The sequence below is a fragment of the Melozone crissalis genome, unplaced genomic scaffold, assembly GCF_028551555.1.
Source record: "Melozone crissalis strain CALT ecotype California unplaced genomic scaffold, PUWL_Pcris_2 ptg000004l_1, whole genome shotgun sequence".
Taxonomy (NCBI): domain Eukaryota; kingdom Metazoa; phylum Chordata; class Aves; order Passeriformes; family Passerellidae; genus Melozone; species Melozone crissalis.
In genome coordinates, this window is record NW_026535782.1 from 6,131,834 (window position 1) to 6,203,922 (window position 72,089).

Genomic DNA, 72,089 nt, shown 5'->3' on the forward strand with positions numbered 1-72,089 from the left:
TTTACAAAGCATCTCTAATCTCATTATTTCCTTATCACCTGGTAATTTAGAAGGCATGTGGTTCTCCACATAAGGCCACATTCATCAGGTTTAAGAGGATGATTTCTCACTCAGATGTTTACAAATCTGATGGAGATGTGCACCTACAGGACCCTGATGGGACCTTCATGCAGAGATGCAATTACCATCACACCAATGCAGCCTCACAGCCCCTGCCTCAAGCAGCTCAGCTCAGTTATAATTTTAATTGTTATAGTAGGATTGGAGGACAAATAATGCAGCTCTTCCTGTGAATCCCTTGCCTTCTGCACAGGCCAAGGCCTGGAATTTCCCTGCAGCTGACCTGGGAGCCACCACCACCCGCTCAGGGCTGACTTGCACAGAGTCTAACAGGAGTGAGGAGATGGCAGTGCTGGAGCTCCTGGGTTTTAACTCCATGCAAAGGAGGCAGAGGAGCCCTGGCACTTGGGCTGTGCGTGCTCTCTGTAAATCATGGAACAGAACCTTTAAATTCAAGCATTATTGTGGGCTGTAAGAGCCCCTTTCTACACCACAGCAAGAGCTGCAGGGAGCAGCAACAAATGGTGATGGCATCACAGGAGGTGCTTTATCCACCCTTACTGACACATCCCTGCTGGCACCTTATCTGCTGCAACTTGAAGTCACGCAGGAGTTGAAGTGTAACTTCTAGTTAGAAAAATCCTGTCCAAAGGACTCTCTCTGCTACAGAGCTGAGGTTATTTCTGACAGTACTGCAGCAAACTGAAGGATGTAACACTGGTGGTTAATTTGCCTTTAGACAAGCATTCTAGTGATTTTAAAGTTGAAATAATGAAACTTTATTTGAGAAAGGATTCTGTCAAATATAGAGGATAATCTCTTAAATTCAAAGCCAAGTGCTTTACTTTTCAATACAGACAAAATGAAGCATGGATGTACTTACACACACAAAAAAAAAAAAAAAAGGAGGGAAAAAAACCCAGAAACCAAACCAAACCCCCAAAACCACACACACACATACCCACACCCCAAACAAGAAAAAAAGGAGCTCAGTTTGCTTTCTCTTCTGTAGAGCCCAGCTGTCTGTGAGGAGCTGAGCATCTCTCCTTAAAGGAATGCAGCACCAGCACAGCCCTGCTCTGGCCTGGCTTTGGCAACAAAGAGCACAGGATGACATCTCTGGTGCCCAGCATCAGTTAACTTTAAGACACAGTCAGATGGCTCTGATTTTCACTGCCAGAACTAAACTTTATTTCCATGTGTATTACATACTGGTATTTGATGCCAAGTACATTAAAATTACTTTAACAGAGGATTTAAGTGAGGAATACTTATTCTTCACTAAACAAGAAGGAATGTAAAAACCTATAAGAAAAGAACTGTTTAAGCTTTGTTTTGATTTTGGCAAACCAGTTTAAGTACTCTTCTGTTCTCTCCTCAGATCTTTCAAAGTACCAAAAAAGTATCTTTTTTTTTTTATAATCATGCAGCTGAAGAAAAAAATAGTTTTACAAAATCCATTTCTTACACTAAATATGGTTACAAATCAGAGTATTAAACACAAAATTCCCAATTCCTATTTTTAAATACAAATACTGTATTATATTATGAAATGGGGATAATTAAAATATATCAATGACTACAAATCTAGTAATTTAAAGCAAACAAACATGCTGTTTGCTTTCATGTGGAAGAATTAGGATATTGTATGGTTCAAGCACTGCAGTAATTTCTGTCAACTCCTTGATGCCCAGAATGTCAAACTGCCAAACACAAAGAGACAAGTGTTCAGGTCTGAATAGCACCAGGTGTTTTTCTTCCCCCCCCCTCCCCTTTTAAAGTTATTAACATTTAATAAAATGAGTGACATTACAACTTTCTGAAAGTGACATGCACAAGTAGAGAATTTGCTTTGAGTTTCCAACTAATAAGTTGAAAAGTTTTAGACAATACTGAACAATTACAATGTATTTCATGGTACACATGAAGACAGTGCTTCCACAGTATATCCTCAGTTCTCAAGTACAAAAATATCAGTTATGGGTAGTCAATAGTTATCAAAATTTTTATTGGTACAGAATGAAAGCAGCATTTACTTTATTGTTTTTTAAACCATACATCATAAAATTCCCTAGTACACATGTGGAGGAGTGAAATAGGCTCTGTACTATTTACCTGCTACTGATCCTAAGGCCAGATTCAAAAGCTTTCTGGGCCAAAACCAAACAATATAATTAATAGCTAAGGGAAGGCAGTTCCTCAGTGTGAAAGGTCAGCATTTAGAGTTTTACTAAAACACTATTCTTGAAACAATACATCACTTAAATGTATAATTACATACACTACAAGTGAAAAACAGGTTTTTATTAACAAGAACTATTGAGACTGGGCATAAACATCTTAACCACAAACCCTGGAAATATTATGGATGCCTTGATGTGGCCCTTTTTGGTGAGAGAGTAAGAACAATGAAGTATGGCTTTTCAATCTTCCTTTAAAAGCATGTTTTATAAAATTTTGTAGGCTTAAATTATCTTAGGCCTTAACATTTTCCAGTAACATCATCTACTAATTAGAAGCAATAATTACATCAGTATATTAAGCAATTGGCTGATAGCTGATCACCAGCAGAACAGGAACTGTTTGCTTTTGCTGTTGTATTTTTGTCTTTAAGGGAGGTACTTTTCTAGTGAGAGCCATCCTACAGTACTATCACATATTTCAGAGGTTACTACATAGCTTCTCAAATAAAATCCTCAACAGTTTCATTTTCCAGCAGATACTTATATCAAGCATATGCAGAGAGCAAATACAATCAAGTGCAGACAGTTCAAAAGTATCTCTCAAACACATTGTTTTACAGTTACCCTCTGCAAAATAAAAGCCCCTCCTCACCCCAAACAGATGGGGCGAGAAGGGGAAACAGGTCTGCCATTCATGTAGGAGTTTGGCTAGCATAGTTTTATTAAAGTTGTTAACAAAAATAGTTAAACATTTTTACAATTTAACATCCAGTCTGACAAAAGGCAAATCAATGAAAAAAATACAAAAAAGTAAAAAAGTGCACTACCCAGTCCAGTATTTTGCTTTAAATTCATGTCACTTACAGTATATGAAAAATAAACCCAGAAGTGTAATTATTTTAAAATACACCGCTTCCGTATCTCAGTATTTTACACATATATTCTATAGTGGAAGAGGAGATCTCTTAAAAACTTTACTCTTAAAATATTGAGGTGCATATACCAAGTGGGATAGACTTGGCAAGTTAAGTTGCAGTAGAGAATCCTTTCAAATTTGGCATTTCACTTACACACCTTACTGTGCCAGCAAGGTCAGTAATACCTAAACCTTCTAGAAAGAACAGTAATTTTGTTTAATGCAGATTTACTAATACAGACAACTACAAGAAATGGTGAGGTCAGCAACTCTATGGGATCTTAAGGAGATACGAGTCCTGATTTAGTTGTCAAATGGAACAATGTCACAACAAACTTTTAAGGCCATGTTTTATTTGCTGATTAATGGACAAAAGGCAATGGATTCCCCCCCACTGAATATTTTCTTGAAAGTCTGTGCTCATAAAAATTATGAAAAGTTGGAAAGACTTAATTATTGAAACTTTAAATATATTTTACACAATCTTGTTTGTACAAAAATACAAGTTAAATATAAACATAAAGCAATCATGATAATTTTATGTAAATCCATTTTGTGATATTCTGTTATATATAAAAAAGTTTCGCAGCTCTGTCTCATTTGTGAAAAGATCAATACCAGATTGAATCACTACTGGCAAAGGGCCCTAAAAAGCACACTTCAGCATTAAATACGTTTTACAAGGTAAGTACCATTTCCTGATTTCATCTTCTAAAGACTGGCAAAAGATAGGGCAGTATGTCCATAAACCAACAAATAATTTGGCTACAATGTCATAAAACACGAACACACAAATCTGTACAATAAACCAGTAGCTATGCAGTACGAACTAGTTACACACACATACACAGACATGGAATGGAACTCAGTGAGATGCTGATTGTAATTCACTGTTCTTCAGCCTGGCATTCTGTCTGACTTCATCAAATGAATATGACTTCGTTACCTTTCCATTCTTAAATACAGTGTGAAGCAGGTCCTGCAAGAAACACCGCTGTTTTAGCAAGAGGGATTTGGCAAACACAGGTTACACAAACTCCAAAGCAAGCACACAAACCCAGCCTGATAAGGCTGGAACTCTAGACTGACAAGGTACTAAATCTTTACAGCTTTTTCTGACACCTTTCACTAATGGTTACACAGAAGAAAGGGCTTGGGTCATCCTGTGCACAGACAGCAGCTTTGTGCTCCCTGGTCCCTTGAGTGTGGTATCTGTACCTGGCCAAAGCAAAATACACACTAAATACACCTATCTAGGGCAGTTTGTAAGAAAGGTGACACACAACCAAATACAAGCCAATTATAGAGGTTTAAATGCAGTATTTTTTAACTCTAGGAAAAAATTAAATCTTTCTTCACTGTGCCTTTTATTCATATATTTTGTAAAACAGCATATCAGGACAGGCTGGCACACAGCACACACTGGAAGGGCAACAAGCACAGCTGGCAACAAAAGTCAGCACAGCAGCAACACTGAGCAGTCCCTGCACTGGGTGACCTACTGCAAGGACCTGTGGCTTTAGAGAAATGGGCACACAGAAGGGGACATTTCCCTGTCATTTCCAGGGAGCCCCAGAGCAGGTACCACACCAGTGACCCTCTCTAATTTCCTGGGACCAAAACATTTTAATGAATCATTTCACCTGACAAAAATGAAGGGACAACATATTGCCTAATTTCAGAGCCCAAGTCTTGCAGTTTGTGCTGAAGAGATTTCTCACCATTAGGTCCTTCCCTCTCTACACATATATCAATGTTCATAATTAACATATGTAAAGGAATATGTGCATAGAAAAAAGTTACAAATTTATACAAGATCTTTGTGACCAGAGCATATCTTCAGTGTGTGTAAGTCAGGTTTTCTTCATCTTGAAATTTTTCAGAGATCCAAGTTTTAGGCTTACAGTTATGTAAAGCAGTGTGCCTGGTAAGTACCCTCTGCCTAGTAGTATAAAAACAGCTTCTGTATACCAGAAAACTTTCAACTTCTAAAAGCAGAAGTGCAATTTGACAACTTATTTTCAGTCCTCTTAACTTGGGAAGAGACTCAACATGCAATTCAGTGATTCACTGTTGGACACTGAAACACAAGACATATCAAACTGAAAGCCTGAGACTGGCATAAATTTTGTACTTATTTCATGGAAACAGCATTCCATTTTACAATTGTAAAGAATTCACAGAGAAACTGAATTCCTGAATCTTTAAAAACTGTGGAATTACTCTGCGTACAGAGCATTAATTCTTGAAGGAACTATTTTAAAAAAATCTCAGTGGGGAAGTAGAAACACATTTTAATTACAGCTGTAACTAAAGTTACACTCTTGCTAAAGCAGTTACAGCTGTTCCACCTTCACCAAGGGTCACTACTCAAATTGTGCAATATTGGCCAAACAAAACTACCGGGCCAGTATATATTAGGCAACACTGAGACTTTAGTTTTGAGGAGAAGTGGTAATGTTCTCGTGTTTCTGAAGACAAAAAAAAGCCAAAGATCTGTAATTGTAAAGCCTGCATTCTACTGTCATTCTAACACTCTGCTGCCACCAAATTTGGTACTGAGGTCATTTTAAGGTAATAAAATGGGAATTGAACAAAATGACAGATCAGAAATAAATTCCGAAATTAAGTTATAACCTGCTTTTTCTCAGTGTATTTTTGCATGAAGACGTTGAAAATTCCTACCTGTCCATACTCTTCAAGATCCCCTTTGCCTTCCTCCAGTGTCACATACTCCCCAGCTGGTGTCCTATGCAACGACAGCCGTCCTTTCTTTGACCTTTTGTTGGGATCGGCTACAGGATCTTTGAAGACATTTATCTAAAATGAAGAGGATTTTTTTAGGAGGAAAGGGCTTTGTGGGACCTAATGCAGATGCTGGTAACAGAACAGGAAATGTCAAACAGGTTTTCAAATGGGGAGGCCTCTCCAGAAAGCAGAGGGGTGGAAGCTGTGCACAGACATACCCCAAGGCCGTTGGTCACCACGTAACTACATTTGAAGGAACAGTTTAAGAGGTCTCTGGTTAGTTTCTGCAACAAAGCTCCACCAGATCCAAAGGCAATATTCTCAATACTCCATTTATTCTTCTTCATTCCCTCCACAATCTAATTAAAAAAAAAAGAAAATTATGACGGAGTATACTTTTAGGCCATGCCATTTTCCCATAAAAATATACTACTTAAGCAAGATGCTTTTACAGACAATTAAGCCAACTAACATTCAGTTTCCAGGAGATGTATGCAATAATTTGGTCAATACTTGGGACACTGTTTGCATTTTTATTTACAGCTCCAGTGTGGAACTGGAAAGCTTTTGCTGTAGCACAATTACCAGGCCAGCACATATTCTTCCCAAACTAAGGTGGCACAGTGATGCAATGCCCAGGAAAACAGAGCTCTAAAGAAAATAAAAAACTTCATGAGAGTATTTCAGAGCCTTCCAATTTCTCAGAATTATGGAAAGACCTGGAAGCAGAGCCTGTATCCTGAGAGAATGCAGGCATCCTGCTCTACTCCAGAAAGTTATTCCCCTCTCTGAGCGATGACTTGAACAGGGCAATACTCTGAAAATCTCATTGAACTTGCTAATTTACTCTAGACAAAGATGGGAAATGAAAATCCATGAAACTGCCCACAGAGTTTGCTTTGCCACCTTCTCCAGCAGGTACAGATCAATGTGATCTGCACTCTATCAAGAGTGGAGGTAAAAGTTACTGTACATTCCCCTCCACCCTGATTCTACCCTGACAAATGTGACATCCTCTAGCCTGGAGTAATGGGTGCTCATTTAGTCATGCTCATAAAGGGCCAACATTTGTTTCCCTGACCTGTTACTCTTACGACAGCCTGAAATGATGGTTATAGCCCCAGAACAGGAGTTCAAACTCTCTTCTTCTAACATTTTACTATCAAAAGCAGGTGAGAAAACCAGAGTGGGTGAGACAGCAAAGTACCATCCATCTAGAAACACAGGAAGGTGAGAAGCAGAATGGAAGAACATAATCTCTGAGGGAAAATGCAGAGTTTCAAAATTCAGCATAGTCAGAAATCTGGTAATATTCTGGGCAATCTTAGAGTCCTGCATCAAGAAGAAATGCCAGAGTAACACTGAACAGGACTGCTTCAGGAGCTACTGATGTCAAGCTGCTTTTTTAAAAGACAGCAAAAGGCTCAGAGGGGAGAAAAAATGGAAAACACAATTCCAATTTCAGACTGTAACAAACTGGTATTGTAAACAAAAGAGCACACCAGTATTTTGTTTATGTACTTAGTCACATGCAGACTCTTCACAGACACTCTCAGTCTGAATGCCAACAGGACACGTGGACAGCAGAGCCATCACCTTCCCAGGACATGCTGGGAACACCTTCCCACTACACTCCTGTCACAGATTTCCCCAGGAGAAACCTTATCAGTGAGTTTCCACCATTCCAATGGTACCAACTCACTCAGCCTCACTCGGCAAGTCAAGCAAAATTCCTCTCAAGCTCTACCTCCATGACTTCTAAGAGAAGTTCTCTTCTTAAGAGAACCCTTTGAAAGCTTTGCATCTTGAACAAATGCCCTCTTAAATACATGACAATCCTGTGGATTTTAGTAGTAGACATCATACACTCTCAGTGACCAAGAGCAAAAGGAATCTTTATTTTCAGGTAATTAGACTCTCCTGGAAGCAGTTAAAAGAGGCACTGAGGGAAGATAAACAATTGCAATTAATTAAATTCTCCTTTAAGTACCTCAAAGTAACTAAAGCTGACAAAGGACAGGTAAGAAATGGTATTTTATATACCTTCTACTTGAGAACAATGCCCAGTGGAGCCATAAGAAATGAGATTTAACTGGGCCTGGATATGGACTCTACTTATCTGTGCTGTCTTTCAAAGAGTAAATACAGGCAAACTCCCCATGGTTCTGCCCAGACCCTGAGCAAGCCTGAAGCCATGTGAGCTGCTGGCCAAGCCTGAGCCAGTGTGCCCTGCCCACCTCACTGTGCACTTGTAAAGGCAGGAATGACACTGAGCTCACTCTAACACACCTGCAAGATCACAATTACCTGTACAAACAACATCCTACACCAAGGCACGTGGTGCTGAGGCTCCATGCTAATTGATACCTGCAGGTTAACAGATGTTAGTGCAACAACAGCAGGGCTGGGCCGTGGCTGCTTAACCCTCGTGCCTGGGTGAGAAGAAATGTGAATCCCTCTGCAGCTCCTGTTCCTGCTCTCATTTACAGATGGTTTGTTCACCTCATGCTACAGGCACAACTCCTCACTTACTCTGGGTGAAGAACTGGCTTCTAGCCTTCCACTCCCTCAAGGGACTTCCTTACTCAGTCTGGATTTCCCTTCCCCTCCTCACCAAAGATCAATCTAAGCTGATAGTCAGCTCTGACTGTACCAGTGACCCACAGCCAAGGCCCAGATATTCTTATTACTTCCTTAGGTATGGAGAAGAGATGGCAAACAGCAGTGGTAGTAGGGAAGAAGAAAAGGGAGAGATCTGAAAGAACTGAAGCCTCCCCCAAAGGAAAACAACACAGAAGAATTTTTTGCTTCGCACTTTCAAACCTATACAGGGAGAACAATTCAGGTGTCAAGGTTTTCACCAGCTTCCTCTGACCATTATGAGCATGATTAATACATGAACTGTGACTCCAGATTAGAGGATTAATTTTGTATAAAAATTTAAAGACATCTGGAAATTGAATGTTCAAAGAAAATCCTTTGAAAGTGTGGAGTTAGCAGATTTGAATGATTTTTAAAAGTGAAAATGCAAAGAAAGCCAAAAAAGTTTCCTTACCTGTTCTACCAGCATCCCCTATTAAAACAAAGAATTTTAAAATCCAGTTTATACTCTGAGTTGTTTTCTATATTGTTGTTTCAGCTACTTTGGATAGCTAAATCAGACTATTGGTCATTACCCATTTTAGACTTTCCTACTGTACCCATTACCTTTCATCTGATCTGAAACAATAAATCATGCCTAGAATTGAAAGCTGATACAGAATACTTGGAATAAAAATCTTGCACGGGCTACAAGAGGGGGGAAAAAAGATGGCCACAGTGATACATTTGTATTTGCTCATGGAAACTCCTTTTGGAAAAGAATGAATTATACTTCAGTGTTGGTTTGGTTTTGGTGGGTTGTTTTATTTTGGGTTTTGGTTGTTGTTTTAGGGATTTTTTTAAATGTTATGCTATTATACAATCTTCTAAAAGTCAGCATGGTAAAACCTGGGGTTTGCTGACATAAAAGGATGAAGATATTCACAATATTTAAATAAAACCAAAATTAGGTTACAATATCATGGTCATTTTGCTCCAACCTAATTTGCTACTGTCAAATGTCACTTTCCTTCCTGCCCACTTCTCCCAGCTCAAAACAAGGTTGTTTTCTTCTGTATAGTGCTGGCAAGTATTAGCCCCTTTCTGGGGTACAATTTAATTCACTCAACCACAAAAGTGATCCCCTTTTGGCTGAGTTGGTTTGCTGCTACACGTGGGGTCTAAATAGTTTTAATGACTAGTGGTTCAATGACATGAGGCACAGCAAGATTTCAGTCAGGAAGAAATGAGAAGATGCCACTGGGCAGCAGTGACCTGTGTGCTCTGGATGTCTTGGGGAACTGGATCTTCTGCTCTCTTATTGCATGTTACAGGTAGGTGTTTCATAATCAATTACAGCTTCATAAAGAAAATATATCAACAGGCAGATCACCTGAACAAAGGATTGCTTATTCTCCTCCCATTCTCTCCCATTAGCTGTTGCAATTGTTTTATTGCTGTATTTAGAACTTGGAGAGCAGAGCATTTTTCACTCTAGTGCAAAGATTTTTAAATACTTGCTTTAATATTTAATTAGAATTGATGCCATATGACATCCTTGAATTTTGTCCAGTATAACTTAGAAAAAGCAACCAAAGTTCCTTACAAGAAAGGATAGTCCAGTTTCTGTCCTCTCACAACTCATGAAAATCTCAGCCATAACACACTTGCCTAACACAGCCATGAGCCCTGTTAGTTTGTTATTCAGAACAAGCAGAAATGTTTTTCTTCTGTGTGGGTTTTGCTCTCTCTGACAGAGGGTCTTCCCCTGTTATCTAATGATTACACTCTGTTTCCAACTATTAACCTCTCATGATTGTGTTATGTCAAGCATATTAGCATAGTTGGACATTCTCAAAAAGCCACATGGGACAAAAAAATAGAATAGAATTTACTTTAAAGGCCATTGGAGGGGGAAGAAAACCGGCAGAGCATGACTGCACTCCAGTTGGTCTATCAGATTACAATCTCAGTATTAACTGCTCTCTGGGGATTCGAGTGACAAATCTCAGTTCTGTCACTGAGGTTCACATTATGTGCTCACATTAGACATGCAGATGGCTTCAGACTAACTAAAACCCAAAACTGATACCTCCCTTGCTCATAATTTTGAGAAGCAGCAAAAGTCAGCTTTGTTGAGAAGAACCTAAAGATGTGTCAGTCTAGAAAGCTAAGACAAATGTCAATAAATTCAAGTAATATTAATCTTAACTTAATTCCACTTATTTCTGGTTTTGAACTCTAATACAGCTGAAGATGAAAGACTCAGGACAAACCAGACAAAGTCAAATCCTCTTCCTCTTCCATGCCCTTTGTCATCTGTAGTTACTGCAGTCTACACCTTCATAGCCATATTGTATTGCCTAGTATCTACCTCTAGTCAATAGTGGTGAATTTATGACTTATTTCAAGCATGCAGAATTTACTAAATAATTTATGTCTTGGTAAAATTGCAATTTTGACTCAAGACTATAGCCTAACCTTTTACACATATTTCCAGGCTTCTCAACTCATCCTTAGTTCACTAGTTGCTCAATCAAGGAACTTGTTTTCCTTACCCTAGGTTCTAAAAAGTTTCCTTCAAAACTACACCTTCAATATGTGAGGACAAGCAGACTTCAGATACATAACTAATGAGCCAAAGCAGTTAATTACTGCTGCAGCACAGTGATCATGCAGTGTGCCTTAGACATCAATGAAATGACCAAACACTGCCACATTCTGATCTCAATGAGACCTGACAAGCATGATGAAAGCAAACAAAAGGAGAGACAGTGGAAAGAGAAGGTTTACAACAGGGGGATTAGAAAATGCCTTTTAGGGGTTTTTATGCATCTTAATAATTTCCTGTGGAGTATTAATGAATTTGTTTTATGCATTATGATATCACTGCCAGTGTCTGGAATGAAGGGCAGGGGTGGGGTCAGCAGTCTCTGCTGCAACATCTGACTAGTTGTAACAGAGTCCAGATTAAATATCAACCTTATCAGTGTCACCCTGACACATGAATAGGATCTCCTACCTCTTGCAGTGTGTTGATATCCACACCATCCCCTTGAATAACTCTGAGATATGGTGGCAACAACTTATAGCCTTTTGAATTCTCTGTAATGGGAAACCTCTTCCCCAAGATCTCCAACACCTATTGAAAAGTGGAAAGTTCAAAATTAAAATAAAAATCTGCCATTCCAATAAAGAAAGAAATTTCCACACTTGAGTCATGCTTTTTCTAAAAAATTAAAATAAGTCCATCAATATACCCACATAAACATGCTCTAAATCTATCCACACACAAAAAAAGCATGCCAGCCATTGTGGTGAAAGCCCTTAAAGCAGTCACAGACAATATGGTCTTTAACAAGTTGCACCCAAGAGCTAATCAGAACCATGCTTCCACCCTTTCTCCCTTTGCTTGATGTGACTTTTTGTTATTAAATGTGTCAGCTGAAGATCCTGCTCTTCTTTTGCCCTCCCTTAAGAGGGTAGATGAGCGTTTCAGTTTTTTATGATTTTGTAAGCCACAAATAGTTAAAATGAAACACTTCAGCTAGGAGATTTTCTTATCAGCTCTGATAAAGATCAGAGTTCCTATTTGTGATATGCCACTTACCCCAAAGGGAAAAAAAAGTGTTAAATCTGCATAGATCTAATTTGATAGAGCAACATTGCCCCAGCCTTCTTACTTGGACAGTGGTGACAGTTACTCAAATTCAGAGGTATCAACAGCTTTTATTATGAAACTGAAACAATCATTATGCTTTCTAAAGAGCAATAAGGGAAGAAGCATTTTTCTGTGTGGACTCTGCCACTGACTTAAATGCACATATTATTAAAGAGAGAAGAGGGCTACACATGTATTTATAGCACAAAATAATGAATTACATTAACATGGGATGCCAAGATAGCTAAACTTAGTAGGTAAGAATTGTTATTGGCCTGGCATTTACTAGCACTGAAGTAATTTCCCATTGCATTTGTTAAGTGATAAAAGCTTCTCTTTATAAAAGCATTCCAACATCACTACATCAGCAGAACTGGTAACTTGCAAAAAGCTTCAAGAACCATATGCAAGAATTGATGAAAAACAGGAAACTATTTGGACTGCAAAAGAGTTTCCATATATATACACTGAGGTGAAGTAAACATTTACATATTTCATAGGTCCCAATCAGCCAGCATCAAATACATACAATGAATACCAAGTTAGAGCCTTATAGGTTTGCTAGCCAGTCATTACAAAAACCCAAACAATTGCCCTCCCAATCTTGTACAGAAATGGCTTCAAGAAAGGATTACCTTTAGAACAGTGTCAAGGGGATTCCCAGAATCTGGTCTAATAATAAGTGGTGCCTCTGGACTTCGGGCTTCAATTATATGCCTTAGGTCATCACCCCATATTTTTTCACAAGCATTGTAAATGTCATAGCTGTCACTAACCACAGATACAGGCACTGAAGAAAACTGTGTTACTATGTGTTCAAAAGCATCTTTTTCATGATCTTTTCCCCAAGCTGTTATGGTACTGCAAAGGTAATTGAAAAACTCACATTAGAATTGCATTTACATGTCATTCTGTATTTCCTACCAGCAACAGTTCAGGGCAATGATAAGCAGTATGATTACATGACAGCAGAAACTATGTGCTTATCAGCTCTGTGTTGCATGGATTATAAATACACTATATACTAAATCAACAGACTTCATTCAGACAGTTAGGGAACTACAGAGGCAAGAACAGAACATCTGCTCTGACAACTTCATGCTACAAAATGGAAAGTCGAGAATGAAGCACCTCACCATGTGTTAGAAAAATCTAAAGAAGGAAACAGAATTTATTGTCTTTTTTAACAGTGATATAAAACAAATATTCTCACTTATACAAACAGTCCTCCAGAGGAATCTGAGAGCATTACCCTTGGTATAAGGCCACAGGAGAGCACATAAACCAGAGCTGCTGAGAGCAGTAGTAAATTACTGAATGCAGTTGATCTGCAGTAGCTGCTCAGACCAGCTGACATAATTGACTTTAATAACTTGTGTGCAAAGACCTAAAAATGCTCTCACGCACAACATAAGAGTCAGCAGGCATTGAATTTTTACCTTAAAATTCCAGCATTATCTGCTGTGTGGCCAAGTCTCAGATCATGGCAGCAGGGAGACAAACAAACTTTATTTCACAGAGGTTGGTGCAGTCTCAGAAGAGCCCTATGACATGCCAGGGCAAGCACCATGCTCACAACACCACCCTGTATTGGAGGTTGTGGAACAGTAAAACAATTCTGTAAAAATTTGGGCCTCTTGTAGGAGACCCTTTTTGTACTAACTTGGAGAGGGTGACTGCAGTCACATTTGGTGGTGCAAACTTTAGGCAGGGCAGTTTAAGCTCTCTGCTCTAATGCCACCACTTTAATATCCTGGGCAAAACACACTTGATCTTGACTCCATGTGTTTCTTGCTTTCATTACAAAAAATGTTATAGTAGTTGTGCTCTTCAGAAATTTCAGACAAAAACTGTCACATCAATTGGTCAGGCAGGAGTTCCAGAGCAGCACTACAGCAATGGTACAAAAGTTCTGTGAAGCAGTGCTGCTTTAAAGGTGCTCACTAGCCTACAAGGGCTATTAATGTAAGCCTTTCTTGCAACCCTAAGTGAATAACAACTATTTAAAAGCAATAGTAAATATTTAACTGGGTTTTGTGCTCACTGTGAAACACACAACCAACCTTGTTTTATATTCTCATTTCAGTGCGTAGACATGCAACTGAAATTCAAGGATTTGCATTCACTCCCAACCTTGTACAGGACATGGATTTGAAAAGAAGTAAGAGCTCTCTCTCTCAAATGTTTGAGATCAGTTTCCTTACACTTAAAAACTCATTCACCATTCTTAGTGATACAGCAAGGATTTACCATTACAAGTTACACTGATGGGAAGCTTGAGAGCAACTGCCTCTTCTGGAGGGAGAACATGAACAGTGAGAGTCCGGAACTGCAACTCAGAGTTTGTCAATTTATGATTTTATATTTAAAACAAAATTTGAAGTTCATAATTTGAATCCTCAGTATCTATAGACTATAAACCTTCAAGCTTATTCTAAAAAGACATTGATAAGAAAGAGTTAAAAACATTTAAAATATATTTATAGCTAAGAGCAACCATGCTACTTATGTGCCCCTAGCACATGCAGAGGCATCAGTACAGAACTGCAGCTTCAACAGCTGGATCAGTCATGGCTAATACTGTATGGTATATTTCTGGACACAAAGAGGGGTAAGAAAATGATCATATTTTGTTAAGCTATTCTTAAAAAGGTTTAGACTAGTATCTTACCTGTGTTCAGCAGCTGGAACAGAATATCCTGGAACTGGATCTTTTGTACCATAGTACTTTTTAATTAATGCAATTCCTGCTACAGTGTCTGTTCCTTTGAAGTTCACCAAGTGAGCTGAAGCTCCTATTCCTGCAGTCTGAAGAGGATGCAACTGTCAGTTTCCATGCCAGATACAGAAGGCTCCAGTCACCACCCAGCACTAGTTTGTAACAGCAAGACTGACTCAATTCCCACTTCACCAATATTCCCTTCATTCACTTACACTGGGAAGACAGAGAAAACCTCTCCCAGTCCAGTCATTGTACCCAAACCCTCCACACTTAGCCCAACCACAAGGCTCTGTGCATTCACAATTTCAGGGCAGAACAGGGTCACAGAGGTTAACAGGCATCTACAACTCGTCATAGCTAGGAACAATCAGACTTTTCAAACTGCTAGACAAGCAGTTTTACCTCTTGTGAAGAAACTCCTCTGTAGCCAAAGTCATGCAGTTTATATTCCAGTCCTTCCAAGCTGCCAGAAGTCTCCAGCAAATATTTGGCTAAAATCTTTTTCTGCTCTCTAGAGTTTGTAGCCACTGTGATTGGGTACCATGACTGCACAAGAATTGTCTAAAACAAAATCCATCATATTAGTTGCATATTTGTTTAGAGCTTGACAATGCCCAGCTGGCATTTATTCAGACACAAAAAGGTCTATTTATTTTCATTCCCTGTTCAGAAAGTACTGATGCCTCCAACAGTTTGCTTTAGGGCTTAAGTAATTAGCCTTTATAAGGTAGGCAAGGCATTAACCTTCTCAGCAGTTATCACTAGCAAACCACAGACACACAGTTCCCCCATCCTCCTTTTTTATGGATAAAAGTACTGCTGTGAACTTCCTGTACAATTATTATGATCCCTTGCCAGGTGGGGGAAAAAGGTTTATGTAAGATGACTACAGAAAAGAATTAAAATAGAAAATGAAAGTTGCCAGAGATTTCCCATAAAGCAATACAGGATTCAACCTTGAATTTAAGTGCATTAATATTTACTTAGAAAAAAGGTGTTAAATTACCAAAACTTACCTCAATCCAATTTGTGAGCCAGTAGCACTCTGGATCTGTGTTTTCTACTGTGAAAAGAACATTTCCTCTGGGAATTACAGAGCCCTCAGGAACAGCCTTTATTTCTATGGGAAGATGGCCATCATATTTCTGTGTAAGGAACAGTAATGTTGTTAGACAACAGGAAAGATTAGGACTTACAGCTCTTTTATTTAACTGCAATGGATAAAAGTCTATGAATGAATAAAAGCTTTCTTCTTAATTTCTTTCAACTCTAAAAATAAACTCACCAGTCCAAATAAATTAAAAAAATCTGTATTTATGAAAAAAAGGACAAAAATACTATAATTTAAAAACTAGTCTCTATCAAAACAAATGATGGTTGTTATCAGTTATATTCCTTGAGCAAATTGTGCCAGAAAAGCCTAAGCATTCTTTGAAAATACCTAAGTCCTACCCACAGATTGAGAAATACTTACTACTCATTTTCTTCAATGCTTTGACATGTAGTAAGCTAAAAAGAGTTTAGCTTAGCTATTATTCATATTTCTAAAAAATTCACTAGTTTTGCTTAGTATGAATGTGTGCTTTGTTCATTTATTACAGCAGGATCCATTTAATAACTATTTTAGAGAATATTTTCATCTTAATTACTTAAACTTAAACATGAAGTCTTACACTGGAGTGTCACTCCTTTGTCAGTCTTTTATCCCCAAAGGACTAAACATTGTGTAAAATATGTCTTTTTCAAAAGAGTAACCTGCAAATAGCAACTCTAGAAGACTAATTGTAACTTTCTGAAGGAGCTCTGCAAGCTGTACTGGTAATACTGAAAATGTTTTGGATGGTAATATATTTTGACAGAAAGCTTCCCATGAGATATTCTCTTAAAGGCAACAAAAATTGCACCAATTCAGAGAAATTACAGAGTCATAAGTAGCACCAAAACATATTCTCCAGTACTCAACAGACATCAGAAATCTCTTCTACCTTACAGTTTAAAAGTTTATTCAAAAATGTGATAACCTGAAGCAAACTGTTTTTATATACCACACAGGGTCTAGTTGCCAGATTTGAAGATAATAGATTAATAAAAGATAAAGCCTTCAAAAAGGTTCAAAATAATTTATTCATGATTCAATAAAGGCAAAAGTATAGTTAAATGAAAAAAAGAATGAAAAGATTGCAAAGTTGCTGTAGCTGTTGATTTTGCCCATGGGAAAAATGATATGATCATGCCATGGCTCTGTATTATTGCCCTTTGCAAAAATTTTGGATAGACTTGACTTGCACAACTCAGGACTTCCATCTCTATCACTCATCACTGATTCCTGCCAACTGCCAGCCTTTGCACCTGCCCACTGTTCTCCAAGAAATCCTTTTCTTTCTTCCAGCCCTTCACCCTATCAGTATTTACCCATTCATTTACTCTCAAGTACAAACTGAGAGGTGATCATTTCAAATCCATCCTGGCACTTCACTCCCACAGCCACTGCACCCTCCACTTTCCCCACCTCACCTGAGGCACTGAGCTAGGGAGGAACAGTGGCACTGTGTGAACAAACACTGCAATTCAGGGAGCAGTAATTCTGTGCACAAAGGGCACACACAGACTCAAAGAGTACCTACACTTCCAGTTTGAGAGCCACCAGCACATGAGATCCAGACAAGAAAATCATGTTTGGGTTTTTATATATATAAATACACACCCACACTTTTAATAAGAAAACCTGACAAAGGAATAAACATACACAGAGGGTATGCAAGAATGCTTATTTTGACTAGAACAAAAGTTGAATGGACTTAGTCAAGCCACATTACAACTCAGTGAGGACAGACATGCAAAATTAAAAGTGTATTAATTCTGTTTATCCATAGAGGGATCAAGCTTACTTTAACACAGATGAAAGCAGTTCACAATGTACAATGTAGCTTAAACACAAATATGGATTGAATTCAAATTTGTAGTTATTTGAACTGGATGCAAGTCCTCTACAAACTTCTCCATAACTCTCTCTTAAAAAACTGTGGGCTTATTTACCTTGTTGCCATTTGCAACACTTAGTTGAAAGTCACTCTTCTCTTGCACACCTATGGTCCACTCCAGTGGCAGGATGACATCAGATACATTAACAAAGAGATGTCACCATAAAACTACATACAATTAAGGTATCCAGAGAAATATAAATGCAGAGGACTAAAAAAGGAGCTTTCAAATACCAAAAATATTCACTCACCAAAACCCACAATGAAACTAAGCATTTAATTACTCTGCAGAGATTAGTACAGCTCTGATGAATGCTATTAGTCTGAATCTGCTGCTTTTACAGAGAAGAGATGTCTGCAATTACTTAAGTCTAACACTTTTTTAAACAAAAGGGGAAAAGGATATTTGTGAAAAGACTAAAGTTAAAAGGTTTTGTGTGTCAGAAATGCTCAAGCCTTGTATTTTATAATAAAATTCAACACTCATATCTCTGAAACACTTATAAAACAACTGAACAAATGTGTATTTTCTCCAACTATTTATACACCCAAGAAGTTGCAATGCTTTCTGCATTAGAGTAAACACTGTAATGACTAGTTAGAGAGAGAAATGTAAATGATGCAGGCAAGCACTGAGTGCTGTATCACACATGGAGAGCTGCCAACAAGCCCCCACTCACTCACTCACAGGAGCTGGCTGGCAGCAGCCATAAATCCTTATTACCTGCAAAGCTGCATTTGGCATCTGAAAGGATGGAAATTACTTTTCTCTAAGGAATTACAATTATATGATTATTCTTTGACAGCTGCTACTCCCTGTACACTAAACATGAAAAGCTAAATTTATCCAGTCTTCACTATCAAGATTAAAAGGAGAGACTGCCATATTTATTCTACTGTTGATTCAGAAATCCTTCACAGTGATCTCCAACTATTTTTGCAATTTTTTTTACCTCTAGAATATAGTTCCATCCCTTTTCATTGAAGACATCATCTTGAAAATGCTCCCTATATACTTCTTTGGCTTCCTTGATTTTCTCTTTGGTCACCACTTTACCTGGAGTTCAGAAACAGATGAAGGCTTAGAAACTTGCAATATTCATCAGCTGATAAAATAAATAACAAAAAGGTTCAGGCACAGCAAAGTTGCTTTGCCTTCAACAAAGATATGAACAAAACGTCAAATGCAGAATGCTTAAATCATAATTTATTATACAGATTAGAAAGCTCAAGAAACCATGAGGGTAAAATACACTTGGGGTTTGCAGATGACTCAGGAAAATTTTGAGATTGTTACTCTTTTATGACGGTCAAAAACCAGTCAAGAGGTTGAACAGCAGTGCTTTTCACAAAGGAATGTGTTGATTGTGCAAGCTGGTACATGCAGCAAGGACATATCCAGCACAAGGGTTAAGCTGTGCCATTCCAGAGGGAATTCCCATGGAGGGACTTTGCAACCAACCTTTGACTGACCACTTGTGCTTGGAACCAGCAGAATAACCACATTATTTGAATAAGCATGCTGCTGGTGTAGGGCCAATCATCTACCTTAGAGAACAACCCTCAGATTGCTAAGGACAAAAGAAACAAAAGTATCAAGTGTTTTGATTATAATGAAATTTCAGTCTTTGGTGGAATTGGCAGAGATGTTTATTAGATCAAGACAAAACCACAAGATGTATGACTAAAGTTTTCCTTTAAAGCTTGGCAGAAGGCAACATGCACTCAGGTCAGAACAGGTGATATTTGTACATAAGGCAAAAAAGCAAAAAAGATCTTGGACAGCACCAAGGAATTTTCAGATGTTACTCTTAAAATGATCAGTATAAAAACCATTTTCACATGTATCTGCCATACTTAATGATCTAGGCTGAGGGCCATTCAAAATTTAAGGAAAAATTAAATTTAAGGAAATTTGAAACTATTATTGGTTTATACAGTAAACAAACCAGAAAATATAGAACTGAGGTTAATGCTCAACATGCAAAATGTATTTTCCATCAAATCTTCTCTCTGCTTGTGACTCTATGCACAGCTTTGGTCTCTTTCCATTTGTTTCAATTTTGTCCACTGAAGTTGCAACATGGACACCTTTTCATTTTTAATACACCATTGGCATAAATAAAGGCAGTAGAGGGGTGTCTGGATTAAGAAGTTAATACCAATTTATGAGGGTGGATAACTTTTTTCACAATCACATAAATAAGGTATTATGCATGTCACTACTTGTGGTATATCAGTATAACGTGGAATTGTTTCAATTATAAGACTACAAGCTTGAGAAAAAGTTAGACATTTAATTAGAGAAAAGGTTTCACTGGAATTTAAGACAGTTACCTTTTAAATATTTATTCAGAATGTACTGCAAGCCATAAAAAACTGTTTCTTCATATTTCAGTTTCTTTAATTTGGAATTTTCAGTCTTCTTTTCACGACATTCAAAGTAGGAATATACCTTGCTTGTGTTAGGTGGATATTGCTTGTAGTGTGTAACCTACATCAAGAAAAAATTCAGTAAGAACTCAAAACATCACTACAAAGCACAAGAGAAACCATATTTGTACATTAAAGCTTAAAAGTAACTCCCAGCTCTTCTGAACTGTGATTATTTATCCATTCACATTCTACACAAGTATTTACAGAATTTCCAGGTTTTTAAACACTCTCAATTTTCAGTTCCAAGGACTGTCTTCCCTCTGTTAATTCTTTGCTTCTTTACCAAGTCTTCTTTTCCTGAGGTTAACCTCCCCCCTTCCCCTGGTGACTTGGCTTTGATTGACTGGGAAAGGCACTGGCTGGGACTTCAGGAGCAGCACTGAGCACCAACGTGCCAGGTCAGGTTTTGATCCACCACGCTTTGGCCAAGCCTAATAGCTACAGGAAGCACAAAATTCCATGCCACTACCAAACACCTGCTTGAATCTGACTTCAGTTTTGCAGGCCACCATCCCACAGCTCAGATAAACCCACCCAGAATGAAGAAGGCAGTGGCAATGGCCTTTACCCAAGTGTCCCATTCCTCGTGAGCAGAGTGGGTCTCTCAAACTCTGGTTACACCAAAGCCAGTTCACAAACCTGTTGCTGTCAGTAAAGCTGCTAAAATCTACCTGAGGTTTGTACCTCCCTACAAAGTTTGCTAAATGGGCTTTTTTTCAAAATTTGAAAAAGTTCACATAAAGGAAGCATGAGAAGTTGCTGCCTGTGTGGATTATGTGAAAACTGGCCATAAAACACACAATGTTATGCTGAATTCAACTATTACAGCTTTTCAGAGCTCCTGATAATAAATTTAGCCAGAAATTTACTTTGATTAACAACAGCATTTGAAACAAGTACGCTCTAAACACCTAAAACATTAAGCCTGCAAAATTTCATCTCCTAATGTGTAAAAAGCAAAGTCCATGCAAAATCCTTAATTCCATACTGAACAACAAGAATACACAATGACACAATCTTGGCACTATCAATGTTTAAATTACAGAATACACAAATCAAGGTAAAGTACCCCCAAAGTTGAAGGTATCAAGAGTTTTCTTAAATTATGATGGGAAGTCTGTGAACAAGTCTATACATTCCATAAGGAAAAACTGTTCCTACAACTGAGAAAGCAGCACGGTACATCAGAACAAAATTCAAATGGTTGGAAAATCCTGTGTGAATTTTTTTCAACTCCCATATTTACAGGTTAGAGTATCAATTCTTTATATGTTTCTTACTGTTACTTACTCAAAATAAATTTAAAAACTTCTGTTTCTAATACCACAAGGAATTGGAAAAGGGATAGTTTCACTGTTTCTTCCTTCTTGTCCTGATATTTTAAACGTATCCCCAACATTCTCAAAGAAAAACAGTTGAAGGATGCTTTACCTGTTTTCCTCAAACTGTATGTTAAAGGATTTTAAAATTACAGTTTCACTTCTCCTCTCAAATGTCGTTTAAATTGAGTATTTGACTCAGATTAGACAATGAACTACTCAACTGAATTTCTGGTTCTTCTATACCAGCACAAGGCTGTTATGGCTGTGTTTCCAATGCTGCAAGGAAACATTCAAGGAAGGTCAATTTAAAGATCATTCCATTGTCTTTGCTTGTATGAGGTTTACAAGGCCAATCAAATAAAACCCAAGCTTGTCATTGCACGTTTTCTGCCCTGCCTTCAAACAAAGCATGGCACCACAGGCATTTAATGGAGCACAAACCTCTTCTGTTACAATTCCACAGCCACTCAAAAGCAGAATGCCTAAGAGTAGCAATGTTAGACCCAAAGACAAAACCTGGCTTTTAGATTTAGTTCTAGCTATTAATAAATGTCTCGCTTCACAAATTATAACATGCCCTTTCTAGTTCAGTACAGAACTTCCAAGAAGTAATCACACTGCCAGCTCAAAGAAAAGTCTCTGCATATCATCACATTTAAAGGAAAACAAAATCCCTGCACAAAACAAAACACACACACACCATCCTCTCTTCTTTACTATGGAGCAGACAAAAATAGGCTCCATTTGACTCCATGTCTTTCTAACTAGTGGGTATATGAACACACATACATATTGTGTATTAAATTGTATTGAATGCACTCTAAGAAAAAGATCCTGTAACAAATCCTTAGAATGGTCATGCACTGTAAAGACACAGTGTGGGAACTCCTCCCCTCCCACTGGTGCCACCAAGATAAGCTACAGCAACCTCATGAAAAATTTTGCTCAGTTTTACAACTGGTACTGGACTTTTGAGTTTGTGATTTCAGACCAAAGGCTCAACACAGAGCTCAGCAGCTGCAAGTGTGCACAGCACATGTCCCAGGACCAATCCTCCACATGAGTATCTCAGTTCCTTGTGGCAAGCTCGAGAGCAAAGCAAAGCAATGCTGCTGAACTCATCATAACAGTTCAAACAATGAAAACTATACCTGCACGAGATGGGATACTCAGGTTTCCTTAAAAAGTTTATACAACTTACCAACTATGGGCAAGTTACTGAAGCCAACACCTACATTGTAATGAAAATCTGTGTGATCTTCTGCTCACATCTTGAAAATATATTAGATTTTGACAATTCAAAAGCATCTCCTCTTGCTGTATGTTTCTCTCTGTCACAATGGTTACAGGCCCAAATTAACTTAGGGTGCACAGTGCACCCACTGAGCTGGTGCCACCTTTTCTTGTTGCATTTAAGTACATTCTTTTAGGGACTTATTCTAGCTCTGCTTTAAAGCATGATCACAAAACTCGGTGCTCTGGCTGCAAAGCAGAACTTGAGAGCTGCAATCGGGATGAAATGCCAACACATTTATCCTCTATACTGCATACCTGGGGACACAGCTCCTCCTGACTACCTTGCTGACAGTTTCAACCTCACTCAAGCTTCTCAAACATTGCATCACAGGTTTAGTTATCTTTTCTGACATAAGATTAGCTCCTAACCTGAAAATACATACTAGCTAGTGTCCAGAAGACAGTTACTTCTAGGGATTAAAACACATATGAAAATTACATGTTTGACAGAAATATATTTTTATTGATTAAGTTGCTGTAAGTACTTGAAGGAGATAAGGAACTAATTTTGCAAGTCACATGTGTAGTATTCAATTATATTCTTCACACATTAAAATCTATTTAAACAGTGAAAATACACATCCCTGGCAATTAAAATATTTACATCTGAGCAAACCTTACAGCTGTAATTTTAAAGATACTTCTTTTGACATTCCACAAAGTTGTTAGTTTTACCCACAAATCTGAGACACCCTTTTAAATATTACTCAATATTTAAAAGCACAAGCACAATCTTAAAAGTACCACACTTCCCAACCACTGGCTACTTGAAGGGGGCTTATAAAAAAGATGTGGACACACTTTTTAGCAAGGCCTGCAGCAACAGGACAAGAAGTGATGGTTTTAAACTAAAGGAGGGTAGATTCAGACTAGATATAATAATTGTTTTGTGATGAAGTTAGTGAAACACAGGAGCAGGCTGCCCAGAGAGCTGACAGATGACCCATCCCTGGAAACTCTAAAGGTCAGGCTGGATGAGGCTTTGAGCAAACTGGTCTATTTGGAGATGTCTCTGCTCACTGCAAAGGGGCTGGACTAGATGCCTTTGAAGGTCCCTTTCAAGCCAAAGCATTCTTTGATTCTGTTATATAGATGTGTAAGAAGTTAAGCACAAGACCTACAACCCTTGCTGAGTTATCTGGCCATCTTTTTGCTCCCAAGCCCTCAGACAGGGCACCATACTGATCAGGAACATCTGCCCACAAGATGTCACAGCAGCTGACTGTATTAGCTGTCATTTCTGGGCTTCTACACGGGGGAATAATGCCCATCTGCCACAGTGGTGGTCAGGAGGCTTGGCATGTAGTGAAATGCCTGGTGGTGCAAAAAAAAGTGTGGAAAAAAGGTCAAGGTCCAGGAGTGGGAACAGTTCACAGAAGACACAAAGAATGCAATTGAAAACAAAACAAATCAACAAGAAAAAACTGACACAACACTAAAAGGCACTTGGACAATGAAAACTATGCTTCAAAAAATGCCTGATCTTTGTTGTCTGATGAAGACTTGCATCTTTCTCTATCCTAAAGGAGAGTACAAAGAACAACCAGAGGCAATGTACAATATTTGATATTAAATTTTATGTGACTTGAGAGATTAAGGCAGTATTGATAACTCTATGCTTTCAGTTAGGGGATGACAGAAGCAGGACTTGTACAGACGAGCTCTTGATAAGTAGCAGTTGGAAAAGTCTCTTGATAAAGTCAGTAGGAAATCCCTTCTCTTCAGGAAGAAAAAAAACCCCCAACCCACAAACAGAAAAGCAAACAAAAGCCTCTACTGGGATTAAGAGACCCTTACAAGAAAACAACTCTCCAAAGTATCTTCAAAGGCCTTTTGATGTTTAGTTCAAAGGCTGTGGTTTAGGTTTTGTCTATAAAACATATGACAAACAGCTTTGGCACTACTACCTACAAGATTATGTACTATGACTGAAATAGAGCACTTTTATTCCAGTTGTGATAGCTCCTTGTTTAATTTAATGCAAATAAAGGTATATTCTGCACAAAGAATACTTTCAACAAGGACTACATCTATTTAATTAAATCAAGATTTTTTTAGGAAAAAACCACGAACCACAAATTGCATTTAGATCATAAAAAAACTACCCCAAACATTAAGAGTTAAATTTTAAGAAAAAGGAATTAATGGGTATTCAACATAAAATAGGGATGACTGAGGTTAACGCTGCATTTTTCTAAGCCAGATAAGAAGATACTTGACATAAAAACATAAATATTCGTACAATGTACAAACTTTGTTGTACAGGATATTGTGACAAACTTATTTTAAAAGGTTATTTAAGCCTAATGTAATTCAACCATTTGAAAATATGGCAAAAACAGATAAGACACGAGAAGTCAGGTGCAGCCAAAATCTCCACTGGTGGTAATTCCTGATGCTCCCCTAGGTCAGATGCCAACATGAACCATCAGAAAGATGCTTCCAAGCCCTGTCTACAGTGGAGAAAGCAAACCCCCAAACATTTACCCAGCAGGATCTTGCCTATACTGTAACTCTCATGTGACAAGACGATACCAGTTCAAGTGAGACAGTATTTGAACTTTCTGGAGCTATTTTGGAAAATCCTTAGTGCTAAATGGGTACAGAACAACCTGGGCACTGCACCCATGGTGCCACACAGCCACAATGAAGACTCAGAGGGACGGGTGGCAGGTAAAGCAGGAGTAGCATGGCCTGGACTCGGGGCCACTTGGCCAGGACACTGCAGGTCCCCTGTCACAGGGGCCAAAGCACAGGCTGGGCACTGCACGGGACACTTGGGGGATCCTCACCCCCAGTGTGCCTTACTCACCCCCACTGCCTTACCCAATTTCAGTGCAGTGATACTGCTGGTACTTACACCAGGGAGACTTCTGCAAAGCACCCCAAGACCTCCATGAATTGTCCTATCACATGTTATTTACAAACATTATGGAAAAAGGCCATGGATGCAATACTGTTTTACCTAAACCTTTAGAAGATTTAGCCAACAGAGCAGCTAAAAGCAGAGTTTGCCAACAACCTACAGGGAAAACAGCATTATTAGCAACAATAAGGAGATGAACCAGGACTTAGAGCAGTCCCTTTCCCCCTATCAGATATACCTCACTGAGATGAGGTAATTAACAGCAGTGATAAGACATTGTGACCCTCTTCAGGAAAAAACCCAACACAACTGTGACTAACAGTTATATTCAACAGGGATGCTTTGGCAGCATTCAAGCAATCACAGAAGGAATCCACACCACGACAGTGGAAATGAGAACCAAACCAAAAGCCAGTATGGTTAAATGATAAATTTATTTGAACAAGAGAGGAAATGCCAGGAGAATCAATCTTTAATAATTCAAGAGAAAGGGCATCCAACAACAGCAGGTAAAGTGCAAGACATTCTTAAGTGAGTTTAAAAAAAATCTAAGGGTCAAGTAGAATCTTATTATTTTGATTACATGAGCTTCAGATTACCATAGGGGGAAAAAAATCCTTAGAGAGACTTCAGGCCCCTTATCAGAATGCACAGGATTGAGACAATGTGCAAGAACTAAACTGAGAACATTGGGAGATACCAGCTCTTAGGAGATGAGAGATAAGCTAATGGAGGTTATGACTGAATGATGACCTTGTACCACTTCTCATGTCTCCATATTTGAGTTCATCCATCATTTCTTATGTGTGTATTGAAAAATAAGAGGACAAGAGGTGAGGAAAAAAGTTAAGAGACCAGTCAGTACTATGAAAAATAAGGAAAGCACATGCAAGCAACTGAATTCCTATGGAAGCTGCACATTACAGCAGAGATGCTGTACATGACCAGGTCCACATTCATTTAAAGCACAAGGTTAATTGTAAGCACTAGAACTGAATGTGTTCTAAATTTCTCAGACAAAACACAGAGCTTAAAAACAGCTACATTTTGCAGTTGATTGCTTTACCACTAAAGACTTTCATGGTTTTTGCTGTGGTTTAACCCCAACAGGCAACCAAGCCCCAAATGCCACTCATTCACTCCTCCTAGTGAGACAGGGGAGAGAATCCAAAGGGTAGAAGTGGAAAACTCATGGGTTGGGATAAAGACAGTTTAACAGGGAAAGCAAAACTTCTCTGCATGTAGGCAAAGCAGAACAGGGAATGCACTCATCACTTCCCACGAGCAGGCAGGTGTTCAGGCATTCCCAGAAAAGCAGGGCTCCAGCCTGTGTAGCATTTACCGGGGAAGACAAACACCACTACTCCAAATGTTCCCCCCTTTACTCCTTCTTCCCCCAGCTTTATTCACTAAGCATGATGTCATGTGGTATGGAATATCCCTTGGGTCAGCTGGGGTCAGCTGTCCTGGTGTCCCCTCCCAGCTTCCTCCTTGCTGGTGGGACGGTGTATGGGACAGAAAAGGCCTTGACTCTGTACAGGCACTACTCATCAATATCAAAAATATCCCTGAATTATCAGCATTGTTTTCAGCACAAATCCAAAACACAGCCTTATACCAGCTACTAGGAAGAAAATTACCTCTACCTCAATCAAGCCAGCAGTTTTACATCCCAGACTATCACAAAAGAGATGACAAAATGCCTTATGTTTACTGTCTACACATCTGTCACTAGTCTGCTGTACTACTGCACACACTGTGGTAAGTCTCCCGCTCCTTAATGAAAACGGAAAAACATTTACTTTTCACCAATGAAAGCTGCAGTGGTTCTAGAAGGGCTGCCTCCCACTAATTTAAAAATTATCTGAATACTGTACAGTTGCAGTGCTCCTTTTGAGCAATGGTGTCTTGGGGTTTGTAACAGGACCCTGTGACTGCAAATGAAAACTTGGAAAATAACGAAGCTAGACAGTGTGAAGACTGTGTCTTACAAGGAGTGCTGAGCCAGACACTGCCGATGCTTTGCACTGGCAGAATTACAGGAGATAACACTCACACTCCCACCACAAGATTTTAATTAAGAAAAAAAAATATATATGGGCTGTTGCACAGAGTATTTTGCAGTCATTACGTACTGGTCAAATCCAGTAGGCTAAAGAGTACTCATGTTTCTTCCTCACATACCTCTAGTCTTCTAAATAAAGAATACACAGGCTGTCAGAGCCTAGAATAAACACACACTCACGTGAAGGGCTTCAGAACTCAGTGCTCTCCTACATCCACACAGAGTAAAAAGTCATCTGAAGTGACAAATACTTAAAATTCAACATGTAAGGCATACAGAATTAAAACATACATTTTGAGTTTCCTTGAAGCATCCAGAAAGAAATTAATTCTGAAACAGATCTCATTTACAGTCCAGATAGCAAGTCAGCTCCTCCTAAGAGGTAATTGCATGGCAGCTTATTATAACTATCAGCTTAATTATGAAACATGACAAGCAACAGTAACAGATCTAATTGGCAAAAGCAAAATAAGCTATCATTACTGCAGCAAACAAGGGTCAGTCAATAGCAGCTCATGGCCCATCCAACCCAGGCCTGGCCTGTGCCAGGCACGGCTGTCCTCCCACTGAACAGCACAGCTCTGCCAAGCTGATCCTCTCAACACAGTTCAGACTACCTATACTCTGCAATATTTCTTGCCTGTGCAGAAATAAACAAATATAGGCTAAACAGGGCACTGGGAATCAGAGAGAAAGAAAATGCAGAGGAGGTGTGTCAGCAATGTCAGACAAATGAGGCACTGAGGGCAAGGACCCTTTCACTGGGGAAGGGCAGAGAGTGAACAGAACCCCACTGTCTCAGAGGGACAAGACTGCTACAGAATATTGTATAATGTATGTATAGCTAGCTGTATAGATGGAGCTGTATAAATTGTACCTTGCTGCACATACAAGACTAAGACATCAGGCAAGAGAAACAGCGATTTTCAAGGAGCCAGCTGATATCCCCTCACTTGCAGTTTTCTATCAACAAGGATTTTAACTTCAAATACTTCCTCTTCTCAGTAATACCAAATCACCAGTAGAAAACTTCACTAATAGAAATGCCATTGCTCTAGTGCACATAAAGACATTGAGGTTCCCCAGATAACACTGCACTGATGAATCTCCTGAGAGTCTCATGATCAGAAGAATTAAAAGGACTGCCGTTACTTATCAGCATGTTGCACACACACTATACCAAATGCCCATGCCCAGACTCTCAGGGGATGGCATATAATTCCCAGCGTACAGGAGGAATTATACTTTTGGGGTATTTGTAAAAGCTTAAGAACACAGAATAAAGTACACAGGAAGAAGAATCTAAGCGATGTAAAAAGATTTATCTTGTTATTGGGTTTAGAGATAAACTGTATCATTTGAAGCCCAGCCTCAAACACTGGAGCACTTGTACAATTGAGTAAGCTCCAGTCTATAAGAGAAGCTCAGTTCTGGAACCAGTGCATATTCACCTACTGGAACTACTCCTGTCTAGGAATATTCACTTTACTAGCAATCAGCATGATACTCAGCATTTTTCAAAAACACTTGAAAGATTTTGAAACTGAGTATTTAATAGTCTCCATTGTTTAAGAGGAAATGTCCTATGATGCACATGCAGACAGGAAAGTAGTGGAGGAGGAGGGGAGGCTGGATAGGCTCTCAACAGACAAATCTCTGCCTACTGAATTACTTTGCTTCTGAAATTGTATAGGCACTAAACCAGCAATGAGTTGTTTTATCACCCCAAATTTCCAAATGCAGCAACAGAGAACTGGGACACCGGACCTAGTACTCAAACTAACAAGTTGTGATAGACATGACTCTGAGATGCCACAATTTTTTTATTGATGGACAACTGCCTAAGCTGGGGTTGCACCACTCATTATGGTCTGCACACCTTATGGTGTTTATGGCATTTAAACCTGTATGGCTTAAATACCATATAGGTGTTTATTTCTACATGATTTTTGTCACCAACATTAACTTGTATGGACTGGCATCTACTGCAATTAGACCACCACGTAAACTTCTGAGCTGATCCGCGTTTTTTCTCAGTCTAAATGTTATGTACAGACAGTTCTGCATACACAAACAGATGCTACAGTTGTGGATACAGCAGAACTGTCTAACCAAATTAAAAATAAAGAAAAAATTTCCCAATCAACTCTCACTGTTGTTTTAATTGCTAATAGGAGTGTTTGGTAACTCCTGTAAAAAGCTTGACATTGCAAACTACAAGATATTTTAGTGCAGTTTTACTGAAAGTGCTCTCGCTAAGTGAGTTTCATTGATTGGGAAACAACAGTATCATCCAGGGAGCAGATAAGTGATGTTTGCTCATATTACCTAACAAGATAAAAGCAGCTACTTGTTTAAGCATTGTTCAGAGACACTGCATTTCCTAAGATTTGGAAAAAAGCATATGGAAAGACAGACAATTTGAATAGCCCTAACAAAGCAACTGAGGGGGGCAACTGTTCTAAATATAATACAAAGTGCTCCTAAGCTGCCACAGAAAACCTCATCCAAATTCGGTTTTTAACTGGGAAAAAACCCCAAAAAACACCTCAGGCCTTTATTTGACCTCTTTAAGACTTCTACCACTCCTGGAATGTTACCAAGTCATACTATGAAACAGCAAACACAACAGAAGCAAACTGGTTTTATGCCACTCCAGTGTGCTGAACTGCCACCAATCCTTGAGCACACCCAGAGAAATTAGAAAAAGTAGTGTGCAAATTACATTTGAAGTAGATACTGTTTTAACCCAGGCCTGCAGTATTTAATGTGATTAGTCTCAGACATGGAAAAAAGTGCATCTTCCATATTTGAATAAGTTAGATAACAAACACTTAAACCTGGTTCATAAAGAGCACTGTAGTCAGATTGCACCCGGAATGGAGGCAGCTTTGCAAGCCCTCAGTTGCAGCGTCAGGATGCCCTGATTGAGCTGCTCAAAGATTTATCAGCATCTCCCAAAACTCCTTCCCACAAACACCAACAATAGCTGTTAACTTTCTTTATGTCTTGATGCAACTTATAGTAATGATAATAATAATGAAAATAATAGTAATAACAATATCACCACCAGTCAGCAACTATGGGGGTTTGTACTTTGGTAGTTACTCAGTAACAAGACCTGGTCACAACATAGCTTTTGCTTTCTCAATTCCTCCATCCAGAAGTACCCTCATCCCTGAAAACTCATCTCAGCATCCCAACGCTCAAAGAGCTAAAACACAATAAATACTTTACAACGACAACCAGGACTGTTACTGTAGTTTTGTTTACAACAACCTCGTGGACACTGCAACGCAGCTGCTGAAGGAAATAAGCGATCCCTGCAGCCTCGGAGAGGCCGGGCACACGTGTCCAGCCCGGCGGGGGAGTCACACGGGGGCTGTGCCCAGAGCCTGGATACTGAGCGCTCCCATGAGCTCGGCACAGGGGCAGCTCCGGCCCGGGCACACGGGCTGCGAGGCACGGCCGGGGCAGGGAGCTCCGGCCCGGGCACACGGGCTGCGAGGCACGGCCGGGGCAGGGAGCTCCGGCCCGGGCACACGGGCTGCGAGGCACGGCAGGCGCTGCCGGGGCACAGAGCTCCGGCGCGGGGCGCGGACAGGGCGCCTGCACTTTGTCACTGCTGTCAGCCCCGCTATTTCCAGGAAACGAAGGGAGGGCCGTGCGTGCGCCTCTCCGCTCTAACCTCTACCTTGCCGAGCCAATGTGACACCGCAGTGCCCGGAGCTAAGCACGGGGCTGGTGAACACGGATTTTGCGCCAGCCGGTTCCCGGGGCGCGCTGCATCGCCGCCAGGCGCACGGCCGCGGGCAGGAGCGGAGCACAGCGGGAGGGACGCGGCGCGGGAGAGGGAAGGAGCGGCTGCCCCGCGGCAGCGCCGTGCGTGCCCTCCGCGACCCCGGCCGGGGTGGGGGCGGGCAGCCCGGCGGGGCCGGACGATGCTCGGGGCCGGGCGGCCCCCCCTCCCGCGTGCCCGCCATGGCCGCCCCCCGCGCCCAGAGGCGGCGGGATGGCGGCGCCCACCCCGCCCGCTTTCACTTTCTTTTCTGGCCCCGCCACCGCCCCCCGGCTGCGCGGCCCCCGGCACCCCGCGGGCAGCGGCTCGGGGCGGCCGGGGACAAGAGGGGCAGCCCCGGCCGGGCCTGCGTTGTGCCCCCCCGCACCGCCCGGGTGAGGCCGGGCACCCTCATTGGCGTCCCGGGGGATCTCCCAGCCCCGGCCAGGCGGGCAGGGGCCGGTGGCGGCGGGACCGGCCTGGCTCGGCGCCCCGCGGACGGCGCGCACCGGCGGGTCCGGTGTCCGCAGAGGTGACCCCCTCTCTCCCGCGCGGCTGTCCGTGCCCACCTTGTAGGAGTCGGTGGCGAGGAGGATGTTGAACTCGGCTCCCGCCGCAGCGCACTCCATGTCGCCGAGCTCCGGGAGGCGCCGCCGCCCGCACGCACAGAACCGGGCTCCGCCGCCACCGCTGGCGTTTTGAGCGGGGGGAGCACGGAGAGAGGGGGCGGGGAGGAAACAGGGGATCGCGGCCTGGGCGGGCGCGAGCGGGGACCCTGATTGGTTGGACCGCTCGGCCACCGAGGGCGGTTCCCTGACGTTACGGTGAGGGGGGCGTGGCCGGGGCGCCGTGGGGGCTCCGATTGGTCTCGCCGCTGGCCGGTGCAGGGGGAGGGGCGGGCGGGGAGCGTCCCGCGCCGCACGTTCTCTTTCATTGGGTTTGGGCGGGGCCGGCCCGGTGACGTCACCGCGCGGCCGGCGGGCGCCCTCTGGCTGTAGCAAGCGGCGCGCGCTCGGCTGAACGGGCGGCGGGGCTGAGGCGGGCGGGGGCGGCGCGCATGCGCAGTGGGGTCCCGGTTTCGGTTCTCGGCAGCCGCCGTTCCGGGAAAAGGGAGGCGGCGCCGGCACCGGCACCAACCGGGCCGGGGGAGACCCCCGCCCGCACCAGCACCCGCACACACTCCCGGCCGGGCCGAGTTCCTGGGCAGCCGCTGCGCCCTGCGGTTCCTTCTACCAGCGCCTGGGGCTGATGCCCCTGTGGGGAGGGACCTGCTGGCCTTCCCGAGCAGCCCGATCTCCATCCACCCCCACTGCCCACGCTCGGCACCGGCTGCCTCGGTGGAAGAACGTGACACTTTTTGACAGAAAGACTTCCGAGCATTCTTTACAGTTGCTGTCGATCGGGGATTACATATAAAATTACACCTGCTTTCCAAACAACTTACGTTGTTGTTCAATCATAAACAAATCCAAAAATTGAATGTTGTATCCATAACATCCCTGTGAGCTACATTAATTTGATTACTCTTGTGAGTCCTTGTTGACCTCAGCATGCTCTTGTTTTATGCCATTCCATGAGAGAAAAGCACCAGTTTTATATCTATAAATATATATAAATATACATACCTTGCCCAGAGAGGCTGTGGGGTTTCCCTTGCAGGAGATATTCAGGAACCATCCAGTCACAATCCTGTGCCATGTGCCAGCTCCAGGCTGACCCTGCCTGGGCAGGGAGCTTGGACCAGACACCCATTGTGGTCCCTTCCAGCTCTACCCATTCTGTGATCCTGGAAACTACTTCCATTTGCTTTCTCTGGAGGGAAAGGGTTTCCCTACAACAGGGAAAGGTCTGTGAAGAAGTTAGAAACATTAAGAGACTCCATATATCAGGAGTTTCATGTACACTTCCCTCTGCCATCTTGTTTGAGTGCTGTTTTTCACCAAAACCTGCAAGTAGCAATGGTAACTGCTGTTATTGCTATTAGCATCATGAACTTGCAACTAATTCTTGTCTTGGATGTTCCACTTGCTTTTGTTCAGTCTCATGGACACAGAACTATCTTCTTACCATAACTTCCCCATCAGAGCAAAAAAAATTGAAATTTTCTTTCTAAGGTTTCTTTCTCTGTAGCTCTTCCCCTTTTATCTCTGCTTGTTTGTTGCTGCATAGACAACCCAGTCTGCTCTCTTCCACTGGCAAGACTGATCTAAAAGTGCTGGCTAGTTTAGAAAGCTGCTCTACCTTTTTCACATCCCCTTAAATAAAAAATTATTTTTCTGAAATTGTCCAGACTTTACCCTTCCTTAGTTCCTTCTGAGGATTCCTTTTGTGGAGTGTCCCATCAATGTGACAACACAGTCATGTGATAATTTGAAATTATCTTTATATGCAAATCTCCCATGTTTTGTCACAAAATTTTCTTCTGTGGTGTCACATCAGGACTTTGCCCCTTAACACATCCTTTGTCTGTGTTATTGGTCCATATCTTTTTTAAGGTGAAATCTCTCTGCATGCAAGGGACAAAGCCTATTTTTTAAAAAATCTGCTTTAATATAAAGCTGATTAGTAAAAAGCAAAAGTTATTTTATCAGATCAAACTTTTATCAAAACCTTAGCAAGAAATTGGAAAAGTCAGAAAAATACTGCAGGTTTTTTATTTTGTTTTGTTTTTAAATGGCATTTCTCACTACAGAATTCTGCTGATATATCTTCAAGCCTTCAATAGAATAATTAATGATTATTTGCTCAGACAGAATTTTTGTCAGCATCTTGTTCCCCCTCCTGCTGGCTCTTTCTGGCACCTTACATTGTGCCAGATCTTGAATAATGGTTTAATTTAGCTCATTTGAACATATCTTAAGCTGTATCTCTAATGAAATATTGTAAAGTTAGGGCATTTAGAGTATTAATAGAAAATGGTACTATGCTAAACAGAACTATGTTAAATCACTATTGGATGGTGAGGAGAACATATTTTAAGTTTGGAAAAAAATAAATACAACTCTTGCAGCTGTAGGTGGTGGGAGTACTGTCACAATGTTGAAAGGGAAATAATCCTGGGAAACTCAAATACTTGATTTCTGTGCTGTATCTGTCCTCTATAATCTGTAAAACTGGCTTTGGAGTGTTCAACTGGCTTGTTGAAATCAGGATTTGTAACATATATGGGGCTTAACTTCTCCCTCCAGAAGGAGCCACACCAAGAAATAATGTTCTTCAATTTAAATTTGAGCTCAGCTAAATTGTTTCTGATACCATTTGCCTACAGAGGTGAGGTTGTTCAACAGTTATCTTCCAACATTTTCCTTTGGCATGTGAGAGATTTTTAGAGGCATTTGTTGAGATATTTTTAATAAATGGTCGTTTTAATAAATTCATATTAATCCAGGGATGTATTTTGTTCCTCAGGGAATTCTGATAATAAATGATGCTCTGTGTAGCAGAATTGTGCACTCAGCATTTTGTGTATATAAAGTCCATAATGTGGTGCTGTGTCTGGAGGAGAGCTATCCTGTAAATATGTCCTCAGGCTGATGTCTCAGGAAGTATGCAAGGACAGTCAAATTAAGATGGATATGACACCATATCCTTTCTTCACTCACTACTGCAAAACTTGATATTTGTTTAATCTATCAGTGAGAGTCCTGTCACCACTGCATAGAGGGTTGCTGTGACTGGAATTTCTGCACACACCATGATTATGTGCAGGGCATGAATTTTACTCTCTAGTGTTTCTGGTTTTTTTGGTTGTTACTTCTGAGCCTGAGCAAATCCCCTGTGCTCCCTTTATTTGGGTGATAATTCCAAGGCATATTGACAGATTGAATGTCAACATTGTTTCTTAATGCCGTTGTTTTTCTTTTCAGATATGCTGGCAAAAGGGCAGAATTTTAAATGTGCTTCTTTGTGCTTTAGTGACTTGTGGTAGTGTTTAAACTTACAATTTTTGCAGCAGGTCCCTTGGTGCCTGATGGCCAGGCTGGTGCAGCTGGAGTTTATCAGATATCTGTCACTTGCCACCTTGCTGCATTCAGTTCTTTGCTGTGAAGCTGTAAGGAAAACAGAGTGGAACCTGTGGACTCTTTCTTCCTCCAAGGCTATACTTCTTTCATCCTTCCTAAAGCTTCCCATCCTGCACCATTCTGCAACATCTAGTTGTGTTCTTGTACTGTTTTTTCACCTTGGATACCTGGCTGGGACTCCAGAATTAATCAGTTCATAATTCGTTAAAATCATCTAAGCAGATTTTAATGTGCTTAAGAATTTAATTCTCTTTGCTAAACCATGTCCATCAATAGTCCTGTTAAATAGTATCCCAATCACAAGGAATCACAGAGAAGTATTTTATTTTCCATAGAAGTGAATAAATATTTCTGGCCTTCACATATTTTTCCATTTTTTTGGGCTTCTGAGTGTGACTCACTGCAAGTCAGCTTTTTCTCTTTTCTTTATAACTTCTTAAGAACTACATCTAGCCCCCAGGTCAGTTCTCTGGAAGCCAATGCCTATATTTCTGCTGGCACTTGGATTGGTAGTCTTCCAAACATGCTGTGAGACTTCTTGCCTTGACTTTTTGAAGAGGCAGATTTTAGATTATGGGGATGGCTTTGTATCACACCACATAAATTGTTGTTTCTTGGTATGCATTTCCATAACCAGTACTGAGGTGTTTGCATGTTCTGCAAAGAGTAAGTGAAGTTCAGTCCCTTCATTGCTCAGAGTATTGTAAAGCTGAGGTAGCTTGAAATTGCTGTCACACAGATGGGTGAAGTGCCACAGGACATGCTGAAAATGATTGTTACAAATACGCATTACTGGTTCTGGATTGGCACTGTGGATCCAGCACAATTTACCAGTTTTGTGTATACTGAGGTGCCCTCTACCAGGAGACACTCAGGTGGACCTGCTGTCGCTTTTGTCCATGCTGGGGTCTCCTCAGGAGCTGGGTGTCGCAGACATCTTTTTCACTAAAAATCCTTTCTTTAGGATTTTCCCTTCTGGGAAGCTGAGGCCCCAGAAAAAGAATGTAAACAATGGTTATCTGCTGCTGTGGAATGCAACAGGTGGATTTTTCATTGGGCCATCTTGAACGTTTATAATTAATGGCCAATCAAGGACCGAGCTATCTCGGACAGAGTCCGACAGAGCTGGCTTTGTTATCATTCTTTTCTATTCTATTCTTAGCTTAGCTAGCTTCTGAGGAAACCTTTTCCTTCTATTTATGTTTAGTATAGTTATAATGTAATATATATATATATATGTATATATATATAATAAAATAATAAATCAAGCCTTCTGAACATGGAGTCAACATTCTCGTCTCTTCCCTTCACCTGAAAACCCCTGTGACCACGGTCACACTGGGTGACAGGTGAATTTTGCTCATGGGTGTTTGAGTGCATCTGTCCAGCATCAGCTTGGATCAAGAAGCATCCTCCTGAGCAGGAGCTTGCTGATTCCAATGGGGATTTATAAAGTTAACAGTGCAAGTCTGGCATTTCTGGATTTTCTTGGTTTTGTGCTGTGGCTCAGATATCCAGTTGTATGGAGCTGGCTTGGGTTAATAAAGCTGGTTCTTTATGTCCCAAGTCATATAAAAGTGGCAAAACCACTTCCTGAACTGACACCAAGCACTGTGTAATGTGGTTTGTGCAGCGCTGTACCTGAGCCAATAAACTCTGTAATTGTAACCTCTGAGCTGGACTGAGTGCGTCCCTGACACAATGTGCAACTAAAATAAGCCTCTGCAGCTGGTCAAGTGATGGCTGTGGAGTGTGGGATGCAGTGCAGGAAGGGAGCTGACAGGAATATTAGATTCAATCACCTGTACTTTGTCCACACACCGAGATTCCCAAATATCCAAACACCTGAGTTTCTTTTCCCTTTGAATCAAATCAGCACAAAGTAGTTTCTCTGCCTCCCAAACCAACTACCCTCCACTTCATAAGAGTGGTGAGTATCAGCTTGGTCAAATAAAGTAGAGTTCATAAGAATGAATGCCTCTGGCTTTTATAGGAAAAATAATGAAATATTTCCAATACATTCATTTCTGAATTCAGATATACTTCTAAATTGTTTCTTCAGCAGTATTTGGCCAATGTAGCATTTGTGATGTTCTGTCACAGTGTGAACATTTTATTGCTGTTTATCTAGAGTTAAGTTTATAATTTAATCAATGTTTACTGCTCTGGAGTAAATGCTGAATCCTCTGGAGCTGAGACCATTTCTGGTTATGTATTTGTTTAACACCTGATGTGTGAGAGCCCCTGCACTGACACAGCTACAGCAGCAACCACAGTGTCTGCAGGGCATAATTGAGCTTGATGTGATGGAGGGATCAGAGGCCTGGAGCTAAACTGATTGACTTTTGTTTTGTATTTCACAATACACAGTGTGTGTTGGACTGTGGGACAGACACACAAGTGTGTGTCCAGGTGAAAATACAGGGTTTCAACACTTCTGCAGCACATGTGAATTTCAACCGAGCTGCCGCGGTTATGTCTGAGGATCAAATGCCACCTGTCCAGTTCATAAATACAGAAGATGACTTTCTAATGATTCAGGTCTCCATTTTCATTCTAGCAAGCTGAAGGGTCTATTTTCTTCGTTTGATTCATGCCTTCTGTGAAGGAGAAAAAAAAACAAAACCAAAACCAAAAACCAAAAAACGGAACTCTCTAGAAACACTAATTTTCCAGAGTTTCTTTTTCTGAGGAGTAGACAGCATGGAAGATTATACATATTTACTGATTGCCCAGTTTTGTAATATTCATGCTGGCTTTGTAGGAGAACACCTGAAGCAAAACAAAATAAATCAACACATTTGTAAAAAGCAGTAGAGGGACAGACAGTGGGCATTTTGCTACAACCCATCAGTTAGAGGAGTTACGGTTTCACAGTTTGTGACATCAGCCACTGTCCTCACATGAACTTCTGCCTTGAACTGTGCTTTTCTCTGCTCAAACACTTTCTAGTTCAGCCTGATCCTGTAAAATGCAGAGGCATTCTAGTGAGCTGCCAGTGACTTTAGTACACTCAGGATCTTGTGCACTGTGTCTTTAAAGAGAAGGGGAAAAAGAAATTGAATAATTTATTTATGCTCACTGAAAGAATTGTATGGAGGGCAAGCTCTACTATACAGACAGTGTTCTGACCAAAAAAATGTCACAAGGTTACAAAATTTGTTGCACTACAGTTTTAAAGAAATGTGATTTTTTTCCCGTGTCCTTTTTCAAAAGGAACTGTGAGGTTTATCAGGGAAATACCTTGCTCCTGTTGTTCCTGGGGAGAGTGAATATAAAATGATAGGGATTGGACAGAGCCCCAGGCATTGTCCATTCTCATAACAGTGCTCCACAGATTACAGTTTGACTGGGAGACAAATCAAGACCATTTCAGTCAGCAAGGGGTGTTTGTAGCGTGGCTGGGGCTGTGGTGCTGCATAAGGATGCAGTGCTGTTCTGCTAAGTCATCCCAGCTGCAGGTGAGGAATCCCAGCACACAGATGCAGGATCATTTCTGCTCCTTCAGAACTGCTGCATGGAAATTGCTGCTGGACTGAGCCATTCCTTGGGCTCCTTCTGTGCAGAGGGTGAAATACAATTGTCTAGGAGAATACCTTTAAAAACAGGGACATCCTCATGGAAATTTATAGGTTTGTATTTTATTGCTTCTTAAAGTAAAAATGAAGGGAAAAGACTTGTCTTTAGAATATTAGCCTAAGCTGATAACAGGCAAAAACTGCCTTGGGTGCTTAAATTTAGGATGTTAGCAGTCTGTTGAATCGAGCAGGATTAAAATTGGTGTGTTTGGTGAGTAAGTGCAAAAATGATGAAGTTGTGTCTAAGTAAAATAATTTTCAGAGCTGGAGGTCTTTCTCTTTGATGTCTCAAGCATAAATAATCTCTGAAAACAAGTTGCTGGGCTTTTGTGAAGTGGTCTTACACAATATTTGCACTATGCAGGTCACTGTGGTTCCCAAGATCTCAGTGGGCTGATTTACAGGAAATGCAGAGTCACTGGAGCAGTGGACACTCTCCTAGAGCACTGCCCTGCAATCCCTACAATGTATATGAGATGTAGGTTTCTTCTTGGCCTTTTTGCTGACCCAGTGCACCCTCAATGTTCCCCACAGAGCCCAGCCTGGCTGGCAGCAGGCACAGAGGCTGGGGCGCAGAGTGGGAGCCCCTACACCACCCTCTGCTCTGGGGCTGCTGCTTAAACACGTGGGCAATCTTCTGCTCCTGCTGCCCACATGGGAAAAGATTGCAGCTGCATTTTGTGAAGAGCTTAATCCCATTAGTGTGCAAGGAGCATGGCCTAGAAATGTGCTGAGGATGTAAGCAGAGGAAGGAAGGGGCTGAGGAGAGGCAGGCGCTGGAGCAGTCGAGCACACACACAGGCCCCGACAGGCATCGAGGGCTCCCTGGGCTAAACAAGGCACCTGCTCTGCTGCACAGAGTTTTCTGTCAATGCTGCATTTGGATTTAGCTCTTTTTCTTTCTAATAAATTCTACTCTGTGTTGGAATGCATGAAATAGAAACCTCTCTGAGTCCCTCAGAGAGAAAAAGGAATGCAGAGTTTGAATTAGAACCTCTAGAGAAGCTGAAATATAAAGCTACACAGATATGAAATAGAAGTGTAAGTTTTAAGTAAAGAGAACTATATCTTAAATGCCTTAAGAGACTGTGTTAGCTAGTAAAAGGCCCTAAAGCCTAAAGGTCAGTAGTGTTATAGGTACAGATTATAATACTGGCTTTTTGCAAATATTAAAATGGATTTTATATGTGTAATGTTAAAGTAACTTTGTTATAAAGATATAGTTTTTATTTCTCTTGTTAATTAAGCTTAGACATAGTAGTGAAATAGCTGATATAAGTATGCTTGTGTTAAAATGCCTGCTTGGATGGGATAACATCCAATGAACATATGAAGAAGATACCTGCTGATATGTGAGCTATCAGCATTCACTGTCTGAAGACAGTGTGGACCAAGGCCCAAAAATTGGAGGTGATAAGAATGGACTAAAACCACAACCAAGGAATACACATGCTCTAAAAAGGCGGATCCAAGGAGGAGCCATGCTAAACAATTCTAGGAACATGTAAACTAGCTTGGGAAGGAAGTTTACTATGCATGAGGATCTATGAATGTGCAATGGGCTGATGTAATGAAAAGGTATTTAAGGGGTATCCCCAAAGATAACAGTGTGCTCTTGGCTGAGTGCCCAGATGCACCCAGCTGTAATAACCTTTGCTCTATGCTCCTTGTCTCCTACTGTCATTTATTAAACCTTTTACATTTTCTCAGAAGAGTGAATGTGTTTTTCACAGTAGTGTTACCTTTCACAAAATTAGTTCCAGACATAATGAAATCTAGCAGAACATTGCTTGTATTTCTAGATAGAGCAGCTAGAACCATTTGTGTAAATAGATAAAATTATACGTGTAGATCTTGTGTAAGAATTGACATTACTTTCACACATTAGAATCAAGCCAGGGTAGGTTTAGGAAGAATGTTTTAGAATCTTGCTTTTAGCTGATTGGATAATTTAGGAATAAAATCCCTGTATTTTTCTAGGGCAGTGCTCTAGGAGAGTGTCCACTGCTCCAGAGACTCTGCATTTCCTGTAAATCAATCCACAGAGATCTTGGGAAAAGAAGAAGAGGAAGGAAGAAGAAAAAGGTGTGGGAGCTCAGGACTTTGTGCCTGAAAGCTTTTAGCGTGGACTTCAATACTCTGAACTCCTTGCCTTCAAGACTGATGTATACATGCAATAAACAACTTTACTACAACCAACAACTGCTCTTGTCTCTATGAAGACCCAAGGCCTATGAAAAACTCTACAACTTTACCCACAGTTGTCCTTATTTTTATTTAGTACTTTATAATTAAACATGAAATGGAAACTGTAGATTGGAGCCTACTGTAGCAGGACGAGACAGGAATGAACTTTATACCTCAATTTCAGTACAGATCAGAATGATGCATAAATTGAAAAAACCCCATATTATCTTAAATTATGAGGCTGAGGAGTAGAAGGAAGAGCTGCCTGTACCCATTAGGGAGAGAGAGGGCAGGCATTCTGTGTGACAGCTTGTACTGCATCAGGAATCAACGTGGGCTCCCAGTTTGAGCTATTTGATTTGGATTGCACCTACCTAACAGATACCTGTATGGTCTGGTTTTGCCCTTTCACTGTGGTGACATTTGGAGAGCTTGCCAATGTGATAAGTTGCAATGAGCTGAGTTACAGCATGGCCCCTGCACACAGTGTTTCCTCTTTACCCCAAGATTTTCCAAGCTCTCTGACTTCAGTTCCTGACTGCAGTCTAATTTCTTTATCAGAGTTCTCAAGAAATGAACCAAGTATTGAAACACATCCTTGAAATTCACAGTTGTTTTTAGCTTGTCCTTTCTCCTTTCTGTTAGCAAGGTGTCTTTTATATTTTTCTCTCTGAAATCTGATCCTGAGACCTCAAAGATAGTGGAAATAGAAGTGAGATTTTAGATGGTTTATTTTTAGAGGTATGATTTTTGTGTCAAAACAGTACTGAAATTGGGATAAAACAATAGTCATATCTAAGTATTACTTCTTAAACAGGAATATGAGATTATCTTCAAGGAAATAAAAAAGCTGGCATTTATCTTATCATGTAGCAATTAATAATCATTCCACAAATATTTGGGGAAATATGTGGGCCAGTGAACTCACTGAGATAAGTAGGTTATGTCAAATCCTTGGTGTCAGATAAAATGTGAACTTTTCCACAGCCCTTGTTAATTTTACAATATTGAACCACTGCCTTCCTTATGTTTTCATTTTCCATTCAGTTTGTCTTTCTGTTTACTGGATCTATTTTACTGCTGCTGGCAGGAGTTTCTTTCTTCTTGCAGGGGAAACAGAAGTTATCTGATTTATTTTTCCTGTACAGATACCTCCTCCAGTGTTTTACATAGTAATGTGTCCTCTCTCTATAAACTGATCATAGTAGTGAAAATGAATGCATATTTCTGTTAAGAGGATTTATTTGTGTCCCTTTATTAGTGTCTATGTATTATCCAGTCACCTAACTTATATTGTCACAAAGATCTGCTATTTTATTCCAATTAAAAGATTTAAATGTAGAAGACTTTTGCAATTTAAAGAACAACTAACTGATCAATGTTGTGCAATATTTACTAATCCCAAAGGTCTTCTTTACAGAGAGAATGGAAATCCAACACTGGAAATTTGAGGAGGAAATGTCTGACTGTGTAGTTAAAGCAACAGTGTTCTGTTTGATGCTGAAATACTAAAGAGCCAAAACTTTTCCTCACAAAGGGAAATATTCAGAGGACAGTGAGGGTCAACTAACTAGTGTCACTGCCACTGTCATATTTTATGAAAAATCTCTTTGCCAGGATTTTTCTCCTGAGAAGCTGAGAAGCCTCAGAAAAGAAATGCAAACAATAATTATCTGATTGCTTGGAATGTGCTTTGGAGGTTGCTTACCAACATGAGCATCTTTGATTGGTTCCATGTGATTTGTTTTTACTTAATGACCAATCCCAGTGCAGCTGTGTTGGACTTTCTGAGTCTGTCACAGGTTTTTTATTATTATTCTTGTCTAACCTTCTGATGTATTCTTTCTCTTTCTTTAGTATAGTCTTAGAATATGATTATAATATCATATAAAATAACATAACATAATATCAGCCTTCTGAGAACTTGGAGTCAATTCTCATCTCTGACCTCATCCTGGGGATCCTCACAACTCTGCAACAATTGGTGACGACAAACTAGCATGAAGCAATGAAGAAGAGTGGAAGTGAAATTAAAGACTGAAAATGTCCAGAAGACAACAGCAGGGAATGTAGAAGAAATAGTCAGACATCCTTCTTTGTGCAAATGGTGCTGGAGTCATCTTCTGTACTTCCTGTGAGTCATGGCTACAGACAGGTTTTATGGGGTTCCACTAGATCAGGAAATCCACAGAGGAATTGTGTCCTAATTCTTGTGTTGAGTCACCCCATGGCCCAGTGGTGTTCTGGCTGTGTTACCCCATTCAGCATCTCTTCTGTCACATCAGCTTCCCTGGAGCTGGGCTTATTTAATGTGGCATGCAAGGCACGGTTAGGGCAAGGAGGGGAGCTGTGAACTTCCATACATCCACATCACTCTGAGAGCTCCAGATCAGTCTGGAGGTGGTATGGCTCCAGATTCAGACCTGGGAGTCAGAGGGTATTCCTTGGCAGAATGGTAGTCGCTAAAAACATAATGTTATTTTTAGCTGGTAAGAGAAGAGATGCACCAAGGGAAAAAGCTGAGCTGAAATATTGGCAAATCCTGATTTGATTTCTTTTTCAACCATTTCCTGTTGAATCTTAAGCTACTTAAACCACGTGATAATTCATAGAGCTGTCCAGGTTGAAACAGCCCTTGAAAGAGCTCTAGCTTGAGTCTGACCTGCTGCTCAAAGCAGGTCAGTGAAGATTTCAGACAGTATTTTTCAGGACTTTGTTGTGTCAGGTCTTGAAAATTTCCAAGAACACAAGTTTTCCAGTGTCTCTAGAGAATTTGTTCCTGTGATTAGTTATCCTCCAAGTGATTTCTGCCCACCCTTATATTCAGCTGCAGCCTTCCTCAGGCACTGGAAGGCTGCTATGAGGTGCTCCCTAAACTCTTCAGGTACGCAGGGCATGTGTGATCTGATCATACTGGGTGAGTCCAGATTTGTCAGGAGGCACTTGCCTCAATCCTCTTCCAAGGAGAAGACAGTTCTCCTTTGCTCCCTCTCAAGGCACAGCAGCCCAGGGAACCTTGCTGGTAAAGAATGAGGCAGAGGAGTGTGTTTGAAAAGCCATGGTGGTCAGGCAAACTCCCTGGTGACTGGGAAAAGGGGAAGATTGCTCTTGATTTTTAAAAAGGGAAGAAAACAAGACCCAGGAGCTACAGTGAGCTCATCTTTGTGCCTGGGAAGATCCTGGAGCAGATCCTCATGGAAAAAATGTTCAGGCACACACCAGGCAAGGAGGTGATCTGAGACAGCCAGCACAGCTTCACTAAGGGCAAATCCTGCCTGAGCCATCTGGTGAATCTGGAATCTTTGGAGACAATGGTTGCAGGGCTTTATTGCCAGAGCACTAAATAAAGCTGGGTCATCCATACCTTTGGGGTTATCTGGAATCCTGAACATGCTCTAGCCAAAAAAAAAGAGTTGGAAACAATCAAGTTGAGGTTTTATTTTAGCTTCTCTTTCCAATAAGAAACTCTTTATAGTCTGTATGTATTCATGAGATGTGTTATTTTTAGCTACTCACTCTTTCCTACTTGTTAAGTCAGAAAATTCCCCAAACACTTGCTCAGATGATGCAGCATTTTTGCTCAGATAATGCAGGTGTTGGGAAGCCAGGCACCAGTGGTTCCTGCCCTCACAAATGAGATTATGGAAGATCCTGCAGGCTATGCCAACAGTGAAGAAAGGTATCTAGAGTGTGGTACATGAATCCCTCGTTCCCCTTTTACTGTGCACAGGCAGAACCTCTGCATGGCTCTTATTTATGACTCTCCAAGTGAGCTGATTGAAGGATCCACCAGCGGAGCAAATGCAGATTGCAACTGCAGGTGTCCCCCTTGAAGGGCACTGCAAGCCATGTAAATTCCTTTCAGCAATTTCTGCAGTCACTATTTCCTCTCATTGTAGACTTCAGGTGAAAGCAATTCAGAGCAGTTCTGGTTCAGGAGGTGAGCTCCTGATGGTGGGACAAGTCTGTAAAAGCAACACATGCTGAACCCCCTCTCTACACAGATATTCCTTTGCACTTTTTGAGTCTGTACATTTGTCATAAGGAGGCAAGATGTACCAATACTCTTGTGAATATTTCTGCAAATGCTGCTGGGATTTATTAATGTATAGAAGACTTTTGAGAAATTTCTGGTCTTCAGCTGAGATATTTAGAAAAACACAGTGAATTGCTGCTTAGATTTAATATGCTTAATTATGAGTGCCCAGGGGAAACCTGGACTTCATTTAGCATTTTCTGAGCAACACCTATCAGTTAACACAGAAGCAGCACAACGGAAATGCTTTAATCTTCTCCTGCTCCAATCTGCATGGCTCTGCCTGGCAGTCAGTGGCAATGATGTAAGTAAAGATGCCCTAATTTTTATGCTGGAGTATAAGCTTTTACCCACTTCAAACATGTTGAATATTTACAACTTAGCTGTGTGAATTAAGAAGAGTCAAATCATGTGGGCCTTGTTTCACTCCCTGTTATGTTGATATAAAATGGACATAAACACACCAAAATCAACAGTGGCTACTGCAATGTAAAACAGGTGTAATGCTTACAGAAATGGGCAAATTTAAGCTGAAATGTTCTTCTCTTCTGGTTTAAGTAAAATAGATAATCAGGTTCTTCTGATCCAGCAGAAGAAAGAGACTTCATTAGCACAACTTCCAAATGCCTTTTTTTTCTGATTCTTGTCCAGTTTTGTTAAATCATAACAATTAAAACCTTCAAAGACCAATAAAGATCTGTATTATTAATGAAATTATTTTAAAACATTTGATAAAATCAGATTTTCAGATAATGAATAAAATTGCTGTATGTTATATTATTGTGACTGAATATCAAACCAATATCAAGGCTGTCATGTTTAATCTGATAAAACTCACCAGGACTGGGTCCCTCACTATCAGAAGGAGCAGTATAATCTTATCTTCTATGGACTAGACAGTGGACAAGATGAAATGTATATTCTGTTATTCAGTTGATTGTATTTTTACTTTACAAGTATCAATCACTGATCATTTATGTCATTATCAGAAGGTCTTGCATTACAAAATGAAAAGCACCATATTGTTACTGTCAGCGTTATTGCCACTGCATTTATTCTCTGTACATGGGGAAAACAATACAGCACTGTCTTCCACAGGCCCCCCTTCTTCATTTTCCAGAACCTTCTGGGATATAGTGTCCCTCCTCTGTCCTCCACTAACCTTGCCAGGCCACACTGGCATGCTCAAGAGTCCAAGCAATCAGCAGCAGCACCTTTCCAATGGTATGCTAAAAGAAGGGAGAAAAGCTGAAGAAATAGGTAAAACAAAGCAAGACAGGAGCCTCTTAATTCTCCACATGGATGAGTTATGGCATGCACAGACAATTGTGAGTCAGCATGAGAACAGTGTATGCTGGAGATAATTTATACTAAAAGCCATGAGAACTTACCCTTCCTGTCCCTACCCAAACACAGAATCCATGCTGTGGCACCAGGCCCACTGGGAATGGGGCACAAACTGCAACAGCAATGAGAACTCCACAACACTTTTGTAATTATAGCATAATTCAGGTTAGAATGGACCTCAGGAGGCCTCAGAGTCATCTATGGGATGAGACTGTCTCCCTCAGGGCTGTATCCAGGTGGGTCTGAAATCCTCAGAGGATGGAGGCTCCACAACTTCTCTGGACAATCTGCTTTAATGCGTGATTGTTGGGAATTTCTTCATGGTGAAGAAACTTTTATCAATGTCCAGACTGGTACACCTTTTTAAATTTCAATTTGAACCCATTATCTTTTGCTCTTCTGCCATGGCTCATTTAGACCCTTCTCTCCTCCAGGGTATAGAATCCCAACCTCTCTAAATGGACCATGTGCAGCAGCTCCTTGATCCTCCTGAACCTCCTCCTCAGTAGACAATAAGTAAAATCTGCACCAGACCTTGTTCAGCACCTGCCTTGTAACAGGAGTGCAATCAATCTGGACTCCTTGTACTCCTCAGGTACTAAACAGAGAAGTATTTACATAAGGTTGGGCACTCAGTCTCTTACAGATTTGTTGGAGATGATGGAGATAAGGGCTCCATCTGCACTAGTGTTAATTATTCTTTTATAGCAGGATATTTCTTGCATGCAGCCATGAAAATGCTTTGTTTCCTCTGTAAATGCAGAGGTTCAGACCCCTTGAAGCTGTGGTGTGACAGCCTTGTCAGCTAGCAGCCCACAGCTCACAGCTTCTTAACTCACTCTGGAAAAATGCAGTCTCAGACTAATTAAACAGACAGCTGCAGCCCCTCACAGGCTGCACTCACACATTGCCCTTTGCTGCTTCCAAGGCTGTCCAGAGGAATACAGTAACTCACATGGACTTTAGCCTAGTCTGTAGGCTTGCACTGAAATTAAACAATCCTTCAGTTTCCAGGTTTTACACAAATAATGATGTGCAATGAAAATGTGATTGGGGACTTTAAAGCCAAAAGAAGGTTTAAGGAAAATAAGAGAAAAAGGGAGTGCACAGGGAATGAAGAAGACAGTCTCTATTTAAAATTATCTTATGCCATTTTATCTATCAACATTTGGACAGGAATGCTGAATCAGATTAGATTTTATACAACTACTCCCAAAATAGTTGGATATATTCCAGGTATTTATTATGTGCTGAAACTCCTGCCAGCAAAGAATGTGTTGTCAGAGATCACCTTCATACATCCTCAAGGAATCTCCATTACCCTGGCCTTGGGACAAGTTGTGCAGCAAAACTTAGCTGTTAAATGTCTGAGTGCTGCTTTCATCTGGTGTCTGAGAGGGACAGTTAAAAGCTGAGCATCTTTAAAGGAATTTGAGAACAGTCATTCCTCACTTGGCAGAGTGTATCTTAGTTTAATGTATCTGACAGACAAAAGGTACACATGGTGTGACAGTAGTTACTCTGGGGTAAACATCAGAAATCTGTGAGTCCCTCTGAGAAATCTTTGGGGTGTGATTGTAGAAGTTTGTAACTATCTGGAGTAGTGGGATCCATATACTATATGTATAAAATATATTTTAAATACAGACATTTAAAAATAAACATATATTGATTCACCTATCTGTACCTGAAATAAATTACACATAGGAATTCAGTGGAGCTACTACTGCCATAATAGTAAAAAAGAGTGCAGCAAGTGGCAGGTTAACTGACCTCTGTGTTTTATTTCTGCCTGATAAGGGGGCACAACTTGTGCTAATGATGACATTTTCACAGTCTGCAGCATCTGATATTACAGTGAAATGTATCTATGACTCAAACCCTCTGGCACAGTACATCACTTCAGCTTTACATGTAATGTTTCCAATGTTTCACTTTCACATTGATATTTATTCTTTTGTCCAGGATGTATCACTCAGACATCCTGTGTGTGTGATTAAGGGGATCTTTGGCCATCACATCTGCTGACAGCAGAACTGACTGCCTTAGCAATTGTGTAATACTACAATTTTATTTCCACTTTTGATTTACTCAAAGTAGGATTAGGGATCAGCATTAAAACTAAGTGCCTGACTACTGCAAACACTATTCCCTGAGAAGCTGCCATGGTTTTCTTCATTTAAAAGCATATTCTGAAAAAAATGTTTAGATTTCACAGTGCACTTATTCTGGACAGCAATATCTGAGGGTATTTGAGGGCTTTCTTTATAAATTTAGATAAATACAAAAAAAAGCTGTAAGAGATTATTTAGATCAATGAAGTGATTTAATTATAGCAATCATTGTACCTTCATATACAACAGCATTGATGTGAAAAACAATCAGGTGTGACAACTCCCAAGTCAGCCAGCAGAAGGAAGGATGGAATCCCCTCAAATGTCCCAGCTTTGCAGGCTGCCCCTACTCACTTAAACCTCTCTTAATCCTTACCCAAAATGGACACAGCTGGATTAGGCCCCAACAGCTTTTACATGACACAAGGAGACTGTTTTCCCAGCTCAGACTGTAACTACACAGAGAAGTTGCTTGAGACACTTTATGTGAGCTTCAGTGGTCCCAGATTTCTGTTTAAAGAGGGTGGCAGCTACATCAGCGTGACTGTGGGCAGTGCTTTGATATCCATTCTGCAATTTTGACAGATTCCCTGTTATACACACACACAGGCACACATGGCAACATCAGCACTGAAACTCATCCTGAAGTGAGAATGCTCCTCCACAGGCATCAGGCTGGCAGGTTTGCTCCTTGCAATGCTCTGAGACGTGGACAGACACAGAGCCTCTTTTCAGATCCCCTTCATTGGTCAGCATAAACAAAAAAATTATCTCTAATTTTTGGTAATATTTGGCTCTACCTCTAAGATGTTTACTGCAGTTTCTAATTGAAGTGATCCTGTTTGTTCTAGGCAGGTAACCCTCATGTCCGTGCTTTTGGGGATGTGCTGGGCTGCTGAGCTGTGCATCTTTCCCATGGAGTGCTAGAGAGGCATTTTAGTAACCTTTCCTCACACAGGCCAATGTTGCAGAGATACTTATTGAGAGAATGTTTGTTTAAAGTAGATTTTGCTGTCCTGTGCCAACAGGAGTCTCCCCACTGAAGTGGCTGTACGAGTGCTTGGCTGCAAGCCATGGTGACCGTCCTGGTGACCATCCATCCTTGTCACCATATTGCTGCACTGGGCAGGTGTGTCACTGTCACCAGGCTTCATGTGCCACTGGTTTGCAGTGCTGGCCTCTCTGGGGTGAGCCCATGCCTTGCTGCCTGCCAAAAATTATTCCAGCCTGCCCTGAAATGAGTGGAAACCATCTGGTGAGAAAACAGACCCATGAGTGAGCTGTGCCAGAGCAGGGACAGCAACAGGGATGGGGGAGAGCAACACAGGCCACGGTGTGCAGGGTGGTGGAAGCCACTGCTCAGGGTGTCACAAAGGGCAGCACAGCAGAAACAGCTGCAGGGGCAGCAGAAACGTCACATGTTCTGCTTCCACCCATCCCATTGCCAGGGAGCTGTGATGGAACAATTGTGACTGCAGAAAAAATAAAGAAGTTGAAACTGGGAAGGAAGAAGGGTGGAGTTTCTTATTAAGTATCTGGCTGTTTGTGCTCCTTTTTCTCTTAATATCCAAATTGGGTATCAGAAGCTTGTGTGGTCTGGGAATAAATGAAGCAAAAAACCCAATTCTGAACTGTTTTGTCTGTGACAACTACATACAAAACTGGTTTAAATATCCTAACTGTGTACAAAACACTGTCCTACATGAGTATTTTTTTGCATCTGCAGGAACAGTTTGTACTGACTACTTGCAAATGTCATATCTATGTACAACTTGATCCCTTCTGCAACTGCTACAGCAACAGAATCTCATGAGAATGCCAGGGACAATGCACCCACAATGTTAATCATCACATAAACATTTATGTGGAAACCCAGGGTACTGGGAATATTTCTGTCTGCTCTGGGATGCCCTGACCACCAGGGGAGCACTGACTTTGACTCTCATTCATGGAGAAAGTTTCCTAAACTTCAAGATAGACTAGAATCCACTAAAGTGTGAAGTAGATTATAGAGAGTAGCGTAGGTCTATCACTTAGGTAAAAATTTAGGTTTTGGGATTTTTTGTATGTTGTGGAAGGAAGCAAGATAGAAGGCACAGGTTGTCATCCTGGGTTTCTTCTTCATGCTTCTTCTTCTTCCTTCTTCTTGAGTTTGGGTGGCATTTTGTAATTGGGTGGAAAAATCCGCATTGTGGGCTCTTTGGGATCAGTTATTAAGTTAAAAGGGGAAGTAATCTAGGTGTCAGCTCTTAATTGGATTGTTTAGCTTTAAAAGACCTTGTAACAAGAAATTGTTAGCCATTTTTGAGGTGCTTTTCCAGAGTGCTGAGCCTAGTGTGAACAATGCACAAAACTTTAAACAAAATAGTAATAAACAAAAACCTAAAGACCAAAACAATCAATGCATCTCTCTTTCCTAACACAAAACTGCTCCAAGAGGGTCTCCCCTGATAGGGAGCCCCCTAAAAAAGCCCAGCCTAAGTCCCAGAAATCAGGGAATTAGCAAGTACCCCAACACATTTAGCTATACAAAGGAGATGAGCTGCAGCAGGAGCTACCTGGGGGAATATGTTGAACTGTCAAAAATTCCCCCCTGGAGAAGTCTTGAGTGTTGATTACTTAATCATGGATGTGTTGAGGAGTTCAGACTTGTTTTCAAGGCAATCTCTTGTCTCAAAGCAGCTTTGCTATCTCATCTATGCTGATGACAAGCTGGGATGCTCCTGGACCACCCAGGGAATTCACTGATTCAGTGCACAGGGTGTGCAGAGGGGCACAGCCCTGATACCCACCTTGCCACACCTATAGCTATGGGACAGACTTGAGTTTCATACTGAGAACTTACTCTGGCAGCTCCTGCCACTGCAAGATGTCCTGGTTCTGGGATTTGGAAATCTCTTTTCTTGAATTACTAATCTAAAGAATTAATTCAAATTGAACACACTTCCAATTCATTCTGGATCATACAACTTCCCCTGAAAAATTGTAATATTTTCCCAAGTAACAAATCAGTGTTTGCTGTTAAGCTTTTATTTAGCCAAACCTATGAATCAGTTATACTATTTTAAGGGAATCACTGGCCTCTGTCACATTTGCAGCAAGACAGCCTTGATGAGTTGTAATTAGGTGTGCATTATTATGGCAACCATCACATTAACTTTAGGCTTTTCTTCATCTAAGAATTAGTAGATTTCACTGTTTGTATATTTTTGTGCATTGGAGCAAAATCAGCCAAAGCTGAAAGGGAAAGCAAAGTAGCCTTACAAAGCCTCTGGATATCACAATCTGTTAAATTCTTTTGCAGAGGTAAATGGGCATTGCCTCATGGCTCTGTTTGTTCTGCTCTCCATGTTCCTAGAGACACTTTGTCTTTCCAAAGTGCTGTTTTGCCCCAGTCCCAAGAATTGAGCAGGCCTGCCCCAGACCTGCCACATGGGACACTGAGCTGCTGGGGTCCTCCAAGCTCTGCTAGACCATGGTGTCCAGAATCAGTAGTTTTAATACAGGCTTTGAGAAAGACAATGGATTTGTCAATAGTTGCTTCAGGGAAACATTTCTGTTATCACAGTACCTTGTGCAATCTCCCTTTCCCATGATAAGGAGGAAAAGGCTGCCCAAGGGATGCATCTCTGTGGTGGTGTCCACAGCAGGTTTAGCCTATGTTTTACCAAATAAACAGCTCTCAAATAGATGCAGGAGTGCTGAATTGGATGATAATGTGACAGGGCATGTTTCAATACAGAAAAGAGAAGCACAGCCACTCCCAGCAACCCCAACATTAGAGCTGCAGCAGCTCAGAGGTGCCTTGAAGGGGTGTCCTGCTAGCCAGCGGGTCAGCAGCTGCTGCAACACCACATCTGGTGTCTTCAAGCTAGGGAGGGAGAAAGAGGAAACAATATTACTGAGAAAAGAGGTTTGAAACAGTAAGAGAAGTGTTTGGTAATAGCCTGAGGTCAGGGCATCTGGGGTTTTCACTTCTGGTTTGGGTTTTTAGGAATGAAGAACCGTAACGCCCTGTGTGTGTGTGTGAAGCCCAGCTGAGTGTGGCTTCACTCCCAGCTGAACTCCTGTGAAATTCTGATGGATGAATGATATCCAATTTAATAGCTCATTGGGAGAATGGAGTGCTGCAATGTTTAGTTTAGACCAGCAATAACCCTGAGCAAATCAGTACCATCTGCTCTCAGCTCAGAGATCTCCTGATCAGCATAAAATAAAATAAATGCTAAAGTTTTCAGAAAATAACAGCTACCCCCAGAGTTGTCAGGCTAGCACCATATGTCAGTCTTCCCTTCTAGAAATGGCCCCAGAGCTGTGCCCATCATTACTCAGAAGTGACAAGGTCTGGATCTCAGGCCTGAAATGTTCTCACCCACAGCTTTGGTGTTCAAGCAAAAACAGAACAAGAATTTTGCCATGCTATTAAATTATGTTCGGCCTTGCTAACCTCTGGTGACAAATGGCTCCATCTGAATATAATGGTGCCAGCCTCTTTGCATCTATATGAAAAATAGTTATAACATGTCTTAAGGACCTGTCAGGAAAAGAACTACAGCATTTTTATGCAGGATAACTCCCTGAGGAAGCAGGGTGAAATGGAACCACCTCAAAGCTTACAGCAGCAAAAAGCATTAGAGACAGTCCAGTGGGAGATGGGTCCCAGAAGGGCCCAGGGACCTACAGCAAGCAAACAGACTTTGTTTCTGTCACACAGCCATGCCTGCTGAGGGGTGACAAGCCTGTGGAACTGAATCAGGAGCAGGAACAATGAAATGGCATGGAAGAAACTAATTTCTTATTTTTCAAATGTAGTTACACCCTCTCCCTTACAAGTAAACAGGAGTTGGAGCCAGCCCATGCTGCAGGACACAGAAACTGCAGTGCTGTGTTGAGACGTGGGCTGGTGGTCAGTGGGAATGGGCAGCCTGGAGCTGCCCTGACAGGAGGCAGGATCATGGAAGCAGCTGGACACCACAGGAACTGAGAGGTATTTTCATGAACTCAGTGGTATTTTGTGTCTGCAGGTTACACTGACCATGAGCTGTGTCCTCTCCTGGAGCTCTGGGAAATCACAGTCAGGGTTAAGAGTCCATAAGAGTTACACGCAAGTTTTTGGGCCTTTGGGCCCAAAGATAGAAATAAATTTATTATTGTTTTAATTCATCAAGCTAGAGACACTTCATACTTTTCCTTTGCAACAACTCATGGTTTCTCAGCACCCTGTTGAGGTTCATGCTCCACCTGCTCACTTAGGTAGTTTGAACATAAAATGTGGCGTCTCTTCTAAATACAGGTCCTTGCACAAAAGCAAGCTCCAGGCTTGTTCCCTGACTCTCCCAGAATCTGTCTGCAGGCTGACACTGCTCCTGGCACCATCTGGGAAACAGAGGGATGTGAGCTGCCATCTCCAGATGTGCTTCTGGCTGGCTAGAGCCTGCCCTGGCTGCGTGGACCACGTGCCCACAGATCTCCCAGCCAGCACAGCCTTTCCCACATTGTCATTCCTGGTATCCTTCACCAAGCCAAGATGAATGGTGAGGATGATACATGTTCCAACTGGGAAGGGAGGAGGAATCTGGAAATAAAAGGGTGTTTTTTAATGTGCAACCCTGCTCAGACACAGCAAGCTGTGCTCAAAGAGGGTATGACATGCTTGTTATTGCAGAATAAGTATAATGCAAAGAGGGATTTTCCCACCAGTAGTCCAATTTTAGATTTTTTTTTCCTGCACTGTAGGCAGACAGCTTTTAAGTGAGAATGAATATTTGTCTCCATGTAATATGGGAAAAAATAGTTGATTTAATCTTAATATAATCCCAGTTCCTTGTCAGGGATCAGTTTCAAGCACAGGCACTGGGTTTAGCTGCATGGAGTTCCTGAGTGCCTCCTGATATTCAATAAATCCCTCCATACTGGGCTCAGCACATCAGCAGAGATCCAGTTGGGTTTTACTTCACATCCCAAGAGATGCCCTTTCAAAGCACACCTTCTCAAAGATGAATTTCTCATTCAGCATTCTACTGTTTCAGTGACCTGAACCCTACAGTTACATACAACCTTGACATGTCTGACACTCAGAATCTATCACAATCTGCCAGAGTCTGCCAGTCAGATCTGGGGTTGTGTGATGGATGGGAAAGGTGCAGAGGCAGAGATGGCAGAGGGAGGAGCAGCAGCAGTGGTTTGAGAGATGATGTGAGGAAAATCACTGCCCTGCAGCTATGCAGGATTCTCTTCCATGGGGATGAAGGTGCTTATCCCAAAGCAATCCTGAACATAAAACCTGGGTATGGAACATTACTCATTGAGTTTTTGGGAGAGCATTCAGACTACTTTGACTCAATCCCACAATTAAGTTAAAAAGAATAAAGTCATACAATATCCACTGGACTTTACTGAAGATACTCTTGTTTCTTGTTTCTGAGAGTTTGTAGACAATACTTAACACTTTCCTGAAGCTGAGGCTACATTTATACAAGTAGAAAACCCCCTGTTCTCTGGCCTGGATCCCTCCTGGCATGGTTCAGCCTGCCCATACAGCCAAACTCTCCTCTTGCCAAATCACATCCAAACAGCCTGCAAGGACCCAGGCTCCTGCCAGCCCATGCTTTACAGCCTGCCCAGACCTCACCCATGCAGGGATCTTCCTCATGATTTAGTTGCTGATCATGAGCTGATGCTCAGGCCTCTGTTCTGGCTCCATTTTGCTCTGGGCTCCAGACTAAAGCCCCAGGTGTTTCATGGATAAGGCTGCTCTGGTTTGAAAGGAGGTGGTGTGAGTGTTGGGGTGCCATGGGGTGGGCTGACCCCTCTGTGCTCTGCCCAGCTGGCCTGACAGGCAGGGAAAGCTGCCTTTGGAGCACCATCACTGCCCCTACAGCACAGCAGGATGGCAGAGGTTTCCTGGCAGAAATGTGTGCACTGGGAAAATGATTTATGTCAGGAAGGGTTTTCCAGGGAGGAAGAGGAAGGATGTGCTGGAGCTGAGAGCTTTCTCAATAAAAGCAGAATTGCCCTGAGCTGGACTTCTGGATTTTTACAGGAATTTGGGGAATCATAAGAGAAGATGTGTATGATGGTGGCAGTACCCCAGCTCAAGTGACTGCACAGACATGCTCCTTCAGCTGGGCAGAGCAGGCACGAGGGAGCAGCCACAGACTCCAGTGCCTGGGAGGGAGGAAGGAGAAAGAGAAAGCCCTTGCAAGGCACTGGATTGTGCAAGGTATTGAAGGTATCTGTAAAGGAGTCTGGAGCAGGACAGGATGGTTTGAGGCAGTGTCAGATTTCAGGAAAGGCAAAAGAAAAGGGTAGATCATGGGTAATTACTATTTCATCCCCCAACAAAGCTGCATGATGCTTCTGCTCCTTACCTCTGAGTCAAGACATACTTCTCGCCTCCCTGTCCTGCCCCATTGCTGTCTGCCATTTTTGACTCTTCCTCATCTTCCTCCGCCCCTCACCCAGTCCCTGTGCACTGCCTCTGTATGTGTTGAGCATTTACTGATTGTGTGTGAGGGCACATTGCCAAGAGTGGGGTCTGTAGCCTCCACTAGAACCCACCCAAGCCTTATTTCACTGTTGGTCAGTGTGTGTGCCATGGATGACAGCAGTGCCCTGCAAGAGGAGGACACACAGGGCTGGAAGGTCACTGTGCCTGGGCAATGGCCCCAGCTGGGATTCCCCAGAGCGCCTTCACGTTTGCAGAGACAGGAGTTTGGCAACTTGTGCTGAGTGTGAAAAGGAGCAGGCAGGGGTCAGTTGCAAGGTCTTGACACTTTGGACGTCCTGTGGTGTCATTTGTGAGAGAAGTGGTGGGAATCCCTTGTACAACCATGTGCTTCAGACCTCCACTGGGTTTGAGCAAAGATTTTTTGAAAGGGCATAAGATAAAGAGCAATGTCAAAACAAATGAGAAGTGTTGAGCATTTTGCAAAGCACTCCCACCAGTGTCATCACCCTTGCTGAGTTCCTTTAGCAGCTGCATGCACCCAGTCCCTGCTCTCCCAGCTTCTCTGAAAGACCTTACTGATTATAGAGGTACATGGACAGAAGCCTGCCAAGAGGGTCTTTTTGCCTCATTTTGCAAACACAGCTTTCAAAATTATTTGTAGCCACCTTTTAGAGTGTGCAGGGGCTGTGATTAGCACTCCAGCCAGGCAGGCTCAAATGAGGGAAGGAAAGCCTTGGGGCCAAGGGGAGCCTATGAATGAACATATTTCCCAAACACCAAGATTTGTTTTATCACAGCAAGGTTGTGAATTGACATAATTCCCCTCCCAGCACAGAGATGTCTCAAAGGCACGCACAGGGTTTGTGGCAGAAAGTGTTTCTGCTTGGCCATCTGGGCTCCAGTGCCTGAGAGGGGATTTGGCTAACCCTGAGCATGATGCCATCTGCCAGAGCCATCCATTTCTCCTTTGCTATCTGTGTAATACTCCTTTTATGGACCCACAGCAAATGGCAGACCACCTGCATGTTTTATCATTTAAAAAGCACCCCCAACTTGTCTGGCTCTGAAATGCAGGATTAGTTGAGAAAAGTTTTCTTCTGGGCACGGTGTTATTTTTTTTAATGACTGAAGCTGAAGTCATACACAGACCCACACCTGTATTTAAATTATATTGAGGGCATGAATAGCTCATGCAAGAGTACATGTGACTGATTGTGTATTTTTTTATAAGCTCAAAGTTTGTTTTATTGCAGTGCCAGAAACCCACAGTGGAGTTTAGGATGCCGTTGTGCTAGGTGCTGTATGGATATGATGAGGGAAAGCCATTTTATATTGAAATACAGCTTGAAATCCAAGGACTGCCTGTAACTAGGAGTGCCAGTGATTATTTCCACTTGGTTCAAATGATTTTGCTTCTCTTTTGAAAGTATCTCTCTTCATATTGCAGTGCCAGTCTCATCTCAGATTTTCCAGGCTCCAGAGGGAGATGAAGTGTGTTATTTGTCATGCTGAAGGGAACATGAACTGCATTTCAGCCAAAAGGGCTATTTGAGGGAAATGACACCACCAATACACTCTTTGCTGCAGAACAGGCAAACTCACATTGCTGCTTGAAATTAAGAGTGAAGCATCTCAAATCACCCACATTCCTAAGATGGGAGAAACAGCCAAGTCCTGGTTTCTTGCACATGTTTTGCTTGGATCTGTGAGTGAGGACTGTTTTTTAGAGTGTTTCCTCTAGAGCTAGACAGAGTTTTGTTTGAAAAAAATTGTCAGTGCTTTCAGATATAAATCTTACATTCATCACAGCTATTTACTGATTCACTTGCTATGATCAATGGGATAGCAAATGATGAATGTTTAATGGAGAGCACTCCACAATTGGTCAAGGTGACTGCAAAATATTTAATGTTCTATTGCAATCAAAGTGTTTGGGAACATCCCTTCCTGTGCCCTTGTATTTGTTTTTTCTCCCATCCCTTGTTGTGCATGTCATGGGAGTCTCTGTCTGGGCCTTGACCATGGCTTTGGCAGCTCTGATTGTGGTACAGCTTCTCCAGTTATGGGCTTGAATGCCAGCAGAATATATATAAATTTGGGATTTCTTTGGAGGGAAGGAGGGAAACTAATGATAGCTGCAAAACCATTTTATTTTATGTCTTTTTAAATGATAGTAATTGTACCTGTACACATGAACTATTTATGTTTATTAAAATGACCTTATCGGAAGTGCAGCTTAAGCAAACTTCAGGCATGTGAGCAGAACCATCAAGGTCCTGATGAGGCTGTATTTGGGGAATATTTCAACCATTCAGAGAGGCCTGCCAAAGAAATTTCACAGCTCTGGAATTGTTTGCCAGCAGCTCATCTGCCTACTCATGTTATTTTTCTCTCCATAGTCCATTCCTCTGTACTTCCACTTTGTGTCCCTGCCTGCCCAGTGCTTTCCAGAAGTCAGACAACTTCATGGTGAGGGAGAAAGACTGTGCCTGCAAGGGAATGGCTCCACTGAGCAAGCCCCAGTGAGTAGTGAGGATATTGTGCAGCCAAGGAGCTGAGCTGCCTCTGCCTGCTGAGCAGATGTTATGATATGATATAACTCCCCTTGCCTTGCTACTTACTTATTAAGCTGTGTTTTGAATCCTGTGGCTTAGACCAGAGACAATATTTTCTGGAGTCTGTTGACTTAGCAAGTAACAAGAAGGTTGGCAAGCTACCAGGAGAAGTTGAACAAAAAGGTGATTTTCATTCTCCAAAGGCTGCTGAGCTCCCTGCTGATAAGGTGCCAAGTGCTTCCTAGCTCATAGATCTGAACTCCAAATTCACAGGCCTCCTGAGGAATTTAGGAGACACTGTTAAGCCTCTTAAATCCCCCTGATGTTTCTAACAACAGCTTAGATTTTATCACTAATAAAAGAAAACTCACAGTTTCTCTGGATTTAGTCCATCTTATCTCAATAGCTGAAAGAGAGCTTGGCTAAAAGGATAAAGATTTTTTTTCATTCTATCGATGTATTAAGCTATTCTCCTTGCTTCAGTCCAAAATCAGAGTCTCTGAGGCACTCCTGAGTGCCTGTTCTGGAGTGATGCAGAGTTACCTCTCTGGCACTGTGGATCTCCTGTCCCAGAGCAGGGGCAGCAGTTTGTGTGTTACAAACTCATCTCCACCAGCTGGTTTAACCTGCATCAGGAAAGTGCCCTGCTCATGGGGCAAAGAGAAAGTTATGGGGAAGATTGTCTCAGGCAAACTTTCCCCAAACCTACTGTAAAATTAATTTGAAAGGGGTTTGTACATGGCATTCTGAGCAGGATTTGACCAATATAAAACACAGAAGCAGCCATAACTGATCATGATGAATCTCAAGAATGGTTTTTGAAACAACACACTGTGATCAGATCAATTCATACAAATGGAAGCAGAATCTTGGGAGCTACAGGAGAGTTTTAATTTGAGGATTTACAGATATTTCCTAGTATTTCTTCCCTAGTTAGAAAGGGGAAAAAAACACAGTCATAAAGGACAACAGAAAACCACACTTTTCTTTTGGGATTTTGCTTTGCTTTTATTTTTAGAAGTCTGACTGACCTCAAATGTTTTAAGCAAAATGTTTCCATGAATATTTTAGGAGCACTGCTTTTTGCTACTGTCAAATCCAGCTGTGCTTCAGGAACTGCAGAGTCATAGGCATCTCTTGCTCTAAAGGAGTAGAGCAGGATTTCATTCCTAGTCTGAGGAAATGAGCAAACAGGCTGGATAACTTATTCTAGCAGCAGTTGGGTAGACAATTTGGGTAGACAATTTAGGTGATACATAAAGATTACCACATGCAGGAATGACACATGGTAAGGCTCTACTAGAGTGCTTGCTGGATTCCAGTGTTTCCAAGTCTGTTACATTTACACATGGATTATACACTTTTGTGTCCTTGCCATGTATTCACATGCACACATGTGAATTTAGAGACACGCACACTGCTGCCTGCTGTGTTTCTTCTATGTAATAAGGATATTTACTTTCTTTGTCTTTGTTCTGGTGTTGTTACAGGTTGAATACATGAATTTTTTGTTGATGTCAACGCAGTAGGGAACTTTTTCCAAATTTCCTTTCTTCTGCTGACCTGTCAGCTGGACACCTATTGCAACCATAATACCTTCCTCAGATACCATCCTTGAAAGCTGTGCTGTAGCAATTTTACCATCAAGTTATTTACACACAATTGCTAGTATTGAACAGATGAGCTTTAAAGGACTATCAGGAGCATATAAAAGCATGTGCACTGAAATTCAGTTGATTTTGTAAGCTCTCTTGGGAAATCTTTTGCAATTAGAGTAAACCCAGCTGACTCCTGATAAAGCCTTTCCAGCCTTTTGGTCCTAAGGAGATCACCCAGACCTTCAATGCTGCAGAAAGGGTACAGTCAGTGCTACTTGCAGTTTGAGCTGCTGGATGTAGCTGTTTGAGCCTGCAAAATCTAATTGTGAGACCAAAAGAGTAGAGTGGCAATTACATGGTTCCTGGCAGTCTGGGTTGACCACTGGATGCTGTAGTTGTACAAAATACAGTTTTGCACAGTTTTCAACAGCAAACCCATTCAAAAAAAGCTTCATTTTCAACTGATGTTACTTTGCAGATGGTTATGAACACTTTCTTCAATCCCTGCTACTGCCCCAGGTGGAATCTGTCCCCCAGCATGAACAGAACTTTTACCTACAGCAGTAGCAAAAGTTGTATGAAGGTGTGTACATGCAGAAGCAGTTCCAGATCCAGTTTCCATGAGGGCTCAAGGACTCACTTGCACTAAGCCAGTTTTGGAACAAAGGCCCTGCCAAACTCCCATGAAGACTACAAACACAGGATTGTTTTACTTCATGCACCTAAGAAGCCTCTTCAAGCCAAAAGAATTGCACAGGCTTAAGATCACCATATACACATATGGTCTGCTGGTCTAGGGCCATACAGGGGCTGGTAACTTGATTATGTATTCATACTTGATATAAACATTCAGGAAATCAGACACCTTCTGATCAAGGTCATTTTTCCTGGAGTAGAAGTGTGTCATACAATCCCTTCCCTGACCTTACAAAGCTCACTATAGCTCAGTAGCAAAGGAGTCTGGCTTCTCACCCTGGTCTTGAGGGCTTCTCGAAGCAGGGGCCTGAGTGTGGCCCCTGATTTCTAATTCTCAGAAGAGAAATGTTTCAGAGTGCTTTTGAATCAAATTTTACTATTTTTCTGTTCATGCACTGAAATGGCTGAGTCCAAAGCCATATACTACAGGCATGCACATATCCCTCATTATATTTTCAAATAAATGTCATTCAAAAGTATGCATATGGCAAAACTGGAGAATAATGCATAAGTAACAATCATTACATAATGATTTAATCCAGCAATCCATCATCGATTGTAGCACATGTAGCAAAGTGCTTGGGTTTCCAATTAATATAACTGAGATAAAACACCTCAGAGCAGTGCTTTTGACATTTGATCAGTGCCCTGTTTTGAGTTTCTGTAGAAGCCTTAAAGGTTAGTGCTATATTTCATCCTTCCAAGCTCTGCATTCGAAAGCTCAGTCCCACGAAACATCACCTGGTGCCAAGGAAAGGCAGTAGTTTTAAAAATCATATTCTGATATAAGCTGTGCAGAAGTCTCAGTCAAAATCTTGTTTGCAGAAAAAATCATTGTCTTGTTCAAGAATGGCCTAAATCAAATGAAGTATTTTTGAAGATGAGGAGAGGAGAGGAGAGGAGAGGAGAGGAGAGGAGAGGGAATGTATAAGCCCCAGATTAGAACCACCAAAAGAGCAAATGGAAAGAAATCCAACCAGGCAGGGCAGAAGGTGAAGTAAAAGATCATAAAGATAATTTTCAACCCACAATAACATAGGCTGAGAAGTAGAGAAACAAAACTGAAACAAAACCAAACCAAAACAAACAAAACACACACACACAAAACCCTCCAACAAACAAAAAACCAAACTAACAAAGAAAAACAAACCCAAAAAACCCAAGGAGATTTAGCATCCCCTGGAGGCATCTCGTGGGCTGAGACAGAATATCTGGAGGAGACAGGGACTGGAGGGATAGTAGCTGGAGGGATGTAGGAGACATGTGGATGGAGGGATAGCTGGTTTAAGGCAGTTCCTGGGCACTGGGCCAGAGAGGAACCCTCCTGTGGACCTTGTGTGCACTGCCAGCCCAGCACCAACCTGGCTGCAGAGGGCAGGATGATGGCATGGCTGTGAGGGATGTGCCCTTCTCCACAGCCTGAGCTGGCCTGGGAACAGAGCCTTGAGAACAGCACCAAAGTGCAAACCAGCAAACCTGGTCTGCATCCTGGGAAGGGCTAAAAAAAGGGGGATTGTGGTGAACACCTGATGCAGCTGTGGGGTGATTCCTGCCCCAAGCTGGAAGAAACATAGGAGAAGCAGAACAGAAATATCACTTTGGTGATACCTTTAACAGGAAGGCTGAGTCCCTGGCACTAGAACTGAGTCTTGTGAAATGACAGTGGGAGGATGTGTGTGCAAGCATCATTTCTGGTGAAATACTGGGGCAAAGGGCTCACTAAGTGCTGAAGTCTGAGCTGCTGAGAACTGATGGCAAGCCATGTGCTGGCTGGAAACAACAAACTCTCCTACAGGCAACTGTGGTGACTCCTTAGATTAAACAGTCCTTGTCCTAAAATGCTGTCCTTCATGGATTAGAAGAGCAAAATACATATGTAGAAATACTAAAAATACCTATGCCTCCCTCATGCCTGCCTGACAAAAGGACATCTCCAGCAGGTGCACCTACGCAGCAGGCACAGGTCTAGCAGAGAAGACTCTGTGCTTGCAGTGTTCATCCTCACACAGCAAGAGACAGTTAAAAATAGCTTGTACTACACAAACCTCTTAAAACAAGTCAAGGAGGACTTACAAAACCATCTCAGGTGCCTTTTTAAAACATGCAGCTGTGTATGCCTTGTTTTTCTGTCTTTAAACAAGTCAAGAAGAGATTGGAGGACATAATTTGTAGTGTGGCTATAAGATAGAAAACAAAGCATCAGAATGCTTTTTAACCCATGATTTTTAACTCAGCTTCTAGGGTGGGTCCTGATGAAAGAGTAGAGATTTTTTATTTTGTGAGGTAAAACTTTACCAACTTGATTGCCGTCATGTAGTCAATAAATCAAGACAGGGTTCTGATGAAGTTCACATGTAATGGATGTTGGGATTTTTTCAAACACAGTATAAAACCCTTTGAAGAACAACTCCTGGATTTCATAGAATTGCATTGCAGAAGTGACTCTTGCACCCTGCTAAAGAAATCCAAAACAAGGAATGGGATGAACATATATATTTATGAAGATTTAATAGTCTGAGCTGGGAAAGGAAATACTGCTGTATTTGAACACAGAGCCATAATGAAATAATAAAGAAGCAAGAAGCCTGTAGAAGCAGCTTGCATTTCTCACTGAACCAGACTCTTAATGTCTGTGCCCTTTGAAAGAAGAGTTTCAAGCAATACTGATGACATCTGGTTTGTTCTCATTCCTGAACCTTCTTGTCTGTAACAGCACAGAATAATCAGAAATTCCTTGTGCTCTTGGCTGCTTGCTTTTAAATTAGCATTCCAAGTCAAAATAGTGTTAAACACAGTCACACAGACTGGCAGATTTTTAGTTTTTTGCTCTTCAGTCTAAAATTCTTCAAAGCCTTGGTCTTCTCAAAGGAATAATCAAAAAGAAAAAGTGAGTTTGAAGTGCTGGCAGAGATAGTCCTTGCAGAGGAGAAAGGTCCTGTGTCTGTGCTGCTTGTGCAAATCTAGTCCCAAGGTTAGTTTGTAGTCCCAGGAAACCTTGGGATATCATCACATCAGAAGTGGGTCCATCCAGGTTAAGGTGCTGTGCACAGAAAGGACAGGATCAAGCAGCTCACAGGACTGCTGACAGCTTTGCACTGGGCAGAATGAGAAGCTTTCATGCCTGAGCTATCAGCTAGGTGTCCTTTAGCAGCTCTGGATTCACACCAGGCTGAAGGTGAAATGTGATGGCCATGTGTGCAGAGGCTGTACCCTCATTCCACTGTAGACTCTCTCCTCATCTCCTCATACTCACACATACATATATGTGAGTATGCATACATATGTTTGTATAAATACACTGCATTTCTTCATAATTACATTGTTTACATGCAATATATAGTATATGCAGTCTACAGTCTATATGCCTTTTATCTACAGCTCTCCCTGTGAGCATGAGTGTCTGTACACCCACCCACACACACACACACACACACACACACACACACAAGCACAGCATTATTTCATTTTCCAGTCATACTGGAGTTTCCATGGTCTCACAGGAAGGACACAGTAATGCGGCCAGACCTTGTTTGTGCTGTGCAGAACTGCACACAATCTTCTCAAGAAATGCTTGTTTACAATTTGTCAAGTAAATTATTATGTACAAGGCTGCAAGTAGCAGCAGACAGTGATTTGGCAACCTTGGGTTGGAGCAGGTGATAATGACACAGCTTTGTCTTACAGCAGCTCCTGACGTGTGAGATGCTCCAAAGATTAGAGCATCACATTGTTTCCAGCGAAATGAGATGGGAGCATGATGCAACCCACTCTGCCAGGGGATGAAGCAAAGGAGTGGGTGTTCCTTGGCTACTGGCAGTGGGGGCTGCACTGATGGCTGCTGCTGTGTGCTGGAGCAGGAGTTCAGCACACACAGAGCCACATTTGCCAGCCAGCCCTGGGTGCTGTCACTGCCTGCTGGATCTGGTCTCTGGTGAGATTCCTATCAAAAAATCACAGTTGGCAGAGTTCCTCACACTGAGTGGAGATGACCCTATGCCAGTTTATGGCCCTCAGCAGTGAGGTTCCAACCAGCCCTTCATCCCAGCTCCACAGCACAGGTGGCTTCCTGCATATTTACCAGTCACTGTTCCCTCTGCAATTCCACTACACAGGCTTGGAGGTTGCAATAGTGTTCACAAAGACAAATAAAGAATAGGATTCCATAGTTTATAGATGATATGTTTTAAATACACCATAAAAGTCTGTTCTGTTGCTCAGGTACACACTGAGAGCCACAGAGCCAGCAGCTGTGACACAGCAGCACCACAAGCACTGGATCTCCTCCTCAGTGAGGAGTTCATTGGCTGCCCTACAGTCACTGGCACAAACTGAGCTCCTGCGTAACTTCCACCAACACTGAACATTGTACAGCATGAAAACATACAGAATTCATACTTTGAGTTTCAGATTTGCATAGGTCTGAGCTGTATGATTGCCTCTAACCATCAGGTCAGGAAGAACAATGAAGGTAATTGGCTTGAGTTTTTACCCAATTCCCTCAAATTAGTCCTTGATTCAGTTCCAGTATCTATAGTTGAATTTGAGGATATCCTTCAGAGAACATTGACTGGAAACTTCTCCAAGGATGGCAAATGCATGACAAACATCAGCTTCATTGGTGAAAATATTATTTCTTTCTTAAACCTATCTATCAACTCTAAATGCAGAAAGTTGTTGTATCTTTACCTGTAACATCAAAACCCTTATAAAGGGTTTTGTAGACCATTTAGAGAAGAAGATATCCTGTAAGAGGTTGTTCAGGCCTTCAGACAGTATTGGTCTATGCAGAAATTTCTCTGATTTTTTTTAATATCTCTCTTGGAATGTGAAGTTCAGGACTGGACAGCACATTCCAGCTGCACCCACGCCAAATGCAGAGGCAGGAAAGTTTACAGAGATCCTGCTCAGTGACATGCAGGGGACTGCATTCAAGAACAGCATTGACCTCAACATCATATTACAACTTCATTACAACTGATTATCTATCAGTAAGTCCTAATCTCTTCTGATTTACTGCTCTGCCACAGAGCAACTTATTAGGCAAACATGACTTGTGTTTTTTCATTCCTTGATATGTTGCATTGTATTTTACCAAACAGGAATACCTATTATTTGCTTGTGCCAGTATTTTTAACCAATGCCCTCAACATTGTCAAGAACAACTGTTTTCTTCTTGATTTCTCCTGAAAAGACAAAGATCGAGTGTTAATTTTGTCTTATCTTTTATCTCAGTCTGAATACAAGTTAAGATTAAGCAAGCTTCCTTACACAAATCTAAGTGTATTTCTCTAACATCATGTTTATCAACAAAACTTCTCAAACTAATCTAAAGTTACTTGTAAAATTAAAATGTAATCTATTTAATAAACCTAGGTTGCACAACACTAATTCTATTATCTTAGGACTGGGTGTCCTTGGGTCTTCTCTGACTCTGCAACTCCACCAGGCCTGAAATAGAAATATAGTCAAGTCCAGAGCAAAAGCAGTCAAATTCTGTATAAGCTGCCAAAAAATCATCAGCTTGGGCTGTTCCAATGACCAGGGTGTGGGAGCCCAAGCAGGCAGTGATGCTGCAAAAGTCTCAGGAAAAGTAATTTGCTTGTGATTTTTCTGGTGGGTAATGTCCCTTTGAAACAGAGCTAATTTCCTGAAGAAACTGCCTTCCCTGGGGCCTGGCAAGGAGGATGAGGTGGCCAGCTAAACCCTTCACCTGCTCAGCACAGCACAGATGATCATGGAAATGCTGGGATAGGATGCCATGGTCCTTGCCCAAAAGGTCTAATCAGGCCACTGGTGATGACAGACCAGAGCCTCAGCAGGCTCATGCCTTCAGTCAAGCTAAGGGATGTCATGTAGAGGCTGCCCACAGTGCCAGGCATGGTCTTGGCATGGGCATCCCTGGAGCAGGGAAGCTCTGTGAAAGGTTTGTGATGTTGGAGGTGAGCTACAGGGGCATTCCTAATGAAGGCCACTCCTTGGCCTATGGTGAGAACAGTGAGGGTTGCATGTGCATCCAAATTGGGTTTTATGTTCATTTTACATAATGAAATGTTGTGATCTTTTTGGTGTCCAGTTTGTGGATACTTGCCTTGTCCATGCCTTTCTCTAATACTGTAGGCATCTTCCTCCAGATAAGCTCCTATGTTGCCTGGGCATTTGCTGGGGCTGTGCAGCCCCAGGAAAGCCCCTTCTGGCCAATTTTTCCAACAGGTTGCAGTGGATGAGACAAGGTTGTCAGCCCATCAGGGACCCTTCCACCACTGCCTGCTCAGTGCCACACAGATCAACCCAAGCTCCTACACATTGCAGCCAGGCTGGGAAAGCTTGTCATTTACTCTGCTGCCCCAGGAAAATGTGATGGAGGGCATTTGGCCAACACCTCTTCCCCCCAATAACCCTTCTGCTGTTTTGTCTGTACCAACAGGTGGCTTTGCTGGATATAATGCTCAGGGTAAAACACAGTTCCACCAACTCTGCCATGCATGGGAGTGACCTGGGCCACAAGCAGAAGCAGCCCCTTGTGCTCTCCCCTCTTCCCATGGGGGAGCTCAGCTGCCTCCCCCCTGTGCTGCTGCCCTGCCATAACCCAGCCCAACTCCTGCATCCAGAGTTTTGTGGAAGACACTGCCTCCTTTGATCTGCTGATCTTTGATCATCTAATATAACTAAAGATTCTGAATTAATGCTGCTGTTGTCTCACAGGGAGCCCAAGTTCCAGATATTCTGTTTGGTATGCTGTTGAGATCTCTGATAGCAGCATTTTTGTGACTGGATAAACAGCAACTGTGTGTGGAGAGCAGGGTTGAGGGGAAGGTGACTGTAGTCCCTGTTGCAAGGATTTGGCTAATTATAGAGGAGCAGCTCCTCTGCTGATGTGAATTGTCACAGCCCTGCTGGAAAGCACAAGCCATGAAAATTCACATCAGCTGAAGACATTTCCCATCAGCTGAGAGTTTGCTGCAGCTTTGTCTCTCTAATATAAATATTTATGTGGATGGATCTTGCTCCACTCACATTCCATAGACTGCAATTTGACAGTCTATGAAAGTCCTACAGCTTCAGGCCCCCTCCTTACCCCTCTGCCTCATTATAGCTCTTATAGGTAGTATTCTAAGCAGAGCTATTGCCTGACACTAGGATTTTTATTTGAATCTTCATTCCACAACAGGCAGATCATATTACTATTGGCAATAGTTAACATGCTTCTGAATTGCCTTTGTTATCCTTGTGGATGTAAGATGCACAGCTTCAATGTGAAGCATTAAGAGATCCACAAAAGAATGTACATTGCAAGTTGAAATCTTTCCTATGTCTTGCTTAGGGTCTTTAACAGAGCACACAAATGAACCTGTTATGTTTTTAGGGCACTGGCTGCTTAAAGCCTAGAGATCATGGTGGATATTTAAAGAGAGAACAGAAAGAAATGGATCACTATTTTTCCAGACATTTTCTGAGGAAGTGCTTGTAAGCATGGATGGGAGAGTAGAGATATGGCATCACAGACCAAGTCAGCTGGAGGAGTACCTTTGCTCAATACCAGGCTCACAAATATTGGGGTTTAAATTTTTTGAGGCCTCCAGCTGCACCCCCAGGCAAGGCTGGGGCTGGCCCAGGCTGTCAGAAGGAGCTTCTCAGTGCCCATGTCACAGAAAAGATGCAGACATGGCTCCAGCCCAGGCTGGCTCTATCCAGTATTCACACAACACATCTAGCATGTACCAAAGGCATCGTGTCTCATTAAATGCAGAAATGCTGAACACCAACCTCTTTTACCCAAGGCAAACATGGTAAATTGAATTCCCTCATGTCCCAAAAGGAGATTTGAAAGCATATCTTCCAGGAGCCATATGCTGGCAGCTTGTGGATGTACTCTTGTGCTGAAGCTGTCTGCTAGCATAAAAATGGGTATCAGACATCCCAGGGATGTCAGAGAAACAAGGACACAAGTAGCAGGCACTAGTCTGGGGGTCATTGTGCTCCTCCAGGCAGAAGAGTCCCATTTTCTTTTCTGTATTGCCCAGGCTGTCCCTCCATGGTAGCCTACCAAGCCTTGGGATAAAGGAATAAGAATGGGGAGAAAGTCTCAACCCTCTTCTCCCCCTGAGCAGGCATTTGGACTGGGTCTGGCCAAGATAGAGTCAGCTTTGCCCAGAGCAGCCTGCATGGTGCTGTGTTTTGATCTGCAGCTAAGCCAGTGTTTCAGCTATTGCTGAAAATGCTTGCACAGCATCAAGGCTTTCTCATTTCTGCACTCTGCTTTCCCCCAGTGAGTAGGACGACAGTGGGCATGGAGCTGGGAGGGCACACTGCTGGGACAGCTGGTCTGAACTGCTCAAAAGGATATTCCAGGCTGTGTAACATCATACCAACAACAAAACTGGAGGAGGAAGAAGGGGATATTTCAGGTTTCTAAAGGTGCTGTTGCTCAGTGAGTGGCTTGACATTGGCCTATTTGTGGGAGATGGTGAGTGATTTACTTTGCATTACCTGTGGGGGTTTTTATCTTGTTCCTTCACTTATTAAATTGCCTTGATTTCAGTCCACAAGTTTTCTTGCTTTTGTTTTCCATATTGGAAAGGAACACATTTTTATGCTGTGGTCTGTGGAGTAATGAGAAATATTTTCAAGCACAGGAAAGGACACTTCCAAAGAACAGAAGAACTAAGAGAAAGCAAAGCAAGACCTATGGAAATATGATGTGTTACATTCAAAGCACCATCTAAATTTCCTGCAAAAAGAAATGACAATGGCATGCATTAAATATAAGCCAGCACAATGTAGGAGAGAAAAACAGTGTACAATAGTTCAATTTACTGAAAAAAAAGCATGAAGGCTCAATTTTTATTCTCTATTTCAATGTAATTGTAGAAAGAAAAAATTTATTTTCCTGTGAGAAAAAAACCCCAAACACATTAATGATTCCTTCTTTTCAAAAGGAAGCAGGAGAATGCACTGTGACAGGCATAAATGTGTGCAATGTCTAAGAATTCTAACTTGAAAGATTTCAAAGCAGTGACAACTCAAAACTCACAGTAGTAGTAAAATCACATTTCTAAGATGCTGAGTATAATTGGATTCATATTTAGATTTCAATTAAATTATGACACCAGAGAAACCATTCAGTCAAGAATATCGGTACTTGCCAAGGACAACTTGTTTGTCTCAAGTGAACATTATCATTCTTCCTTAATGGGGGCAGGGAGGCAGGGGTGCTCTGGTGCAAAAGGTGCTAGTGTGAAATCTAGGTTCAATTCTTCATAGCTGTCCTCTGTGCAGAGTCCTCCTTTGTCCAGACAAGCCCCTAAGCTGCAGAACTCAAAAAGCCTTTTCTGACCTAACTCCCACCAGAACTGCAGTGAGGCACAGGCGGAGTCGGATGCTCCTCACCTGGGCACTGAGGAGCTGCCCATCCTCACTCCTCGGTGTTTCCACCTTGGCTAAGCTGCTGGGAAGGCCAGTGCCATGAGAACCAAGTGTACTCTGGACAGATGTGAGTTAATCTGAGAGGCTCCTGCTGCTGACATGCCCAGCAGCTACAAGAGCCAAACCATCAGCCCTTGGTTAGACAGCAACCCTGGTATCCCAAGTCACTGATTGCCTCCAGGGGGTTCCAGCAGTGATGGCTCTGGAAGAGAAGGACTGGAACCACCACAACTCATGAGATGACAGGTGACAAACAGCTGAGGCTCCTCAGCACAATCACAGCCAGAAAAAACGGTGTCAGCATTTTTCTATTCATTCAGATAAAATCAGGTTGAACTGGAGCAGATGCCAGGAAATCAGCTGATCCAAACTCCTGCCCAGTTGCCCTTGTAGCACTTCTGAAGAAAAGCTACAGAACATTTTCTTAAAGAACTTCCAGGGATGAAGGTGCTTTTGTAGGAAGCTCAGAGTGGGCAAGCTGTTTAAAGTGTTGCAGGGAGCAAGGGATCAGGAACGTGGCTAACTCATGCCCAAGGTGAAGGGGAGATCAACCATTTCAGCCCCCAGGGATGCCCCAGTCACTGACCCACAGCAACACGTGACACGTCAGAAGTTCAGCAGTGCAGAGGCAAGCTATGGAGGCATAATACAAAGTCAGGCAACATGTCACACAAGGGCATTCTAGGAAAAGAAAAAAAAAATAGCAGGACTGGGTCGTAGTTGCAGTCCTGTAATCTTGAGCAGCTCATCCCTGTGCTTCAGTTTCCACATCTCCAAACCAAGGCAAATAGCATCTGCCTACTTCAACATGGACATTTGCCATCATCATTGCAAAGAGTTAAGAGTAATTTCATGTCATTAATGTTGTCTGATTCTGTGTTATCCTCAATATCTATGGATGTGGCAAGATAAGCTCACAGCCAAAAAACTTTTTTTAATATGCTGAATGGCCCTATGTAATGGGTGAAACAGCAGCATCTGCTTAACTCACCCTCAACCTTCAGAGAGTGTAAGCTGAGCTTTCCTTGTGCAGCATGAAATTGTGGTTCAGTATCGACCACCAATCCCTCAGGGAGCAAATACAGTCCCTGCCTCAGCTTGTTAATGAAAGTTGGAACATAGAAACAGCTTCACATGGCTTCACCTCCTGCTCTTCCTCAGTCACCAAGAAAAATACCTGCCTGACTTTACTGGTAAAACATTTTTCTACCACTGCTGACAGCCACAAAAGGCTTTTCTCCTTCAATTATAATTGTAATGTATTATTCAAGCAGTTAAGCAATGGAGAAATAGCTAGAAACCTGCAAGAAACCAAAGAGAGCCCCACACAGAATCCACACAACTTTGCATTTTTTTTCTTCAAAATTATAAAAGAAGTGGCCTAGCCAGTAGGGTTGGCCAAATTTTAAATGTGATATTAAATGACACAGCCATGACACAACTGGGTTTGCATAATAGCTTTTTATAAA

At 41.7% G+C, this 72,089-nt stretch overlaps 1 protein-coding gene across 1 annotated transcript; it reads right to left on the bottom strand.

Annotated features, from left to right (window-relative positions):
• Positions 1 to 1,821: 1,821 nt before the first annotated feature.
• Positions 1,822 to 32,332, bottom strand: NAMPT (nicotinamide phosphoribosyltransferase). Its single transcript, XM_054278521.1, has 11 exons — positions 32,184 to 32,332; positions 20,189 to 20,345; positions 18,805 to 18,908; positions 15,887 to 16,015; positions 15,273 to 15,431; positions 14,820 to 14,956; positions 12,784 to 13,009; positions 11,510 to 11,629; positions 6,126 to 6,266; positions 5,845 to 5,979; positions 1,822 to 4,138 (listed from the first exon to the last, which is right to left on the bottom strand). Exons 1-11 carry the CDS (start codon positions 32,241 to 32,243, stop codon positions 4,025 to 4,027), a joined length of 1,482 nt encoding a protein of 493 aa, XP_054134496.1. The 5' UTR covers positions 32,244 to 32,332; the 3' UTR covers positions 1,822 to 4,024.
• Positions 32,333 to 72,089: the final 39,757 nt, after the last annotated feature.

Coding starts and splice junctions, on each gene's coding strand:
- NAMPT (XM_054278521.1), bottom strand. CDS start 32,243: ATGGAGTGCGCTGCGGCGGGAGCCGAGTTCAACATCCTCCTCGCCACC. Junction 20,346..32,183: donor TCGCCACCGACTCCTACAAG/GTGGGCACGGAC, acceptor TTCTTGATGTAG/GTTACACACTACAAGCAATA. Junction 4,139..5,844: donor ATCTTGAAGAGTATGGACAG/GTAGGAATTTTC, acceptor TGTTTCTTGCAG/GACCTGCTTCACACTGTATT.